At 41.8% G+C, this 71,733-nt stretch overlaps 3 protein-coding genes across 4 annotated transcripts; 1 reads left to right on the top strand and 2 right to left on the bottom strand.

Moving 5' to 3' along the window:
- The first annotated feature begins 27,547 nt into the window (after positions 1 to 27,547).
- Positions 27,548 to 30,326, top strand: SPRN (shadow of prion protein). The gene is made up of 2 exons (XM_036736482.1): positions 27,548 to 27,608; positions 27,952 to 30,326. Exons 1-2 carry the CDS (start codon positions 27,548 to 27,550, stop codon positions 28,413 to 28,415), a joined length of 525 nt encoding a protein of 174 aa, XP_036592377.1. The 3' UTR covers positions 28,416 to 30,326.
- A 3,511-nt stretch (positions 30,327 to 33,837) lies between these two features.
- MTG1 (mitochondrial ribosome associated GTPase 1) lies at positions 33,838 to 49,637 on the bottom strand. 2 transcript variants are annotated; one of them, XM_036735778.1, is made up of 11 exons: positions 49,449 to 49,637; positions 47,014 to 47,078; positions 46,030 to 46,134; positions 41,585 to 41,665; positions 40,805 to 40,861; positions 40,343 to 40,433; positions 39,200 to 39,261; positions 36,848 to 36,944; positions 36,464 to 36,545; positions 34,830 to 34,942; positions 33,838 to 34,246 (listed from the first exon to the last, which is right to left on the bottom strand). In XM_036735778.1, the coding sequence occupies exons 1-11, from the start codon at positions 49,558 to 49,560 to the stop codon at positions 34,104 to 34,106; spliced, it is 1,008 nt and encodes a 335-aa protein (XP_036591673.1). In that variant the 5' UTR covers positions 49,561 to 49,637; the 3' UTR covers positions 33,838 to 34,103. The 2 variants fall into 2 exon arrangements, with proteins under 2 accessions (XP_036591673.1, XP_036591674.1); XM_036735779.1 differs by lacking the exon at positions 49,449 to 49,637 and adding an exon at positions 49,173 to 49,320.
- A 7,391-nt stretch (positions 49,638 to 57,028) lies between these two features.
- PAOX (polyamine oxidase) lies at positions 57,029 to 68,776 on the bottom strand. Its single transcript, XM_036769512.1, has 7 exons — positions 68,151 to 68,776; positions 67,331 to 67,817; positions 66,088 to 66,287; positions 63,708 to 63,960; positions 61,579 to 61,691; positions 60,851 to 61,008; positions 57,029 to 57,486 (listed from the first exon to the last, which is right to left on the bottom strand). Exons 1-7 carry the CDS (start codon positions 68,332 to 68,334, stop codon positions 57,343 to 57,345), a joined length of 1,539 nt encoding a protein of 512 aa, XP_036625407.1. The 5' UTR covers positions 68,335 to 68,776; the 3' UTR covers positions 57,029 to 57,342.
- Positions 68,777 to 71,733: the final 2,957 nt, after the last annotated feature.

Below are 71,733 nucleotides of genomic sequence, written 5' to 3'. Positions count from 1 at the left end.
AAAGTCAAAGAGTCTACATCAAAAGCCTCCAAGAAAAACACGAACATGTCTCAGGCCATGGAAGAGCTCAAAAAGGATTTGGAAAAGAAAGTTAGAGAAGTAGAGGAAAAATTGGGAAGAGAAATGAGAGTGATGCAAGAAAACCATGAAAAACAAGTCAATGATGGGCTAAAGGAGACCCAAAAAAAATACTGAAGAAAATAACACCTTAAAAATAGACTAACTCAAACAGCAAAAGAGCTCCAAAAAGCCAATGAGGAGAAGAATGCCTTGAAAGGCAGAATCAGCCAAATGGAAAAAGAGGTCCAATGGACCACTGAAGAAAATACTACCTTAAAAATTAGATTGGAGCAAGTGGAAGATAGTGACTTTATGAGAAGTTAAGATATTATAAAACAGAACCAAGGGAATGAAAAAATGGAAGACAATGTGAAATATCTCATTGGAAAAACCACTGACCTGGAAAATAGATCCAGGAGAGATAATTTAAAAATTATTGGACTACCTGAAAGTCATGATCAAAAAAAGAGCCTAGATATCATCTTTCAAAAAGTTATCAAGGATAACTGCCCTGATATTCTAGAAATTAAAAGAATACACCGATCACCTCCTGAAAAAGATCTCAAAAAGAAAACTCCTAGGAATATTGTCGCCAAACTCTAGAGCTCCCAGATCAAGGAGAAAATACTGCAAGCAGCCAGAAAGAAACAATTCGAGTACTGTGGAAACACAATCAGCATAACACAAGATCTAGCAGCTTCTACATTAAGGGATGGAAGGGCTTGGAATATGATATTCTGGAGGTCAATGGAGCTAGGATTAAAACCAAGAATCACCTACCCAGCAAAATTGAGTATCATGCTCCAAGGCAAAATATGGATTTTCAATAAAATAGAAGACTTTCAAGCTTTCTCAGTGAAGAGACCAGAGCTGAACAGAAAGGTTGACTTTCAAACACAAGAATCAAGAGAAGCATGAAAAGGTAAACAAGAAATAGAAATCATAAGGGACTTACTAAAGTTGAACTATTTTGTTTACATTCCTACATGGAAAGATGATGTGTATAATTCATGAGACTTCAGTATTAGGGTAGCTGAAGGGAATATACGTATATAGAGAGACAGAGGGCACAGGGTGAGTTCAACATGAAGTGATGATATCTAAAAAAATAAAATCAAATTAAGGGATGAAAGAGGAATATATTGAGAGAGGGAGAAAGGGAGAGATAGAATGGGGTAAATTATCTCTCATAAAAGTGGCAAGAAAAAGCAGTTCTGTAGGAAGGGAAGAGGGGGCAGGTGAGGGGGAATTGGTGAATCTTACTCTCGTCGGACTTGACCTGAGGAGGGAATAACATACACACTCAATTGGGTATCTTACCCCACAGGAAAGAAGGAGGAAGGAGATAAAAAGGGGGGGACAATAGAAAGGAGGGCAGATAGGGGGAGGAGGTAATCAAAAGCAACCGCTTTTGAAAAGGGACAGGGTCAAGGGAGAAAACTGAATAAAGGGGGATAGGATAGGAAGGAGCAAAATATAGTTAGTTTTTCACAACATGAGTATTGTGGAAGGGTTTTACATAATGATCCACATGTGGTCTATGTTGAATTGCTTGCCTTCTTATGGAGGGTGGGTGGGGAGGGAAGAGAGGAGAGAATTTGGAACTCAAAGTTTTACAAACAGATGTTAAAAAAATGTTTTTGGCATGCAATTAGGAAATAAGATATACAATCAATGGGGCATAGAAATCTATCCTGCCCTACAAGAAAGTAAGGGAAAAGGGGATGGGGGGAGTGGGGTGACAGAAGGGAGGACTGACTGGGGAACAGGGTAATCAGAATATATGCCATCTTGGAGTGGGGGGAGGGTAGAAATGGGGATAAAATTTGTAATTCAAACTCTTGTGAAAATCAATGCTGAAAACTAAAAATATTAATAAATAAACATGTGTACATGAAAAAACAGAAAAAAGAATTGAAACTAATTGTGCTGTAGTAAAGTGTTTTGAGGTGAAAAGCCCTGAATTCCATTTTCAACTCTGATATTTATTACTGTCAGGAATCCTAAGAAATTCATTTCACCCTTCTGGGCCCAAGTTTCTTAAGGTATAAAGTGGAGATAATACTTACTCTACCTACCTGAAGGGAGTGTTATATGGAAAGCACTTTGCAAAGCTTAAAGCACTATAAAAACCTGTGTATTGTTATTATTGTGGTGGTGGCGGTGGTGGTGGTAGTGGTTGTTACAATACTGGGCCTTTAGCCAGTGGCAGTGTCTAGTTTCCTTTTCATTTGCTTATCTCATTCAGACACCTTTGCCATAAGGGGAACAAAGCCCTAAAATTAAGGAGAGTGGAAATTTCAGTACCAAGGAGAGAGGACTTCATAATGGTTGAGGAAGAATTTCAATCTCATTTGGATGACCTGCTCTTCTGTGCTTGCTCTGAAGCTTGGTACAAGGGATTTGCTCACCTCGCTCTTGAGAAGTCCCGCCATAATTAAAGTACCTTATATTCACTATGCCATGTCACCTATATCAAGGCTTTCCAAAGTCCAACCCATACGTTTATACTGCTTCTATGAGGTTTAGTGCTACTGGTTTTTTTCAACCAATGGAAAAACCTATTTAGCTACAAGAGGAAAAACATATTTAAAATATTCCTTTTTTTCTTTTCCCAAGACAAGCCTGAAAGCCACAACAATGGAAACTAATTGAATAAGTTCTCTATTCTCATTGATTTTTCCCCATAGTTGAGTGGAGTATTATTTGTTTTATTTAGTGAATAGGAAACACAGGAAGACCCCAGGGAGGCTGGTATTAAAAGCCTGCCTCTCTCACTTGTCAATATATGAATTACCAGTCGCAACTTCTTTGTGGCCTCATTCTCCTCACATAGGAAATGGGGATACCTGTACTATTAATACCTAACCCATATGGTTGTGATGAGATTCAAATGAAATCAGGTACATAAAGCATTTTGTAAGCTTTAAATCATTGTGTCTCAGGCCCCCTTCTCTTACCATTTTTTTCTCTAATGGTGAGCTCATTGGTTCTCATGTATTTAACTAGCTTTTCTATGAAATAATTTCTAGTTTTATATATCCAGCCCCATTCTCTCTCCTAAGCTCCAGTCCAGCATCACCAAATGCCTTTTGGACATCTCAAATTGGATACGTCCTCCTCTTAGCTGCTAATGCTTTCTCCTCTTGGAATCCTTTTTATATTATATATATATATATATATATATATATATTGTTAAAGACTCAGAATCTTAACTGCTACTCTTTTGGATCAGTTGAAGTATTGGTCAGTTAAGCAGAATTTATTAAGCACCTACTACATGCCAGGGACAGTGCCAAGTGATGGGCCTCTGAGGTCCCTTCCTAGGATTGACTGGAGGGAATAAAGAGAGTATATGTATATCTTGTGTATACCTAGCTATTTACAAGTTATCTCTCTCATTAAAATATAGGATCCTTGAAGGCATTATTATGGCTTTTCTTTGTATCTCCAATGCCAAGCACAGTGCCTAATACATGGTAAGTACTTAATAAATGCTTTTTGACAACATATAATTTATTTTTATAAATCCAAAGAGATAATGTATATAAAGTACTTTGTATTCTCTCACAGAATCAAAGAATCTTGAGTTGGAAGAGACCTAAGAGGCCAGCTAGTCCACCTCATGCAGAAGGAATACCCATTATAATATACCTGACAAGTAGTCACCCATATTCTGCTGAAAGACTTCCAAGGATGAGAAACACACCTAAACTCTCAAAGCATCCTGTTACACTTTGGGACAACTATAATTGTTGAGAAGTTTTACCTGATATCAAGCCTCAACTGGCCACTTTTTCAACCCATGGTTCCTAGTCTTATCTTCTGGGGCCAAGGCTAATCCCTCTTTTACATGAGAGCCCTTCAAATACTTGAAGTTAGCTATGGTTCTCCACCTCACCCTCAACTCCTGTATTCTTCAAACTAAATACATTCAGCTCCTCCAACCAGTCCTCAAATAACGTGAACCCAAAGCCCTTCACCATCTTTAAAATTACAATGTTAATTATGATTGAAGTTATTAATCAGGAATCAACAGCTTATGAGGGTACCAATCAGGAAAGCTTACTTATGTGAGCTTCAATTCCCAAGCAGAAGCGACTTCATGCTAACAAAAAAGGTTCATGGCGGCTCACGTCTCAATAGGTCCCTACAGAACTACATAATCTTGAGTTGGATGGGAACTCAGAAGCTTTCTAGTCCAACTCCCACCTAAATAAGGGTACTCTGGACAACATGCCTAACAAATAGTTCTCAGCCTTTATTTTAGATATCACTAGTGAGACAGAATGTTGTTCCCAGGACAAACCATCCCACATATGGTGAACATTAATTATTAGCTCTCTTTATTCCCTCCAGTCAATCCTAGGAAGGGACCTCAGAGGCCCATCACTTGGCACTGTCCCTGGCACATAGTAGGTGCTTAATAAATTCTGCTTAACTGACCAATACTTCAACTGATCCAAAAGAGTAGAAGTTAAGATTCTGAGTCTTTAACAATATGAAAAGATTTAGTGAATCTGAGGGTTCGATCTATTAAAGTCTCATAAATGACAAAGTCTAAATTTCCTAGATTCCCTGAAGTTCTTAGAGCCACATAGATGGACCAGACTCAGCAGGAGTGGGGAACCTATGGCCTTGAGGCCACGTGTGGCTGTCTAGGTCCTCAAGTGGAGCCCTCTGACTGAATGTAAACTTCACAGAACAAATCCCTTTAATTAAAGGATTTGTTGTGTAAAACTTGGACTCAGTCAAAAGGCTACACCCCAGGACCTAGAAGGCCACAAGTGGCTTCAAGGCCACAGGTTCCCCATCCCTGAACCAGAGTGAATCACAGCTGCCCTCTGATGTGTAAATTCCTTGCCCCACAACAATATTTTCTTTCTTTTTCTTTTTTTTTATTTAATATATTTAGTTTTCAGCATTGATTTTCACAAGAGTTTGAATTACAAATTTTCTCCCCATTTCTACCCTCCCTCCCACTCCAAGATGGCGTATATTCTGGTTGCCCTGTTCCCCAGTCTGCCCTCCCTTCTGTCACCCCACTTCCCTCCCATCCCCTTTTCCCTTCCTTTCTTGTAGGGCAAGATAAATTTCTACGCCCTATTGCCTGTGTATCTTATATTCTAGTTGCATGCAAAAACTTTTTATTTTGTTTTTGAACATCTGTTTTTCAAACTTTGAGTTCCAAATTCTCTCCCCTCTTCCCTTCCCACCCACCCTCCCTAAGAAGTCAAGCAATTCAACATGGGCCACATGTGTATCATTATGTATAACCCTTCCACAATACTCGTGTTGTGAAAGACTAACTATATTTTGCTTCTTCCTAACCTATCCCCCTTTATTCAATTTTCTCCCTTGACCCTGTCCCTTTTCGAAAGTGTTTGTTTTTGATTACCTCCACCCCCATCTGCCCTCCCTTCTATCATCCCCCCCCTTTTTTATCTTCTTCCTCCTTCTTTCCTGTAGGGTAAGATACCCAATTGAGTATATACGGTATTCCCTCCTCAGGTCAAATCTGATGAGAGCAAGATTCACTCATTCCCCCTCACTGCCGTCTCTTCTCTTCCTACAGAACTGCTTTTTCTTGCCACTTTTATGCGAGATAATTTACCCTATTCTATTTCTCCCTTTCTCCCTCTCTCAATATATTCCTCTCTCATCCCTTAATTTGATATTATTTCCTTTAGATATCTTCCCTTCTCTCTCTCTCTCTCTCTCTCTCTCTCTATATATATATATATATATATATATATATGTATATGTGTATATGTATATGTGTATATATACACATACATATATACATACATACACCCTCACATATACATATATATACATAAACATATATACACATATATATGCATATTCCCTTCATCTACCCTAATACTGAGGTCTCATGAATCATACACATCATCTTTCCATGTAGGAATATAAACAGTTCAACTTTAGTAAGTCCCTTGCAATTTCTTTTTCTTGTTCTTTTTCTTGATTACCTTTTCATGCTTCTCCTGATTTTTGTGTTTGAAAGTCAAATTTTCTATTCAGCTCTGGTCTTTTCACTGAGAAAGCTTGAAAGTCCTCTATTTTATTGAAAATCCATATTTTGCTGTGGAGCATGATACTCAGTTTTTCTGGGTAGGTGATTCTTGGTTTTAATCCTAGCTCCATTGACTTCCTGAATATCGTATTCCAAGCCCTTCGATCTCTTAATGTAGAAGCTGCTAGATCTTAGGTTATTCTGATTGTGTTTCCACAATACTCAAATTGTTTCTTTCTGGCTGTTTGCAGTAATTTTCTCCTTGACCAGGGAGCTCTGAAATTTGGTGACAATATTCCTAGGAGATTTCTTTTTGGGATCTATTTGAGGAGGCGATCGGTGGATTCTTTCAATTTCTATTTTGCCCTGTGGCTCTAGAATATCAGGGCAGTTCTCCTTGATAATTTCTTGAAAGATGATATCTAGGCTCTTTTTTTGATCATGGTTTTCAGGTAGTCCAATAATTTTTAAATTATCTCTCCTGGATCTATTTTACAGTTCAGTGGTTTTTCCAATGAGATATTTCACATTGTCTTCCATTTTTTTCATTCTTTTGGTTATGTTTTATAATATCTCGATTTCTCATAAAGCCACTAGCTTCTACTTGCTCCAATCTAATTTTTAAGTAGTATTTTCTTCAGTGGTCTTTTGGACCTCCTTTTCCATTTGGCTAATTCTGCCTTTCAAGGAATTCTTCTCCTCGTTGGCTTTTTGGAGCTCTTTTGCCATTTGAGTTAGTCTATTTTTTAACGTATTGTTTTCTTCAGTATATTTTTCAGTATTTTTTTGGGTCTCCTTTAGCAAATCATTGACTTGTTTTTCATGGTTTTCTCTCATCCTTCTCATTTCTCTTCCCAATTTTTCCTCTACTTCTCTAACTTTCTTTTCCAAATCCTTTTTGAGCTCTTCCATGGCCTGAGACCAGTTCATGTTTTTCTTGGAGGCTTTTGTTGTAGGCTCTTTGACACTGTTCATTTCTTCTGGCTGTATGCTTTGGTCTTCTTTGTCACCAAAGAAAGATTCCAGACTCTGAGACTGATTCTGGGTGTTCTTTCACTGCCTGGCCATGTTCCCAGACAACTTACTTAACCCTTGAGTTTTTCAGCGGGGTATGACTGCTTGTAGACTAAAGAGTTCTATGTTCCAAGCCTGGGGGGATGTGCCAGCTCTGCCACACCAGCACTCCTCCTTCCCCAAGAACCTCCAACCTGGACTGGACTTAGATCTTCAGCAGGGTCTTCACTCCAGCTCTGATCCGCCACTTAATTCCTCCCACCAGGTGGGCCTGGGGCCAGAAGCAATTGCAGCTGTAGTTCTGTAGCTGCCCCACCTCTGCTGCCCCTGGGGCAGTGGCCCAACTGCAAACTCCCCATCCCCAGCAGCTTTCCCCACTAACCTTCTCTGTTGTCTTTGGTGTTTGTGGGTTGAGAAGTCTGGTGATGACTGCCACAGCTCACTGATTCAGGGCGATAGCTCCACCCAGCTCCTGGTCTGGTTGGTCCACACCGCCCATGCTGGGCTCTGCTCCGCTCCACTCCGCTCCTGCTCCCAGCTCAGTGCATGATAGACCCCACCCAGAGACCATCCAGGCTGTCCTGGGCTAGTGCCTTGCTTCCCTCTGCTATTTTCTGGGTTCTGCAGTTCTTCTCTGTTGTCTCTGGTGTTTGTGAGTTGAGAAGTCTGGCAACTGCCACAGCTCACCGATTCAGGGCACCAAGGTCCACTCCACCCAGCTCCTGGTCTGGTTGGTCCCCGCAGCCCACGCTGGGCTCTGCTCCGCTCCGCTCCTGCTCTCAGCTCTGTGCTGAGACCCAGAGACCATCCAGGCTGTCCTGGGCTGGAGCCCCACTTCTCTCTGCTACCTTGTGGGTTCTGCAGTTCTAGAATTGGTTCAGAGCCATTTTTATAGGTTTTTGGAGGGACTTGGCAGGGAGCTCATGCTAGTCCCTGCTTTCCAGCTGCCATCTTGGCTCCGCCCCCACAACAATATTTTCAACATCCTTCCCTTTTGCCTCAGTTTGTAGCTCCCAGAAATGACTTTATTGTGTACCCTGGATAGGGGAGGGGAGGGAAAGAAAAACATTTATATACTGCCTATCATGAGCCAAGCACTGTGTAATAAGCATGTTACAAAATATTATCTCATTTGGTCCTGACAATAACTCTTGGAGGTATGTGTTGTTATTATCCTCAATTTATAGTTGAGAAAACTGAGGCAAACAGATGTCAAGTGACTGGCTTAGGGTCACACAGAGAGTAAGAGTATGAGATCAGATTTGAACTCATGTCTTCCTGACCCCAAGCCCAGAGTTCTGTCTACTGTGCCAATTAGCTGCCTAGAAATCATGAGGTCCTTCTTCAGTGGCCTTAGCTAAGGAATGCTTGGTTAGATGCTGTGCTAGCCTATAACCTTTCTATGCTATATACACAACCAGAAAAGCTGTGATAATAGCCTATAAGATCACATGCTATCCCATTCAATGTATCTAGATTACTGGTTACTACGCCAATGTTTCTGTTTTGAGATGACATCATCTCTAGGGGTGGAAGGGAGTACAGGGAGGACTCCTTCTAACTGATCCTCCACACAGCTGCCAAAGTGATTTTCCTCAAGTGCACATCTGACTATGTCATCCCTCTGACCAATAAACTTCAATGGTTCCTTATTACCTCTAGGAGCAAATACTCAAAACTTGACCTTTTCTTATCTTTTCAGTCTTTCCACATAGTTCCATGAACTCTGTGGTCCGGTCATATTGGCCTTCCTGCTGTCCCTCATTCACTCTCCCTTCTTTGTACCTTTGTGGTCACTGTCCCCTGGGCATGGAATACTCTCCTCAAAACCTCTGCCTCTCAGAATCCCTGACTTCCTTCAAGACTTAGTTCACATGCCACCTTCTACAGGAGGCCTTTCTGGGTGCCCCACCACCTCCTTGCTAGTGTCTTCTCCTTCTTTTCTCACTCTCCTTCTACTCCATATATATCTTGTATTTACCTATTTGTGTTGATGCTTTCTCCCCAGTTAGAGTGTAAGTTCTTTGAGGGCAGTGACTGTTTTTGTTTTTCCTTTACATACTGAACTGACAGTGCCTGGGCACACAGTAAGGCTTAATAAATGCTTGCAGTTTTCAGAGGAAGAAATTAAAGATATCTCTAGTCATATGAAAAAATGCTCTAGATCACTATTAATTAGAGAAATGCAAATGCACATGTCTCCTGTCAGATTGCCTAACATGACAAAACAGGAAAATTATAAATGCTGGAGAGGATGTGGGAAAATTGGAACATTGTTACATTGTCGGTGGAGTTGTGAACTGATCCAGCTATTCTACAGAGCAATTTGGAACTATGCCCAAAGGGCTATAAAAATGGCATACCCTTTGATCCAGCAATACCACTTCTAGGGCTATATCCCAAAGAGATCATACAAGTGGGAAATGGACCCGTATGTACAAAAATATTTATAGCAGCTCTTTTTGTGGTGGCAAAGAATTGGAAATCAAGGGGATGGCCATCAATTGGGGAATGACAAGACAAGTTGTAGTATATGAATGTAATGGAATACTATTGTGCTATAAGAAATGAAGAGCAGACGGACTCCATTATAACCTGGAATGACTTATATGACCTGATGCTGAGTGAGGCAAGCAGAACCAGGAGATCATTACACATGATCACAGACACATGGTATCTGTAAGGAGCAACTTTGATAGACTTTACTCCTCTCATCAATGCAAGGTTCAAAGACAGCTCCAAAAGACTCATAATGGAAAAAGCTATGCACATCCAGAAAAGGAATTACGGAGTCTGAATGCAGATTGAGGCAAACTTTTTGCTCTCTCTTTTTTTCCTTCTTTTTTGGTTTCATTCCTCCTTTCTCATGATTCATTCCATTGGTAAGAATTCTTCTTTACAGCTGGACTATTATGTAAATAAGTTCAATGTGAAGGTATATGTAGAGCCTACTTTGGATTACATGTGGTCTTGGAGGGGAGGAGAGGGAAGGAGAGAAAATATGGAACCCAAAAACTTGTGGAATTGAGTGTTGTATACCAAAAATAAAAAAAATAATAATAAATTTATCAATTAAAAAAATGCTTGCAGATGTATTAGGGGCACAGGGTATGCCTGACAATAGGGTGACATTAGAAAAGCCTCCACTGGGCTTCAAATAGATAAGACTGAATTGGGATCCTTATTGGGGAAAAGTTGGAGCTGACCATTCTGGGAATCAAAGACACCATAGGAAGCAGACCATCTAAATTCTTCCTTTCCTCCCTTCCTTTTTTCTTGAAAAAAAAAAATACTTCCTCCCTAAGAACAGTACCTCTGGTTGCTAAGGTTTTCCAGATGGCTCTGTGATTCAATTGACATTTCTATGGTTGCTAGCTTCCAAGAAAGATAGAGCATTTATAAAACAGGAGATCAGTTTTCTTTAAATGATTCCCCTCCCTCTGTGTACACTCAACTGTCCAAATGCAAGAGTTCAAAGAGCTACACTACAGTGTTCTCACTGGCAATTAACCATGCATGGAAAGTATTAGATTCTTATTTTAATGTTTACAGTAGAATTGAAAGGAAAATACATCCCCTATAATAAAGTCTGCTCAATGAGAGACAATTTTGAGGTAAGATTCTACGTGATCCACTCATAGCTGGAAACCTTAAAGATTCACTGAGAAATATACTATCCAAAGAGATATGTCAAATGTTATCAGGGCTTAAATAAATATTGACTCTGTGGTTAGAATCATCTGCGTCCCTGACAGAGACTTCTTAATCAGATCCCTAGACCCCAGGTGGGGGAAGTTGGTGAAGGAAAGGGGGAGGAGGACAGCTAGAATGAGAAATCCATTATTTCAGTCCCTGACATCAATGGAATTCTGCCAACCTCTATATCTGACCTACTCATGGTTGGTGTGTTTAAAGGTGTCTAAGGGATGCTAACTCCTGATTGATATCTGTATGAAAGACTCTGGCTCAAGAACTGGAAACAAGCAGATGCCCAGCAATGGGGGAATGGCTAAACATATTAGTACATTATAACGTAATAGGACCTTAATTATAGTGTCATAAGAAACATGGAATCTTAGGAAGACATATATAGTTATGCAAGGTGAAATAAGTAGAACCTAGACAACAATAAACACAATAACTACAACAATGTAAATGGAAAAAGAAACTGGTCATTGTGTGATTAAAATAACCCAGTTCGGACTGAGAGAAGAGTTGAAAAATGTACCTCTTTCCTCTCTTTGAAGAGGTGAAAGCCTATAGATGTGGAATATTATGTACATGAGGGTTGTTTGCTTTTTCCATTCTTTGTTATAGAGATGACTTGGATCATGTATTCAAAAATAAAGATGATACAAGATACAAAAAACAAAAGACACCATTTTTAAAAAGCCAACACCCTTTATGTACCTGAGTGGAAAACTACAGCTCTTAACCTTTCAGTCCACTCTTAAATGGTCCAAAGTCTGGGTTATAAGGAGAGAATGCATTCCTTAAGTACCTACTATGTACTAGGCACTATGCTAAGCACTTTTACATATATCTCATTCGATGCTCACGATATCCTGGGAGGTAGTTATATCACATCTTAATTTTCAATAACCAAACACCAGGACCCAAGGATGGCAGTGATGAAGACATAATTGGCTCTTTGTATTTTCTTGCATGAATATTCCACTGGTAAATTGAATCCTAGTAACACACCCTGCAGATCTATTGGAGGTGTGTGACTTTTCCTGTTCTCTGAGCTCCAGAACTGGATGAATAGAGTCTATCTGAAAAGCTCTTGGGTCAAAAGTCTCCGGACCCTATAGGCAGTGATCTCTACATCTGTGCATCCTGAAGGTAGTCCCTTCTTCCACTATGGTGGCACATCTTGGAGATGAGCAAATGCAATCACAGAGTTAATAAAGATATGTCTGCCCAGGAACCAAATAAAGAATAATCCTCAGCAATGATTTAGTGATTAATTACTGTCAATGACCAACCTGGGACACTTTAAGGTTTACAGAGAACCTGCCTCACAACTTTGTGAGGTTATTCAGGCATTAGTACCTTCCCTGGGGTGAAGAAGTAAGAACCTGTCATCACATTTCCATAACATGTCAGTTACTTCAATGAATCTGTGATCTCATCAATGTGAACACTCCATCCAATGATGTAGATCAGTACCCATAAGTCTACCACAGAGGGTCTACACCACCTTTGACAACCCAGCCCAAGGTCAAAGAGCTAGCCAATGTCTGAACCAGGATTTGAATTCCATTCTCTCCTGTTTCAGAATCTCGTAGTCTTTCTACTTTACTATGGTAATCTGAATTTTCTAGACAACTACCCAAATTGTCTATTTTATTCTGCCTTTAAGGAATAAGCCTAAATGGCCCAATGGGACCAAGGCAACAGGAGTTTAACAGATTAGTGTCCTCCTTGGCTAATGCTTCCACCCAGGAATTTCAAAGAGGTGTAGCTATGACATGATAGCAAAGTCAAGGGTCCACAACTACAGTAGCTAAAGGAAAATGATGTACAAAGCACCAAAAGGCTCCATTCCACAGAGATGGTATAGCACCTCAGTCTAGCCTGAGACTCTTATAAAAGCTAGGGGAAATGCTTCAGGTTAGGAAAATTTTGCTGGCTGATAGATATTTTTTAAGCTGAGCTACAGTCATCATGCATTTGAACAGTGACTGCCAGCTTTTCCTCTGGCACTATGGCTGTCTTGTCCCACCATTACTGCCATTTTTAGCACCAGATATCTGAATGAGGCACCAGTGCCTGATTTTTCTCTGGCTCCCAGATGGCTATTGGTATTCCATCATTCTTATCCAAAACAGAAGCATCTATTATTGTTTCTGGCAGAACAAGCAAAGGGAAACCTACACTGAAGATGCCTCTCTCTGTCACATGAAGAGTTCATTGCATGACAAAATGGACAATGGTGGGAATCAGAAAAGACCAAAAGCCATTTGGGCAGCTAGGTGGTAAAATGGATAGAGAACTGGGCCTGAAGTCAAGAAGAAGAGTTCAAACCCCACCTCAGACAATAGCTCACTGTGGACAAGTAACTTAACCTCTCTTTATCTGTTTTCTCAACTGTAAAGTGGGGATAATAATAGCACCTCCCTCACAGGGTTGTTGTGAGAAACAAATGAGATAATAATTGAAAAGCATTTAGTACAGTGCTTGTCACATAATAGGCACTTAATAAGTTTTTGTTTTCTTACTCCTTCCATCAGGCATGAGACCTTTTCTACAAGGGGCTCAGAGTAATTTGGATTTAAATGGAAGAGCAATAGTTGAGAGCTACCTCTGATCCTTCCTATTGGACTGAAAGCTCCTTAAGATCACTTCTTAAGTTCATCTCTGTATCCCCACCACCTAGCCCAGTGTTTCAAAGCTCCACACTTTCATCCATGTGGATGGTCCAGCCACTGGGAACTCCAAGGTACCCAGGGTCATGGCAGAAAAAGTTCTATGGAGATGAGTCACAGTGAAACCTGGAGAGCAATGAGGACTTCTTTGGCCTGAGCCTCCTCCTTAAGCTAGAGATTCTGAAAGAAACCAGCCAATTAGATGGTGAGGCCTCAGAGGCTGAGGGTAGTTCCAGCATGACAAGTACTACAGGAGAGGAGTGAGCTTCCAGGTTTCTATGGCATGGGAGATCAAATCCTGTGGAGATGAGTCAGCAGGGTACCCTGGAGAGGAATGAAGAAATGGGATGACAGCGTAATGGGGTGCTGAGGACAGGAAAACATGTAAGGACAGGGGATTATTGAGGATGTTTGTAGGAAAAGAGGAAGGAATCAGTGGATAGAGACTGGGGATACAAAACAGTGAGAAAATGCTTGATAGAACACATAATATTCATTGAATTCATTGTCAAGGTCTAGGCTTCCATCTGAAGACCTGCCCTAGGAGAAAGAGGGCAATGGTGATGATGGTGAATAGATAAAAGAGATCAACAAATAAATCAATAGAGTTAAGCACTTCCACTATGCCAGGCACTGTGTAAACACTGGGGATACACATAAAAACAAGCAAGGAAGTCCATGCCCTTAAGGAGCTTACACTATTATGGGGTGGGGGTGGGGGGCTAGATACAAACTTCTCAATCAGCCTAAGGGATGCTAGGGACTTGATACTTCAATCAGGCCAGACAACATGCCATTCCCTTACAATATGAATAAGAAGTGCTCTTAAGATGATGAGGAGGATCCCTTCAATTCTTAAAGACAAAGCTTGGATTCTCAGCAATACACTGATCCAAGACAACTCTGAAGGACTTATGATGAAAAATGCTATCCATCCCCAGAGAAAGAACTAATGGTGGCTGACTGAATACAGATTGAACCATCCTATTTTTTACTTTCTTTATTTTCCTTGAGGTTTTTGTCTATGTTTTCTTTCCCAATGTGACTATTATGAATATGTTTTGCATGACTACACACGTATAACTCCTATCAAGTTGCTTGGCTTCTCAATGACGGGGGTGGGGAGGGAGGAAGGGAGAGAATTTGAAACTCAAAGCTTTAAAAACAAATGTTAGAACTGTTTTTACATGTAACTGGGGAAAATAAAATACTATATACCATATTTCCCCATGTATAAGATGCACCTTAATTTTGGGGCCTGAAATTTGAAAAAAAATGTATTACATAAAGTTATTCAACTCAAATTTTATTCATCTGCTCATAGCTTTCAGGCATCTTTTGGGCAAGTCTGGTGCGTGTATGCATGCTTAGTCCATTCCGTTTCAGGAACCTGAAGCACCAATTGTGTCCTCCTTTGAAATGAGTAACTTGTTTTTCATCAGCAATTCTTCTTGCCTCATGCTGAACCATCTTTGTGGACACAGGAATTCCAAATGCCCTTTGCTCTTCAATCCATATCTTCAATTCCTTCTCTAAATCAGGCCATTTTGCTGACTTGCCTCTCATGGCCTTCTTCTGCAGGGGTGTTTTCAGTAGGGTTTCTTCTTCCTGTAGCCAGTCTCTGATTGTTTTCTCAGTTGGAGGAGGACAGCAGCACGATTTCCATTCACTTTTGCAAACTGGATCACTTTTAACTTGAATTCAACACCGTACAAAAATCTTTTCTGAGTCATTGCTGGGCAGAACGTGGCAAAACGTAACCCAATATACCAGTAACAAATGCGAAACAATGATTGCAAAGACAACAAGCACGAAAAAGTGGGAAATGCAAGTAAAAAAATTTTACAATAATGAGCGCAAAAACAACCACAAAAAAGCGGGAAATGCAAGTAAAAAAATCTACAACCACTGTATAAGACACACCCAGTTTTTAGCCCCCAGATTTTTTGAAAAGGGGTGCATCTTATATATGGGGAAGTATGGTAAATACTCAAAAAATGGAAGGGAAAAAAGTACAAAGCTTGGCATAAAAGAAATGATGCCCATTTAACCAAATTTAACCACTAGCTAAAAGGTTAGAGAAAAGACAGCAGAGTGAACAAAGCAAGAATCACAAAAATCACAGAATCAATAAGTCAGAAGGAACCTCAATAGCCACCCAGTCCAAACCATAAATGAAAAGAAACTCCACTATCACATGCTCAGCAGCCTCTAGGGTGGAAGCGGAATTCCCTAGCTCTTGAAACATCCTGTTCCACCTCTGGACAGCTCCAATTCCCAGCGTCAAACTTACATTGACCTTTTTTCAACATACGAGAGTTTCTGTCCTCTGGGGCCAAACAAAACATGACTAACCCCTCCTCCATATAATAACCCGTTGAATACTTAAAGATAGCTATCATGTCTGCACTGAGTCTTTTCATGTCCAAGCTAAACATCATCAGTTATTAATCCTCATGTGACATGGACTCAAGGCCCTTCACCAAAGTGGTTGCCTTCCTCTAGACACTCTCCACCTTAGCAACAACCCTCTTCAACCGTGGCACCCATAACTGAACACAGTATTCTGGATGAGGTTTGATAAGGGCAAAGTACAGTAGAACTATCATGTCTCTATTCTTGGAAGCTATGCCCCTCTTAATGAAGCCCAAGATTGCATTAGGATTTTTTGGCTTTGTTTTTTTGTTTTCTTTATTCAAGTCATTGAAAAGCTGTTAAACATCATGAAGCCAAACATAAATCCCCAATATGCTCCCCTGGAGACCTCCTGACATGCTAACATTTAATCATTAACATATACTTTTTTAATCCAGTTCTGAACCTAATCGTATTATCATCTATTCTACTCCACAAGGATAGTATGAGATAATTAATCAAAAGTTTGGCTAAGATCTCAGGAGACCTACAGGATTCTCTTTGTTTCTACTAGTTTAGTAACCCTGTCCAAAAGAAAAAGAAAAGAAAAAAGAAATGAGGTTAGTCTGGCATGACAAATGAGGTTAATTTTGAAGTCCACTGATTCTTTGCAAAAACCACCTCCCTCTATAGATCTTTAACAACCTCTCTTTAATGATCTGTTATAGAATTTTTCCAGGAATTGAAATCAGACTCACTGATCTGTTCTATGCCAAAGACTAAGTTTTCTTCCCTTTTTTGAAAATTAGGCCAGAGATGCTCAGCAGCCTGAGCACCTTTTCTTCCAAACCAACATCCCTCAAGCCTGCTGCACACCAGGGTCTGTGTGAATTGTACCCTCCCCATCATGGGGACAGGTAAAGCAGGTAAGTGAACTTCATGGGTGCTCCAGTAAGAAGCCAGGATCGGGCATATGCAGCACCTGGACAAGGACATGTTCTGTAATGAGCAATTATGGAGGAAGACTTCAAGGGGTTGAGATGTCTAGAAAGTCTCATGTGGATTTTGCTGCCATAGTCTTTAGGAACAATTTCATAGCCTTGTCCCTGCAGCTGCCCATTTTAATGCAAATGAAACTTTCAAATGGGAAAGTTCATTGATCTGAAGTTCTATTTAGTAAAGTTTCAAAAATTGAAGTACAACATGCCCTGACCTCAAAACAAATGATCTAGAAAAGAGATGCATTCCTAAAATCCAAAACTAAATCCCACTTGCCTGTGGAATTAGCTCAGCAAAGTGCCAAGAAGTCCATTCTTTAATCATTGTGTAACTTAGAATTATGAAGCATGTATCATTTTCAACACTGTACCATTTTCTCATATCGTGCCATAAACTTTGTTTTTTAGTTTAACTATTGGTTGAAGAAAAAAAACTCCTTTTCTCCCCCAAAAAATATTTATGGAGATGATAATTTGTGCTTGCCAACAGTTTGGCATGATTCACGAAGAAACATTTTTAAAATAACTGTAACATAAAATAACTTTGTAATAGAGACAGATAACTGTTTCCCAGGCAATAAAGGAAGGAAAGAAGGTATGAGAGAGAGAGAGAGAGAGAGAGAGAGAGAGAGAGATATTCATGACAATATTTGGCCTTCTCCAATCTTATGATCCCTCTCTTCACCTTTTGCTTCATTTCTTACCCAATCTTAACTCACTGAATGGGTGTTCCCTCAAACAAACTGAGACCTGGGAAAGACCTTTCAAGGAATATAAATTTCTTGAAATGGAGCTCTGGAAGCCATGCATTAATAAAGCCATTTAGATTCACATGGAGCTACTTGACTGTACCTTACACCCAAATCACTCTGGCTCTCACTGATTGGCCAATAATGGGTCCCCAACCCAAGCCTCAGTTGGTCATTGTTTGGGTTTTGTTGGCTCAGAGTGAGTGTAAATAGAAATTGTTTCTCTTTTGGTCAGAGAACCTGAGGGTCTTCCCCTCCCAGACTGATTTTTTTTGAGTAGCTGAGGCCATTTTTTGCTTCATTTCTTAGCCAGCTTTAATCACTGAATGGATGTTACCCCAGACAAACTGAGACTGGGAAAGACCTTAGCTTAAAAAGACCATGGTCTCCCACTGCATCCTAGGCCCATGTACATGAGATTCAGGGCACTGGCCTCCTCCTTAATGCTATCGTTACTCCCTTGGACCTCTGCTCTGCTTGAAACTTATAGCTTTACAGAGATGGCTTCAGTAAGATTTGGCTCTGTGCAGGAAAGTTTCTGAGGATTCATAATAAATAAATATTAGTTTTACCCCAAGAAATAAATAATCCTTTTTATGGTATGTACACACTAGGCAGTTAATGCATGTTTATTGGATGACTAAATTGAATCCCCAACAATTGGTCATCCCCTCTTCCTTTGGAAACCCCCGGTGATGGGTAACACATTTACCTCTGAGGTGATCCAGAGGTAAATTCTATTTTATTATTTTCAGGCATGCATTGGGCCCTTCTCTGAGATATTTTGACTTTAGAAACTAGTAAAGTACATCCTTCCATGGTTAACATGAGCCCCATTACTATTAAAGGCAGCCTGGTGGTACAGTTTTTCTCAGTTTCCTCGACGGCATAATGGGGATAATAATGGCACTTACTTCCCAAGGCTACTGTAAGAATCAAATGAGACAATGTTCACAAAGGGCTTGCACGCAGTAGAATATTAGGTGCTTTAAAATGTTTATTTCCTTCCTTCCTTCCTTCCTATTAAGTTTAACACATTTAGCAACATCCACTAGGGAGAGTAAAGAATTAAATGAAACAATTGTCTGATTTATTCCCTGCCCACGCATGGCTTTCCTGAGGACCCCAGAGAAAGCATATTTTCCTAGGGGTACCCCCAAAGATTCAGATCCACATGAGTCAGTGACCTAATTGATACAGGACTTTGAGAATAAAGTGAGTTCCTATGCCTACTTAAAAATTGACTTGAACTCCCCTTCAACACTGTTAATTGAAAACCGAAGTGAGAAAAGGGGTTGAGTTTGAGGCTAGAATCTATTTAAATCTTTCCTTCTTCATGGTTCGCATAAGAGAAAAATATATATGTATATGTGTATATATTATATTGTGTATTATATATTTGTATGTATACACATATATATGTGTGTGCATGTGTGTGATTTGCTTTGAAAGCCTCACCTAAAAAAGTCTTTGGGATCTTAGTATCTCAAGCTGGGGCAGTAGAGGAGGGGAGCCAGCAAGGCAGAGAATTAACAAAAAACATTAGAAACTCCCCCAGAATGCATTGGTTCTCACAGTGAGTTAATTAATCAACAAGTGTGATACACATTTATGATCTCTTTCAGTCCCTAGAGAGGACCTCTAATTCTCATAAAATGGGATTCAGTGACTGTCTCCATATACTCTCTATATATTCTTCCTGATTCTGTAGACTTGATCATATGTCTTTTAATTTATGCCTTTTCAAAACAGGGCTTTCATTTTGGAAATCTGTCATGTAACAATCTCCCCAACCATCTCTTCTTTCCTCCTCACCCTCATCCAATGGATCTTTCTATAGAATCTGAGAGTTGAGAAAGATCCTAGATATTTAACTTGGCTTCTTTGAATTCAGAATTCTTTCCTTTATATACCAGTCCAATCTTCCAACTCATGCAGGAATCACCTCTACAATACCCCTTACATGGGGACTTCTCACTACTGAACTGCTTCTGAATGTCTTATTCTTTTGGTTTTTCATTTTAATTTTTCAATTAATAAAAATGTATTTTTACTTCCATCCATCTAAATTAAAAATAAAAGAAAACGAAAACTTTATAACAAATATACATAGTCAAACAAAACAAATCCACACCTTGGCAATGTCCAAAAACTGTCTCAGTCTGTGCCCTACCTATCAGGAGGTGGGAAGCAACCTTCACCATTGGTCCTCTGAAATCACGGTTGATCAGGCTTCTTAAAGTAATTTAAAGTTCTTTGCCTTTACAATGTTGTTGGTATTTTCTATAGCATTCTCCTTGTTCTGCTCACTTCATTCTGTATCAGTTTATGCCAGGTTTCCCTGATGCCATTCCATTTATTATTTATTATAGCATAATAACATTCCATCATATTCTTGTATCATAATTTATTTAGCCACTCTCCATTGTTTGTACAACACCTTAGTTTTCTAGTTCTTTGCCACTACAAAAAGAGCTATTGCAAAAATTTTATCATTGTCATAAATATATCATAAATTGTTATTATAAAATATTATAATTTCCTTTCTTTAATCTCTTTAGTATATAAATGCAGTTGTGGCATTATTGAGTCATCGGGCATGTACAGTTTAGGGATTTTCCTCAAATTATTTTCCAAATGAATATGTGTGTAGATCTCAGCGTATTGTGAAGATGATGAAAGCAAGTTTAGTGAGGACCTCTCAGTTACCATCCTACAAAGTCCAAGACTCCTTGGTAATGCAAGAATCATGATAGGCTTTGGTTAATGCATGGCATATTACATTTGTACCTCATGTACTCCATGAGGTCAGAAGTATACTCAAGTTCTGGTCCCATCACCGAGTTAGTAACTTAAACTTTGCATCTTATCTCCTCCAATCATAAAATAGTTTTTAACAAGCTTGCTTCACTTGTATAATGTTGCTACTCAAGTAAAATTCCAAATATGATGAATCCAAGAGAATTTAGTCACAGGAGTACTAAAAAACAAGACCCCATTATAATGCAGTGTGATATATTGCAAAGCCATATGACCTTGGACAAGTCACTTAACTTCTCTTTGCTCAGTTATCTCGTCTGTAAATTTGGGGTATAAATAGCTGTAATACCTACCTTGCCAGATGAAATAATTTATGTAGAATATTCTCCAAATTTTGGAAAGCTGGATAAAAAATACAAGCTACTATTTATTTCTTGGGGTAAAACTAATAGAAAAACAGGAATTATTCCAGTTGTACACGGCCCATGGTTTTGTACAAGAGATGTTTCTTAGTGAAGCACCTTAAGCAGTCAATTAGTAAGCAAGCATTTATTTATGTGCCAAGCACTGTACTAAGAATTGGTGATTAAAAAAAAGGCAAAAAATTCAGTCCCTGACCTCAAGGAGTTCCAATGAAGGAGACACATACAAAATAAATACAGACTAGATGGGAGGAGTTTGTGGAAGGGAATAAAGAGTATGTGGAAGTGAATAAAAAAATGTTAGTATACTGGAAAAGTAGGAAGGAGCCAGGTTGTGAAGGGCTTTAAATGTCAAACAGAGCATTTTCTATTTAATCCTGGTGGTTGGTAATTGAGAACTACTGGAGTTTGTTGAGTAGAAGAGATGACATGGTTCGGCCTGCACTTTATGAAAATCACTTGGGCAGCTAAGTGGAGGGTGAATTGGAGTGGAAAGAGAGAGAGACTTAAAGCAAAGAGACCAACCCAAAGGTAACTGAAATAGGCCAGATGATGTCAGTAAGATGATGAAGGCCTGCACCAGGGTAGTCGCAGTGTAAGTACAGAGGAAAGGACATGTAGGAAAGATGTTGGAAAGGTGAAAATAACAAGACTTGGCAAAAGATTGTATGTAGACAGTGAGCGTGAGAGAGGAGCTGAGGATGACACTGAGCTTGTGAGTCTGGGTGACTGGGAGATGGAGGTGTAGGTGCTGGGTAACTTTTTTATCAAGTCCATGAGATCTGTTTCTTATGGAATGAGCTATCAGGCTCCAGTGACCTCTGACACAGGCTGTAGAGAATAAGAGAAAGCTCAGAAAAGGTTATCAAGGACTCCATTGTTTCCAATGTCCTGACAAAGTTATCATTATCTTTGGTTGTCATTACCAATTACTTTATATACTTAGGGCCTTGGACAGTTCTCAGTATAGCCCAATGCACAGGACTCTTCTGGAATACACATGGGCAGACAAGTCTTAAAAACTGACCAAGTCATCAGGTTCTCCAAAGCCATAATGTAGAGAAGTATTTACATGACTGTCATTCACCATCCTTCAAGTATACTTAGCACAGTGCCTGGCACACATTGGGCACTTAATTAGATGCTTTATTGATCTCTTACCACCATTGTGTAATGAGTTAACCTCAAATGCCACTCCAGGAATGGCATCCCTGTCATCTTTCTCATCTGCTGCCCAGAGACAGCCACAGAGTAGATGAGAAGGGCACCCCCTCACTCAAGCTATTAGCCACAGCTGCTTCCTTCCTGATCAGTTACTTCCTACATTCTGCTTCCCTGATTGTGGTAATGGGAGGCTTGATACTACTTGGAATCGTGGAATTATATAACTAGGAGGTAACTTGGGGACCATCTAATCTGACCTCTCCTTGTGTCAAAAGAAAACTAAGATCCAGAATTGCCCAAGGTCACACACCTCATTAGTGCCATAGCCAGTACCAGTCTGCAGGCCTTCTGAATCTGGTGCTCTTTCCACTCCATGTTTCCTATTACTTCACGGTGGACATCAAGAATGATAAATCCCCAATATTTGAACTATTGATCAATAAGCATTTTCACCAGGCCCTGTGTTCAGTGCTAGGATTCAAACACAAAAAAATGACACAGGCCAGTCCCTGCCCTCGAGGATCTTCCCTCATATTTCCAAGGGCTTTCAGTTTCTTATCATTAGCTATTGCTGTTTAGTCGTTCAGTTGTGTCCAACTCTTTCTAATCCCACGGATGATAGCACACCAATGCTGTCCATGGGGCTTTCTTGGCAAAGATACTGGAGTGGATTGCCATTTCCTTCTCCAGGATTAAGGCAAACAGAAATTAAGTGACTTGTCCAGGATCACATGGCTAGTAAGTATATGAGGCCAGATTTGACCTCAAGTCCTCCTGATTCCAGGTCCAGCACTCTATCCAATGGTGTAAGGTTCCACTAAACCACACTATAGTTAGCTACATCCCATTAAAAAAAGAGCTCATTATACAATTTGTGAATTAATACCACCTCCTTTGGACATATTTAGTAGTAGGCCTAAGCAACACACACTGGGGTTAGGGGTCATGGGTACCAAATGAGATGGAAAACTGGTTCTCTTGCTCTTGAAACCCAAATCGACTGCATCCAGTTATTTCTTCAAGAGGCCCTAGCACAAAGTAAGCACTTAATAAGTGCTTGTTGACTGCCCCAAGTCTGTTTGAGATATGTAATGTAGTTATGGGACTCAGGAATGTAAAACAGTTTAAGCTTCATTGGAGGAAGCCCTTTACAAATACCTCATTGATCCTCATAACAACCCTGGGAGGCAGATACTATTATTATCCCAATTTTACAGTTGAGAAAACTGAACCATATAGAGGTTAAGTGAGTTTGCCAGCATCATATAGCTAGTAAGCATCTAAGGCTAGATTTTAATCCAAGTGTTCCTAATTCTAGATCTATCCACTACAACCCCAGCTGCCTGTCTAACCAACAAAAAATTTATAGATCTATAACAGCTGCCTCCAAATTGCCACCTGTGGCCCCAGGTCCGCTGAAAGGCCCCTGGACTCAGAAGAAACAAGTTTGAGCCAGGGGGACTAACCCCAACTTTGTCAGGTTTTTCTCTTTGATTCTACTCCTTTCCCAGAGTAAAACTCCAAGGAAATCTCTAAAATGGTTTAGGTGCAGCCAATGTCTAGGGTTTCCTCATATGTATATAATAGTATCTCCCACAAAGGTACAAAATGGATATGGTTATGAGATAGCTTTTTATTTCCTCCGCCACAGAAAATTCATCAGGTGCAAAGGACTCCCAGGTGCATATGAACAAACACAGGAAACAGAAAACACTCAAATAGCCCATGCTACTCAGACATTTTAAAGTACTATTGAAAAAAATACTCCCCATTCACATTGGATCTACATCATCTGAGCAGTTCACAGTAGTGGTAGGAAGCTTTGTCAAGGTAAAGATCTCTTGATCCCTAATGACCCTCACTCAATCCTTTTATATTTCCCTAATTAACTGACTCTTCCATTCACTATAGCAGCTCTTCCAAACCTTCTCATATGTCCTCAAACCTCTCATGGTTCCCCCTACTCCCTACACTCTCACCTGAAAACTCTGCCTCATATTTTACTGAAAAAATTGAGGCCATTTGCAAAGGACTCCCTCTTCTCCCCTCCTCAACTCACATAAACTCAGATGCCTTCTGCCACTATATCCTCTTTTACCCCTATCTCACATGAAAAGATAAGATACCCTTCTTCTTGCCAAGGCAAACCTCTCCACTGCACAATGATCCCATTTTATTCCATCTTCTCCAGCAGTTTGCCCTCTCTATGATCCTTATTCTCTCCCTCATATTTGATCTCTCCTTAATATCTGCATCTCTACTGCCTACAAACATGCCCCTGTCACCACACCCCCATCCTCAAAAATTTTTCTTTTGACCCATCCATCTCAGAAAGAAAAAAAGGAAGGAAGGAAAGAAGGAAAGAACTTCCATTTTATAATCTAGCTTACAGCTTCTCAACATTATGCTCAAATACACAATGCTATTTCACTAATACAATGCTTCCCATTCAAGGCGACATAATAATACTTATAACTCATCTTTTTAGAGAACTTTACAGTTTACAAAGTGCTTTCCTCACAATACACCTCCCCCTGAGGTATGTAGTACAAGTATCATACCCATTCCACAGACAAGGAAGTAGTGTCTACCATATGTAAATCAACTTGATTTAATTCAACAAACATTAAGCACTTACTACTTATGGGGCACTGTGCTAACTAGGCTTTGCAGTAGGATCTGCTTTCACTACATACTTCACATCCTAGCTGTGCTTGCTCCTCATTCTCTAGAGTATCCTCTCCTAATTCTATCCCCTTTTACCTCCCACAAGTCATTGGCACAACCTATCAAAACTAACCCGCCTTCTAGAAGAAGATCTCTGCTCCCTATCTGTGAGCTGATCCTAGGTTAAAGAAGAGGTGTCATTTCAAACACAAGGTGATGGTGCCAAGAGGGCAGAGCTCAGTGAGTGCCAGAGTGGGGAGGAGAAGGGGGTGGGAACTCGGGCTCTGCAGATCCTGCCCACCCCTGAAGTGCCAAGAGGGCTGAGCTTCAATCCTTCACCCTCCTCCCACCCCCTCATCTGGGGAGGAGTCCTTCAGATGCAGTCGCAAGTCGGGAGCCTGCATTGCTTCTGCGCCCTCTCCTTTCTCTAAGAGGAAGGTCTGGAATCTGCCATCTGCTGGGCTAGGGTTCCCAGGATCAGCACCACATCCCCGGACAGCGGCAGCTCCCTAAAGGGAAGTCTAATCTTGGAGCTGGCTGGGTAAGCGATTCACCATAGGAAGGCTGAGGGGAAAAGAGAGGGGGAGGAACTGGGAAGGAGGATGCTTGGATCTCAAACTGAAAGGGATTTTGGAGATTATCCAGACTTCCAATCTGCTAATTTTACAGATGAGGAAACTGAGGCCCAGCGAGGGTAAGTGACTTGTCCAAAGCACACAAACAGGTTCTCTGAAAATTCAGGGTTTTCCCCACTACGCCACTCAGCTTCTGACCCAGATCTGTTTCCAGCCTCAGAACCTGCTTTCGAACTATAAGGACCGGGCAAGGAAGGTAGGGGATGGGCAAGGAAAAGAGGCCAGGAGAGGGGGATGGGAAGGGGAAAGGAAAAGGAAGCTACTGGGAATGTGGATGGACTACAGAGGGTTTGCAATAAAAATGGGGGAGTGGGGATGGGAACACTGAGAGATGGGGACAAAAGCATGTGTGGGGCTTAAAGGATCAAGGAATAATAATAGGAGAGGTCCGGGAATGAATGCATGAACGATGAAGATGGAGGGAAGAATGCCTAAATGTAGGGGGGAAAAAGAATGGTGGAAGACAGATCTCTCTTCCCTGAGCTGCTAGCAACCTCCCCTAATTGTTGCTCCAGCCCCACCTCCCCCTATTCCCCCAAATTCCTTCTTCTCATCTCTTTCCCTGTGATTTTTCCCCTCCATCACAACTCCCACTTCAGGCTCCTCTTCTGTCCTTCACTGTACCCCCTCTCCATAGTCATTCTCATCATCTCCTCTCCCCCTTCTTGCTTCCCCATCTCTGCTCCCAAATCCTCTTCCTCCTACAGCACTATATTCATATCCCTTTCCGTCCTTCTCCATTCCGGACAACTCTTTTCTTCTTTCATTCCATATCCCTCTCCCTCATTCTTCCTTCTATTCTCTCTATAGTCCCTTCCATTCCTTCACGTGACAGCCTTCCTCATCACTTTTTCTCCTGCCCCCCTTTTTCATGGACTTCCAAAATGGACCCTGCAGCAGACCACTCCATGTGAGTCCTTAACAGCCACTGTTTGAAGGAGCATTCTGGAGCCAGATGGGAGCCCCAGTCTTTGCTTCATTCTCCCTTCCTGCCCACCCCACCCCCCAATTCTACCTGCCCCTGCTGGAAAAGGAGGGATGAGAAGAAAGCATAATTTCTTTTCCCTTCCCCCACTCGGGCTGTTGGCGGAAGATTCTCCTGGGAAGTGGTTCCCAGAGAAATTGATGCTATTTCCAAGGATCCCACAGCAGAGGAAATAGTGCTCGGTAGCTCTTGAAGGGAAAGTTAGAGGTGAGGGTATGATACCAAACATCTGCTGGTAAGCCAATATTGTCCATGTCAAATCCTTACTGCCTGCATTTCTTCCTTAAAACTGCTGGACAGGAAGGCAGCTTGGAAGGTGGGGTAAGGCAGAGTCTCTAAGGTGTAGATACTGAGAGGGGGAAGCGTCATCATTAGAGTTGACCCCAAAGCCTTGTTCAATTGAATAGTCTAGAGAATGTGCCTGTCTCCACCTCCACCTAGGAAAATGGAGAAAGGAAATCAACGTGGCCTCCTCCCTCAATCAGGGATTCCAGTAAAGGAATTGTTAGGGGCCCTGGAAATGTGCCTCATTTGCCATGATAGAAATGCATCAATATTTTTAAGCAGACAAAATGGCTTCAGACAAATTCAAGATTGGGGAGATTGAGTTTTCCTAGTAGGAGAGCACTAGACTTGGAATTAGGAAGACCTAGGTTCATATTTCTCCTCCTAACACTAGCTTTGTGACCTTGGGCAAGTCATTTAACTGTAGCCTCACTTTCCTTATGCAATAAAATGGGACTGATACCAGCAGTGCATCCCTCACAGGGCTATTGGGAGGGAAGATGAGACAATGGATCTAAAGCATTTTGTAGATTTTAAAGCATTATATAAATGCCAGTTATTATAAGCTTCTCAAATACATCTTAATGGGTTATAATTGTCAAGAGACCTGGTGTGGAAGCAGCAGGGAATGGAATGAGACAGGAATGCTCAGGGTGGGGGCTATTTCACTTCTCAGTACCTTCTTTAGGGGGAATCTGCAACATAGGTTTTCTCAGAATTGAATAAGCCCCATAATGCAGAATATTCAAGAAGCATTTACTTAATACCACCTGTGTACAAAATCCTCTTCTAGGCCCTTTGGAACTCATCTAAAATTCCAAAGTTTGGGTTTGTTTTTTTTTTATTTTTAATTAAATAGTTGTGGGGTTTTTTCCTCTAAAGGGGTTTATAATTTGGTAAAATTCAACATACGTGATAAGTGTCATGAGGGCACAATGTAATATCTCAGTATCTCATATGCTATGTGCTGTTGCTAGGCACTGGAAGAGATAGAGATATGGTATGGTCCCTATCCTCATGAAGCATACAATCTAGTTGGGGAGATATGGCGTGTAGGAGGGCCCACAATGTCATCAGGTCAGATGAGGATGACAGTTCTGGCTGGGGTACATGAGGGAATAATCAGGAAAGGAAGCTGACAATTTGAGCACCCTTGAAGGATGCTGACAGAAAGAGGGACGGAAAAAAAACAGCATGCCCAACTCTAGGTCTCCATCCCCATCCCCACTCTCACTCCCTACATAAACCAAAAATAGATGGGTTTTTGGATGGCCTGGGATCTGATCTGTGTCTTTCCCAGGGGAAGCCTGCTTTACCTCTGGACAAGTCCTGGAGGACAGGCCCTGATCACAGAGCCAAGACTAAGAGGACAGGGTTGTTTGCACCAGCCCTTCCCCCACTTCCCAGTGGGTCCCGCCTCATGACTTCATTACCTCCATTCTCTCACAGGTTCCAAGGCTCCAGTTCTGAAGATGAACTGGGCAACGATAATGTGCTGGACGCTTCTGCTCCTAGCCGCTTTCTTTTGCGAGAATGTCACCAGCAAGGGAGGCCGTGGGGGAGCCCGAGGGGCGGCACGTGGCAGGGGCCGAAGCAGCAGTAGCAACAGCCGGATGCGGATGAAGTCTGCCCCTCGCTACAGCTCCTCGGGCTCAGCCTTCCGGGTTGCAGCTGCTGCCTCGGCTGGAGCTGCTGCAGGGGCAGCTGCAGGGGCGATCGCTGGGGTTGCTGGGAGGAGAATTTCTGGAGAGGTAGGCATGAACGACGGCTTGGAGACAGATTTCTACTATAGCAACCAGACCAGGGAAGGAGTTTACAGCTACAGGTGGACATCAGGGACCGACCCTTGGGGCATGGAGCCCAATCTCAGCCTCTGCTTGACGCTGGGTTTCTTTCAGCTGTTTCCTCTTTAGAGATTAGCTTTTCCTGGAAGGTCACAATCTTCTCCCTTCCATGTGCCATCTGCCCCACCTGTCCCTGTCCTACTTTCCTCCACCTTCTTGTCCTAATGGTTTCATCTTTTACATTCTACAGTAGCTTCTAAGGAACTGTGCTCACTCCTTTCCTTTGAGCTCTTCCTTAACTGCCAATGAACCCTACATGGACTTCAAGAGTTTCACAATAGTAGGGTGAGCTGAATCCTGGGCCAAAGGTGAAGGAGCACCAGGTCACCTGGGATCATGAAGAGGACCACTCCAGAAAACTCTTGTAGTCAGGGTGGACCACCTCAGAGGAAAGTTGAGCATTTTCCCTATAGTTCACTTTTCTAGGGCATCATTAGCTGCCCATTGACATAGCCCCACACCCAATGTCATTAGTCCCCAGAGCGAAACCTTTTCCCCATTTCTTTCCCCTTAAGACCACCACCCAAAAGTCCATATTATGGGAACTGACTCATGTAATTTCAAAATGGTTCTCACTTTTCTCAATGTCTGGGGGTGCTGAGAACAAGTGAAAACACGGGACCCTGAAGCTTTCTTCCCACCAGATTCCAACTGCCATGCCCCAACTCTCATACTCTCTTCAGAGAGGAACCTAAAAGAGGTGCTGAGCCCAAGCCAAAGCCCAAGGGATGATGACCAACACCCAAAGAGAGCAGCCATGGATGCTTCTGATTCCTAAATTGAGGCCAAAGAGGACTGGGGACACACCTAGCAGCAGAACATTGAGAGTGTGCTCTCCATCACTCAGATAAGCAATAGTATCATCCCAGAGTTGCTCAAGATGAGGGAAAACCCGGACTGCCTCCTCACATTGCCCTTTTACATGAAATCACAGGGCATAATTTAAATTTCAACAAAATCCAACTGAAGAGGGGACAATTTGGTGGGACTCTAAAAGAAATTCATTTTCTGCAGAAAAACAAAGGTGCCTCTGAAGCATTTTATTAATCCAAGAAAAGGAATTTATTTCTAAAGGAAAGGAGTCTTGATGCCCCCTGCCAAGGATGTCACACAGAGGCCTCTGTTCCTTGGACATGTTTTCTCTCTCTTTGGCTTTAGCTCCTCAGGCACAGACCTATGAGCTGATCTACCTTTTGGCTGTGACAATTCTTAAACACTCTGGAAACTTAAGCCTGACTTCCCTGCCTCCTGGATTTGTACCCACCATTAGATTGAAGGGTTTGGAGGAGAGATTATGATTTAATACTATGAGAGTGAAATAAAAAGCAAACTCTCCTTAGCCTATCTTTAGAAGACAGAGAAGTATTACATTTGAACTTGAATGTCTTCTTCATTCAAGATTTTTTTGTTTACTAACATCAGTTATTGTAACAACAAGGAAGTCCCCACTTGCCAACTGTAGGGATTTTACCTACTAATCTCTACTATTCCTCACTAAAGGTCCTTCCCTAGGAGTAAAAGTCGGCTTCTGATTCATAGAAAGGTTTTTCAAACTCCCAAGAATCTTCCTCCTGAGTGACTCATCGTGAAGACTAATGAAAATAGCAATCTTGTGTCTGAACGAGGCTAAAAAGAATGCAGACACCCCACAGAAGTCAGGCACTCAGGCCTAAGAACCAAGCTCCTCTAGTGGACTGCTAACTAAACTGTTTTGCTTTTTTTCCCTCTTCTTATGCTGTTCAAGGAGCAGCCTTGAAAGACAGGTTGAGGTAAAGTGAATTTCAGCATCCAATGAAAAAGAAAAAAACAAAACAAAACTGAAGTCAGTTTTAATGCTGAGCACTCTAGAATCTGTTCTATTTTGGAAACAAAAGGAAAGAACTGTTTTCTTGCCGTCCTCAACAATATCCATTTCAATTTGCCATTTTTTTCTTTTGCCAGCAAAAGGAATTCAGTGAGGCACAGTGCAGAGACCCCAAAGAGTGGCACTTTCAAATGAAAGACAAGAAGTTCATTCCAAGAATGCAACAACCTAACTTCAGAAAATCTTTGAGACATTTACTAAAAACCAATGCTTTAATCCTTCCTGACCAAACTCTCTCATTTTCAGGTACCAACAACATAAAATTCAGGAGTTGGAAGAGTTCCAATTTTCATCCATCTACAGCTCAGCTATTTCCCAACTATCTTCCAGGGTCTTTGTACTTAACCATGTTCTCTCCTCCAATAGAGTAAGAAGTTCTGATTTTTAAGATATTCAGTGTTTCATAACACAATGGAGACTGGTCTTCAGTCTCAGGGAAAAACATTCACTTTTTTTTCCCTCATAGGACAGAAAAAATCACAGGTGCATGGATTTTCTTGGAATGCCTCCACCAACAAAATCTTAGAAGAGGTTCAGTGTGATCTTTGGTGCTTCTGGCTAAAAAGCCAGTCATGGCAGCCCTAGACTGATGGCTCAGAACTTGAGCTTTGGAGTACTAGGACTGCAGAGGTCTTGTGCCTTTTGGACTTCTGATACAAAGACATTTATAAATGGCTGCTTCTCCGAGCTATTCAACAACTTGCCCATGACTTTATTATAACAATATATAAAAAGTTCCCTTCAGCACACTAAACTTGATCTATGGAAGTGAAAGAGCCTGGAACAAGGGATCAAGGAAGCAGCCAAAGACAAGAACCTTCTCCTGGGCAACAGTCTCATTATTTCCATAATAAACTTGGATGAACAGACCTAGATGGAAATTCCAAAAGGACACTGAACCAAGCACTTTTTCTGAAGGTCCAAGCACTGCTATATGCCACCTTCTATTTGTCTCTGCCTCCACACTGTCATGTTCTATCTCTATGGTGAGGAACCAATGTGAAAAGCATGGGTCTAGCTCTACATGTCAAGCCTACGGATATCATGACTTCAGTCAAATTTGGCAGAGAGATGCCAATCCATTCTTTTGCCAAAGGTTCCATAAGTCACCCCAGGGTACTGAAGAGTGGCCTACCAGTGAATACTAAGAATCAAGCAAGGAAGGTGGAGTGAGGGTGGAGTGGGGAGTGGGGGAAGGGAAGAGGGGCTTGTACAAAGAGTCCAACCCCTATGCTAAGGACCTTTTTCTAGTTCTCCAAGATTTGTGGGAGGCCATGGAAAAGAATTTAAAGGCACGGATGGATTGAGATTTGTACTGTTGGGATGGGGAATACACCTCATTGAAGTAACAGGAATACTAAAACATAAGACTAGCAATCCTGAGGTTTACATTTTTCTCAGTATCTAAATCATGAATCTGAAAGGAAATCATTTTGAGATTTTACCACTGAAGATTTGTCTGGGACATAATATTAAGGAATTTAAAGTTTTCTTTATAGAACTGTCCAGTTAATCAAAATATCTTTTTAATGGTGTTGGGGGACTAGACAGATGAGCAGGGAAAATAGTTCTAAAGCTTTAAGTCAGGGGTATCTATCGTCAGGGGTGACATGCACCTTACTGAATTCTCCCTTCAGCAGTTATCTTTGCTTCTGTTAGAATAGCCATCTAAATCCAAATGCAAGTCAACTGATTTTTAACAAGTATGCTGCTTAGACAGTGTCAGGTTTCTATAGTAATCCTACAACACTCAAGATGGTTTTAGCCATAGTAGAAGTACCACCAAATGATAAGGAAAAAGCCAACCTATGTGATCAGAGACTCTATCAACTAAATGTGACAACAGCCATTCTAAACATTAAATACTTTTAAAATTGGAAATGCATAGTGGACTCTTACATCAGGTATCACATCTGTATTTCTCAAGATGTAGTTAGTTTTCTTTAATTCTGGCAAATTTGAACGTGGAATAGATTCAGCATTTAGCAATGACCATAAAGTTTTTTAATTATTGCTTTCGTTTCTCCCCACAGTGGAATCAATAATGTCCCCAAACCCACTTTTTAGGTGAATGTATAACCTTGGACAACTGACTTCACTCTGGGCATGTTTTCTTATCCATAAAATCAGAGAGGTAGACCTATAAAATCAGAAGGCAGACCAAATGACCTAAAGTCCTACCAAACACTATGACCCTATGATCCAATCAGAAGAGATTATGAGAATACAATGCATAGGCTGTCAAAACTGCTATACAGACATCCTCAACAATGATACTGGAATGCTTTAGAAAGTGCCCACCTCTCATGGTCAGATTGGGAACAGACATTAATAGACCAAATATATCTGATCTTTTTAACATTCCAGATACCAGTATCTCCTTACTCCATACCCAGAGTTCTTAATCTGGAGTCCTTGAACTTTTAAAAATATTTTATAACTATATTTCAATATAGTTGGTTTCCTTTGTAATCTTAAGGGTTTCTGTTTATTTTTTACATTTAAAAATATTATCCTGAGACTGGGTCCATAGGCTTCACCAGACTGCCAAAGGGATCCATGACAAAAGAAAAGTTAAGAACCCTTCCATAAGACCCTTCTTCATAATGCCTTTTCTATAATTATGGCACAGGCTAAAAACCTTAAATAATTTATTTCCATAAAATCCTCCAAAAAAAACTTTAGTAAGGCAGAGTTCAGTTGACTAGAAACACTATGAAAAGTATATTCTTTTCAATAAACATTTGTTGAATTTTTCCCCACTATCTTAACTACTATTGTTAGTTAAGACTAAATTAACTTTTTAAAAAGAAAGTCCACTCTTATTCATTTATTGACCTTGAAAGGAGCTCAGGAGAAGATCTGATGTCTTTTGTCTTACAAGCTATTCTACTTGACATATGACTTGTATATATGGCTCACTGTTTGGATGACTTTTCCATAGATTTTAATTAAATACTGTTGCAACAATGGAATCACTTTAGTTGGACTTCCTCCCTATGACACAAGATGGATGGTAGCTGTTCTCGTATTAAACCACAAGGTATTTTTTTGTATTTGTTCAAGTTTTAATTTATGTTTTGAAAGTGATGTGAAAATAAACCACTATATTGGAAAGCTGATTATTTCTCAAACAATGGAATCTCTGGAATACTGCAGCAGCAACCATGAACAGCAAGTTCCTAACAATAAAGTTTTGTAAATAACTGGCTAGGAACATTTCAAACTAGTGTCTTTCCTAAGCAGGGACTTCACACACGGAACCAAGCTGTTGGTGGTGAAAAGGTGATGAGCCAAGAAAATGACTGTTTAAGTGGTTCACAAGAAGAAATGTAGGGATTGCTGCTTTAAGTTCTACTTTTGACAAAGTGACAACTCTTTGGCCTGGAGTATAGCTGCTTCAGAAGATAATCAGAATCTCTGACAAGTGAAATCAATTAAATCAAAGAAAAGAGCCTTTCCCCCAGCTGGCTGACAATGTATCAAAGCAGCTTTTTTTTTAAGATTCCTTTATTATCCACCGTAGGAAAAGGCTGAGTTACTGAAGGAACCCACACAGTATCTGAAAGAGATTCAATGATTATCCCATTTCATGGATGCCAGCCCTGAAAATATACTTGTAGTTGATTTAGGGAGAAATCATGAACTAGACTTTATTATCCTGCCAAGACATGATGAAAATCAATGCCAAATCCTCAGATGCCTCCAAAGATAGTGGCTACTTCTTGAACTTTCAGAATTTCACCTTTAGAGCTAGATGAGATCTCCATTCCAAGATCTTCTACTCCAACTCCCTCATTTTATAGATGAGGAAAACGAGCCCAAACAAGTTAAGTGACTTGCCTGAGGCCACACAGGGAGGAGGAGCAGAAAAGAATGTTCACTGCTCAGGCTCAGAAGTCAGAATAGTTCTTTGCCTGGGGCTCTTCCAGGATGTCAGTGTCAAACATCACCTGACCCAGCACTCCATTTCGGAAGCTTCGAATGAAGTCATAGGCTGCTGCAGAATAGTTAGGCTGAATTACATTAACATCACCTATGAGGTGAAAATATATTGTAAGTCAATTATATCCTGACCTCCACCAGAGCCCAAAGCCCAAAACAACCATGTGAAATGTCACTGTTGAGAATTTCTTTTTTGGGGGGTATCCCTAAACAAGCAAGATTAAGTGTATCTTATAGACTATGAGATAAACCTGCCCTGGCTCTTGAAGAAATTGTTAGCATCTTTCACAAACCATGTCCTTGCACATCTTCTTTTCCCCTTTCCTCTCTTCCTTCCCACTTTCACTCTCACCCCTTCCTTCTAAATCCTTTCCAATTCTTTCTTTTTCTTGCTTATGGGTTACCAAAGGTATTCATAGCACTTCTTAGTTCTGCACTCAACAGAACCTCTTCTTGTCTATCCAGCCCCTCAAGTGTTTAAGGAAGTATGAGACCCACCCTGCATGGCCCTCTCTCACCCTGAAGCCTCTCTACCACTGAGGCTGCTCCTATAAAAAAAGCAGGAGGTTGGTTCTCTTCCTGTTCTTGGAAAGGTATAAAGATGCCATCACTGAATCACTTAAAAGTGCCTCTGGGCCCCGGTCTTCACCAGTCTGCATCCTCTGAGGACTCACCAGTCCCAGTGAGCATTTTCACTTTGTGGATCTTCTTGAGTTTCATAGCAATCCTTTTCAGCACACTTCCTATGTCATCACAAGCTTCCCCCAGGTCATAATGCTCCACATACCTGTAATACCCAGAACCCCAAATCCAGACATAAGTATTTAAGAACGCAGTAAAAATAGCTCCACAAAGCAGCAGCCGTTCAAAAAACACACTTTAAAGAAATAAAACTCCTTCCTGAAGGTCAATGTTCAGGAATCAATACTGCACACCAGAACCACTTTATACAACACATAATCATAGAAACTCAGAGCAGGAAGAGTCTCCGGACGTCACCTTATGAACATGAATATCATCTAGGAGACTTAACAAGTAACCATTCAGCCCTTGAGGATTTTGAGGGGAAATATATGGCCTCACAAAACAGTCCATTTTTCACATGTTGATGTCTCCAGTTGTCAGGAGAGAGGTAACACAGCATGGTAGGAATAAAACTGCCTCCAGGTAAGCAGATACTTACTGGCTGTGTGACCCAGAAAGGTCAGGAAGGGACTCCTCCCTTCCCACTGCCCCAGGCATCTTGCTACATCTGAGCATCACATAGCATCTACTTCTCTCCTTTTGTAGAGAGTTAACTAAACAGGAGTTGCTTAGACCAATGGAATACAAAGTTTAATAATCTCCCCCAATCACCCCTAGGAAGTTTCTCCTTAAAGCAAACCAAAATCTGCCTCTGCAGCTTATACAAACTGTCTGCTCTGCCCTCGGGGGACAAGAATAAGTGTAATTTTTCCTCCACATGACAGCCCTGACTGAGCCTCCGGACTGAAGTCAGACTGCTATCATTCTGCCCCTCCACCCCGCCCAAACCTCCCACAGGATATGCCTTTCCAGCCTTTGGTCATCATCTATAAATATCCTTCCTAAAAAATGGGTCTCAGAACTGAAATCAGTACTTCAGATATACTGTGACCAAAGCAAAGCACAGCAGGATTGCTCCCCGCTGCTCCTGCAGAATAAGCCTCTCGTTGCTGCGGCCAAAGTTTACAGGAGCTTTTTGGGTTGCCATATAATGCTTCTGATTCACACTGATCTTGCAGGCCACCGAGAAACCAAGTCATTTTCAAATGAACAACTCTTTGGCCATGCCTTGCCCATAGTGCATGTGCAAAGTTCATTTTTTTACTCTAAGCTCAGGAGTGTCTATTTATCCCTTCTGAATTCCCTTAGATTTGGTCAGACTTCATATCTTGGCAGAATGCTTTTAGGTCCTTAGTGTGTCCTCCATATATTTTCTATCTCTCATAGCTTTGTGTCTAGAAAACTTTCCTAATAATTAGAGGTATACAAAAGTGAAACAGGGTGACCCAGAAGGGAATAAGAGTCCCCTTAAATGGAATTCTTTAAGCAGAGGTCAAAAGACTTGTCAAGTATGTTGTAGCAAGGATTCTTCCAAGGGTAGAGACCAGATTAGATGACCACTGCAGTGACTTCCAATTTTGAAATTCTGTGACTGACTATATAAAGATGAGGACAGCAAAACCCACAATAGATGGAGAAGACTGAGAAACGTCCAGAAGGTAGGATAATCTTAGACAAATTTAATGTATGAGAGAGTCCGGATAAATACGTTCTGTTTACTCACCGAAACTGCTGTTGCTTATTAAGTGTGAAAAGAAGATAATCAGCAATGATATCTTCTCCCACCAAATGGTCCAATATAGTTCCTGTGTGAAAGAACATAGGGAGAGGATGAGTACCACAGAGTGCAGAACTGCCCAATCAATCTATTAGAAATACACAGATTGGTATAAAGAAAAAAAGACACAGAGAAGCTGGCTAGCTGGAGGAGGTGTTCCTGATGAGAAATCACCACCAGCTCACACCTACAGAAGAAGCAGAGAATAACAGAGAAAAGAAACGAGACAAAGGGAGCCAATGTGGCCACATTTCAATGCAGCACGCATAGATGGGGGGTGGGGGGAAAGGGGGTGCAGAGATAATAGAGAGCAACTTAAACACAGCTCACCACAGGTGGCGAGCTTCAGCCCAGTCTCTACATCCTGGATCCGTGGAGCAAGCACACCAGGAGTATCCAGCAGGAACATCAAAGGCCGTTCACACACCTGGCTGGGCACACACAGAATCCATCATCAAGAAAGAGATGATCAACCAAGAAAGCATTTACCAAGCACCTACTCCATGCCAAGCACTGTGCTAGCACAGGGAAAAAAATAATCCCAGGAAGGGGATCCTCTTCACTCTGCCAGCAGTGAAAACAAGAGCCATGGCACATAAGGCCAACATGGGCTCACAAACTATTAGGCTAATCTTGAAGCTACAAATCTAACTAGTTTAATAGCTGCAAAGTCAGGGTTCTTTTCTTGCTGTCCCATTGACTGAGATAAGTAAAATGCTTTCTATGATTCTCTTTCTAGTGATTCACTGGTCCTTTCAAAAATGAAGGATGGGGGGGGGGCGGGCATCGAGGTGGCACAAAGGATACAGCATAGGTCCTGGAGTCAGGAGGGCTGAGTTCAAATGCCACCTCAGACACTAGACATTTATCAGCTGGTGGCCCTAGGCAAGTCACTTAAGGCCAACTGCCTCAAAAAAAAAAATAAAGGACCAACAACATCATCTGCAAACTGCAATCATACAGGCAATCTTAAAAAATGTATGTAATTGCTCTCTACTTTCTAGAGAAAGATATTGGGGAAATAGCATTAATATCGACTTCAGGAATCTATGGTTTTGCTGGTATGGGTATTCCCTCCACTAGGGAGACTACTGGACCCTACGGCTTAGATGGCCTACATGAACAGTCAAGGAAGCTGAAAAATTCATCTGCCTACAACTATCCCAGTGATAAGCCTATATGAAATCAGGTAGATTGGTCCTCATCCAAGAGATAAAGATCCTGTCATTAGGCTCATCCTCCAAACCCTGCCTGACTGGTAGGCTATGCCCAAAGCTCACAGTCCCCCTGGCATATCTCTCAAGAACCCAACAACCAAAGTCACAAAGAAGCATCAGAGTAAGGTTTTGGTAGCACCTCATTATGACAATAACAGAACCACTCAAATTCTCCAATGGATCCGTGACCTTCCTGACACAAGTTGTTCCCTCCAAAGACACAGATCACAGCCCATCTTTGCCTACTGACTCTGGTCAACTCTTGTCCGTGCCCTCCCTCCTTTAAGTTCATCCCACCCAGCCTGATGGAGACCATGCTCAGTTTCACTTCACATTACAAAAAGAGCAGGGGAGGAAATAGTCAGTCCATTGGTTACCCCTCACTCTCACCAGTCCTTTTTTTTTTTTCCTTCAAGAAAGCAGATCTGGGAAGGAATTAACTGTTAAAACTAGAGAGGCAGCAAGATGCCATGACTAGAGAGCTGACCTTACAGCCAGGAGGACCTGGGTTCAAGTCCCCCAAACACATCCCAGCAGTGGGAGCCTGTGGGCAAATCATTCTCAATGTTCTTGACAACAAAGACTAAGTTAAGAGAAAAAGCCAAGGTGTCCTCATCTGGGAGTTCCCCTTATCAATGAAATCCCAGGCCTACTACCTATCCAATCTCCATTGTACAATCACTGACATCACACTGAATACTTTGTTAAATGATACACCCTTTTATTTACTTTCAAATTCAGCCAAGCAGATGCGAGATGGCCTTGGGTTCTCTGCGTAAGGTTATAAAGCACAACCTACACTTGACTGCATTGAATCCTCACAACTACCAAGTGCATCAGGTAACACCAACATTACCCTCAAATTATAAATGAGGAATCTGAGACTCAGAAGAAGGGGAGTGAGCAGCTCATGACACAATGAAGGCACAGGCTTCCAGCCCACAGCTCAAAGCTCTTTGCATTATAGATCCTGCTGGGTTACCATGGGATCTTCTTAGTGCTCCAGGGACTAAATTCCTTTGCATGCACCTTATACTGAATTCTGCTCTAGAAGTTACCACATTCAGGCAAAGTTCTAGCACATTACAATCTTTGTTTTACAACTGCAGGAACAGAGACAAAGAATATTTAAGTGACTGACTCAATGACTGAACTAAGACTAGAATACATCTCCAATCTGATGGATGCATGGGGTCCCAATGAATTCAGTTATGTACTATAAAGCACTATGCTGAACAAAGCCCAACATGGTTTCTGCATTAGAGGGTCATAAAAGAGTAGTCTTGAGTTCTACAGGATGGTAACTCATTATTTACCTTCATCATTTTCATCATATTCTTAGAATATAAAGATTTACTTCCCAATTACTTTTTTTAAAAATCAAGGCAGCAAAAAAGCCAGCTCCCCCCCCCCTTCCACTTCTAGGGAGATCAAGAAAGGAATGATTTGGATCAATATACACTACCTGAACTCGGGACATAACTGCTTTCGTGACCCCAGGGTGAGCACCCACTCGAGAGGCTTTTCCTATCAGAGAAAAAGAGAAAGTTAAATTCAAAATAAACTGACATGTAGTCTAGAAATTAAATTCAATCTCACAAACATTTATTAAGAGCCTGGTAAAGCTGAGCACAGACTGTCTAGAATACAAACTATCCAATGAGCAGTGAAAACCTCCCCTGGGCCCATCCCCATACACTGAATCAGGAATGGGGTGGGGAGGGGTAGGGACTTGGGTCTCACAAGCAACAAAGTGGATTTCTTGGCTCTGAAATTTGTACCAAAAGTTTAAAAAATTTTGATTCATTTGTTGAATGGCTACCATGTAACTGGAACTGTACTGCTCTTCGACAATGCTAAAAACCACTCAAGTTCTATAAACTGAATTTTAGTTTCAAGTGTGTCAAAGACCTAAAATTTCTGATGTGCTATAGCTACATACCAGTTAATGGATGTCATAACAAGCAGGTTAGGACCAAGACTGAGATTAAAAATGCAAGATGACTAGAAAGGACACCAATTTTCTTGTGTGGTTCATAAATGGGCTCTGATGGTAGTTCCAAAAAGACGAATTCCAAACATGAGCAATGGAGACAAACCTCTCTGGAGTAACCAGATGAGCTCCCAAGGACACAACTCTAAAGGGTAGTCCCTAGGATGTGAAAGTTCTGTAGAGTCCACAGTACTTTGGATTATCCAGTTTAGCTTGCTTTAAACATACATCAATTAAAGGAATGATCAAAGCTTGCAAAAAAAATTCTCATTTTATAAGTGGAAAAACTATGGGAATGGAAATGTTTTAATCAAGATCAAATGTAAAGCTAAGAGAAAACTTTCCAATCGAATGGAACTCACCCCTCCTAACTCCCTAGTCAATATTAAACCCACTACTACATTAGGCTTTCAGACAGGGCTTCTTAAAGGAAAAAACCTTTAGGATAAATCTCTATGAATTTTTAGTGCATAGCAGTTTTTTCCTTAATAGGGAGATAAATACAAAACAAATCTTCCCTTATATTTTTTCCCTAGCAGACTTCTCTGCTCCCCCAAGTCTGTTTCTCCAAAGGTAAGCAAAAAAAAGCATGAAACTGTACAAAAAAGTCAGTACCTCTTTTGAGGTGCTGCCTCCTGAGTGAATTGATGAGTGAGGACTTGCCCACATTGGGCACACCAATCACCATGATGCAGTACTCCAGGTTCTGCAACAAAGAGCTGAGTAAGAAAAAGAAGCCCAGTACTCCTGCAAGGCAGGCTCCAGGATCACACTAGATTTCCTTATGCTGATATAAATACCAGAGGAAAGCTAACCTCAGGATCAGTCAAGAATTTAACCGAAGTCATTAATGATACAATAAAAAACCACTTAAGGGAGCATTTTAACTCTTTGTTTTTACTGGAAGGAGTGAAGAGGAGGGTATTAAACCACCATAATACAGAAGAATACATTTATGCCTGGCAAATGTAGTTTCTTTGAGGCCCACACACTATCCATTATAAGTCTGCCATATGACATACTCATTACAGAACTCCTCAGCACTCTTACTTCCCAATTTTCGCCCTTTCAGCTGACCTCTCCTCGATGATAGCGATAGCCACCCTCAATCAGTTCAGTAACCATTGGAACAATCTGCCAAAAAAAAAATCATTAAAAAAATCAATTATATGGGCTTGATCTTTGGCTACACAGATTAGTAATTCCCTTGCATTTAAGGCTGGGACAATAGTATTTTTCCCTCTCACCATTCCTTAAAGGAACAATCCATGATGACCTCTTGTATCCCATATGGTTTCCTACATGGTCTTAATATGAAACTTGTTTTTTTTTTTCATTTATAGAAGCAATGATTTTCAAGCACAGGTCCAGGAGACTTGAATTCCATTCTGAACTCAATCTTTAGGAACAACTTAACTGCTCTGTGCTCCAATCCCACCACTCATAAAATGGGGTAGTACTTCTCTCTCATCCAGGATATTTAATTTTGGCTTTATTTAGAGAAGGGAAATGTAAAAATATCATTTAACACAAGAAGAAACAAAATGTGAAATACTCTCTGCCAAAGGAAAATGGGCTATTTTACATATACGGTCTAGAAATCCTTACAACTATAAGTCCTGATGCTTTGCTCTTTCAACACTCATTAGAGGATATCTCAGATATTGATCCTACAGAAGGGACACAGGAGTCATTGGCCCCAAAGATCTGTAACTGCTAATAAAGGCAATTGGAAAATCAATATTTAGAACTTGTCCTCAAGATGAATAAGTCTTTCTGAAACTTGAAATACTTTACATTCCTGTCTATCTTTACAACACTAAATAGAAAGTTTCTGAACAAAAGAAAATAAAATACCTGTTTTATGTTTTCATCCTTTAAACAATTGGTAAAAATTACATTTTTCACTCCTTCTTTGTTCAGATGCCCCACAATTTTCTGAAAGAGACAAGATAACTCCATATTAAATAATAAATACAAGTGTCAACAACAATGTGATATAATAGAAAAGACTGAGAAGCTTGGTTTATATGTAGTGTAGGCTCTGCCAACACCTACAGCGTGACCATGGCCAGCTCAATTCATCTCTCTGGCTTTCTCCTTGCTTATCTGTAAAATGAGGTTGCTTCCTTCCAGTATGAAAATAGGTTGATTCCATTCAACTTGAGTTGGATAGAACTTCTCACGTGAGGTAAGTGTTCCCCTGCAGGTCAGAAGTGATACAAGGACATTCTCTAGGTCTCTCTGAAGAACTTTGGGATCAAGCATGAGCCATGGGAGACACTGGCACAGGACCACACAACAGCCCACATCAAAGAAGGAGATGTGCTCTCTGAGCAAAGCAGAACTGCAGTAGCTCAAAAGACATGAGATGTGCAAATTTAGAGACATCGCCTTCCAAATGTTCCTATGTACTATTTATGCCTGACCTGTGGTACAGCCTTCTGAGCTCATACTGCTCTGATCAGCCACAGGAGGACACACTGTACCTTGACCTTGACATAATGATGCTATTTTGGTCCTCTTCAAGAATGAAGGACAACCAGCAGTTAGATAGAATTAGTCCTCATGTACATTTTCACAAACTCTCAGAGAATCAAAATCATCCTTAAACTTTGACCCATCTTAATTTGCAAAGTAGTGTGTAGGTTACAGTAAAAGTCCAAAATGTTTCTAATGTCAGCTAGTAAATTTTGACATGAGCCATATTCAGCAGCTATGTTCAAGATGTTCAAAAAAGTGTTTCACTAGATACTGCTAACCTCAATCATGAGTAACACTTATCAAGACAATGTGAGGACGAGAGAGCTTTCTTTTATTATTTCAGTAATTAGCCACTCAACTAGGTTCCTACTGCGACTTTTACTACATTAACATATATACATTTCAAAGTTACTAGTCCAATTCTCTTATTTTAATATACAAAAACCATCTTGTCTTCCTGTCATTCTGGCCACTGACCTGAACATTTCTGTTTTCTGGCTTTAGTATAGGTGGGGTGAGCATATTTAAAACCACAGTCTAGGTCCCTATACGCCTTCATAGGAGCAGGGCTCTGGCTATGCTAGGCTAGTGACAGAGAACGAGGAAAACTCTATCACCCCCTTGAAGCCCCACTCTGGGAAATGAGGACCCATTCTTTTTCTGTATGTTATAGGGATGACATTGCTGTCCTGCATCATAAGAGAGTCCCAGTGTTCTGGGATTCCATGCTCTCTCACTAGAGGAAAGAAGCTTCTTGTGCTAGTCAGTTCAAGCACTGATAATACTCAGGAATTTCAAATAAAAATGCATTTGAAAAGAGAAAGATAAAGTACTAAAGTACTAAACAAAGTACTAAAACATAGCTCTCTTCTCAGGGTATAGGGGATGGTGACTCCCCGAATGCATTACTATGTACATTTTCAGTCACTCGATTGGGTATTTTTGCTGGTTTTTCTTTATAGAGAGAGCTAACATTTCTACAGCAACAAAGCACTTTAAATATATTATCTCACTTGATTCTCCACAACAACCCTATGAAGTAGGCGCTATTATCATCCTTATTTTACAGAGGAGGAAACTGAGACTGAAAGATAAAGTGACTTGCCCAGGATCACACAGCCAACAAGTGTCTGAGGCAGCAAATTCACACTCAGGTCTTCCTGACTGAGGCCAGTGCTCTCTCCACTGCATTCCCAGCTGCCGAGGCAAGGAAAGGGTGGTCTTCTTATTCCCTCCACCACCCCCCATAGTGATGTGATAACAAAGGGCATCAATAAAATATTTTTTAAAAGAGGTACTAACATGCAAGTAAAGCTGCACATGTGAGCACTTAGAAGTACTAAGTATAATCGGTTATTCTCATGTTGCACAGCAGGAATGTTTCTGACTCTTAGGGAAGACTACCAGATGCATACACAGTTGGGGTGATGGTCACATGATGCAAAATGCCATCAAAGCCCAAAAGTTGGGTTTTGAATTTCCAAAATGAACAATAACAGTGTGAGTTTATGCTTTAATGTCAGCCCAGAAAAGGCTGTGGCTGAAAAGTCACAAGCTTAGAAGTTATGCATTTCAGAGGTTACGCAATGGACTGAGCAATCTGAAACCTATGATTGCTACTGAACATCAACAAAGAGGCTGTTAGTAACAGCAAAATATCCAGGTGTGATTTCAAAAGAAATCTTACTCTTTGTTAAACAGAAAAGAAACTCAAGGTGAAACATTTCAAAACAAAGTAACACTGCAAAAATGTTCCATGATGCCCTGGCTTCTGGGTCACAGACTAATGGGAAGAACCAAGGGGCTGCAGGCAGCACAGGAAGAGGCTCGGCAGTTAAGAGGATCGGGGTTCATGTCCCACCTCTGATGATCACTACAGGAGTCACCTTTCATAAGCCACTTAACCTCCTCGGCCTCAGTTTCCTCATTTAAAAAAGGGGGGGGGGGGCGGAGTCCCTTCTAACTCTAGATCTATGATCACATGGTCCCAAAGAGGGGGATTCTGGTCCTGACCAGTGGTCCTCTGCCCTGTTTCTATTCTACCTGCAAAATGATAATCTGATAGTTTCCTTTTAGCTTAAAAATTCTCTTATTCATTAAGGGACTTCAACATGACTGAAGCTGAAAGAACACAGAATGGATTTTATTTGGAAAGACAGCAATGAACAGATCTAGTCATTTCAAGTCTCCAGTCAAAATTCCTCAAAGGTTCCCTACTGTTTAACATGAAAATTCACATTCCTTAATCTGCCATTCAAGGCCTTAAAGTATCTGGCATCAGCCAACCTTTCCAAGCTGTGGTCACATTATCCGCTTCCATGTACTTTCTACTCAAGCCAAACTGGACTATTTTTTGACCAATATACATGTACCATACTCTCCCATCCCCATACTTTCTCTGGGTATTGGAATTAAATAAATAATACCATTGCTCCTTACCATCCCTCTAGGGACTATCTTTTATATTTGTAACCTCAGCACTTAACAAGAGACCTGGCACATCATAAATACTTAATAAATGTTTTTCATTCATTCATTTATTCTTTCATTAAAGCTATTTTCTATACCTGCCCCAACTTGCCGAAATCCCATCCATACTATGAGTCCCACTTAAATGACACCTTTCCCTTCATACCTCATATATCTATAGACATTACTTTGTATTAAAGTTTTTATTTGTCATATCCCCTACTAGACCATAATTTCCACAAGAGTAAGGACTGTATCTTATCTCCACCTTGTATTTCTCTCAGCACCTAGTACAGAATAGGTATTTAATAACAAATGTTTTCCAAATTGTGGAATTCACAAATAATGCGGGCTTTATGTAATTACCTCCTGTAATAGCAAACTGTCTTCCAGGTCAGCATATGCCACCATTTTCAGTCATCTCTACTCTAAGGAAGTTGGTCTGTGGAACCTGCATCCTCGCAAACTCGACCCGTTGCTCCTAGTTTTCCTTTCCCCAGATATATGAACTGCTGCTAATTCCTGTTACCCATGATATCTCTTCACAATCTCAAGCCTTATTATCCCCTTCCAAAGATTTCTTTCTCTTCCCAGGATTAATCTCATTCCTCCTCCCCTTCTTCTACCTCATTGTGACATGATTTTGCTTCATCTCATGATCCTGACTCTCTTCAAGTACCAGCTCATTAGTGACTCTCCAAAAATGTGAGATTTAGAACTGAACACGATGCTAAAGGTAGGGTCTGACTGGGGTTGAGTGTAGTGATGCTATTTCTTCCCTTGTTTTAGATATTCCTTTATTACTATCTCAGCTGTATGTCTGTCACTATTGCTTAAGGTTGCATTCTACTGTACTAATAAAGGCACTAAGTCAGGAATATCTCAAATAAGCTCTGATGCTCACACTGGCCCTGTCTACTGACTCAGGAGGCAAGAAAGCATGGGGACAGCATCAGAGGTAAAGGAAGATGCCACACTCCTTCATTTTTATAAGGTCTCTCTAAACACATGATGATTCTGAGGCTCCACTATATTTGTGTTATCACAGGAATAACTCATCTTATGCATAAAAAATGAGTTATTCTTGTGTTAAAACAAATGCAATAAAATGGATTCCTGAGAAGCTATACACAAATCAGATTTTGGTAAATGTAATCCATATTTGAAACGAACCATGGAAGTTTACTGGAAGCAATAAAGATCATTTTGAAAGACTCTTTTGTTAAATCAAACATTCGCTCTCCAAACTATTATTTGCATAAATCCATCCTACACTTGCTTAAAGCAGACAAGGAGCAACTTTAAGGATCAGTGATAGTGCTGAAGATGATGATAAATCAGATCTATACCTGTTTCTCTTTAAGATCTGCCAAATCCATTTTGTTAAGTACAAGCAGGTGAGGCTTAATTCCAAGAGTTTCCTGGAACAAAGGATTGCGACCGGATAATGGAATGTTCCAAAATTAAGGGAAAAAATCTTGAAAACAGATATTTCAAGACACATAAATCCTTTCTAATTGGGTTATACAAGAAGAGGGCTTCTTCTTCGAAAACTCTCAGAAAGGCAAGATACAGGAAAGACAAAACCCCACAGTTTGGTTCCAGTACTCAAACTAGCACATTCCTACCTACCTGCAACAGAACCAATGTCTTTTAAATACTGTTTTCAGTGAATGGTCATATCACATTGTCACCTAATATTCTCATCCTTAGGTTAACATTAAAGATCATTTGTAAAGGGTTCTTTCTCTCCTAGAAAAGCCTCTCTGAGCATAAAAAAAGTTAGCTGCTCAAAAAGAAATGGTCAGTACTTTAATTAGCATGTGGAATTATTATCTCTGCTTTCTAGTGACAATCAAAATAACAAACAACTGTAAGGAAGGTGCCCAAAAGAATGTCAACCCACAAAGGGACAGATTCCATTTGGGCTCTTCTGGCTGAGGAGTTTCATTTTGATTTTGTTTCCTTACTAGTCTCCCTGTTCCGTGGGTGGTGCCAATCAAGCTCTTACAAATGTCAAATTTAAACACCTTCACCCAGAATACCTCTAAAGACAATAGCACTAAGTGGACACCCACTAAGGCAAATGCATGATGTATGACAATGTATTTATTTACTGCCTTCTTCTTAACAGAACTCACTAGGGATAGTTCTGACCAAAGACAGCTCTAGGAAGCTCACGAGACCAAAAAGGCAAATAACTGAGGGCAGCAGAAGCTTTGGGAGAGACAAAAAAGGGTCAACTGCAAACACTGGGAGACAAATCCAAATGGTTTTCCTGCCCTCCTTCCTGCCATTCCTTTGCAGAGACAATCAGTACTACAGAAGGATATCCGAGCATCGTGCACCTCGATGATACAATCTACCAGCTTCAGGCTGCTCTGCATCTTCTTGAGACCTGTAAAACACAGAAGGTGCTAAGACACAGTAAAAAAAAGTTCTGCACGTGGAATCAGGAAATCTGGGTTCAATCCTGCTTCAGAAACTTACAGCTGTGTAACTATGAACAAGTCACTTCACCAATAGCACCTTAGTTTCCATATCTGTTAAATGGAGATAATCCTTACAGCACCTACATAGTACAGTACAGTACCTAGGGTACTTTACAGCACCTCATAGGGTAGTACTTTGCAAATCCTGAAATCTATAAAAATGTGAGTTATAAATTACTGAGTGTTTTAGGGGTAGCCAGAGAAGATGGAGTGAGAATTTATATTTAGCGTGAACAGTCACAATATAGCAGTGCCAAATACGTCATTATTCACCTGGACAGTATACAAATATACATGAATTTGCATACATTTATCAATTTCCTTTCTGTTTTAGCAGATTTCCACTCAATCTAAAGACAGACTCCCTAACAATTAAAACTACTTAAAAGGGTAATGGCCTGCCTTCAAAAGTAATTTGTTCTTTGAGTAAGGGCCAGATGGTCACTTGTCAGGGTAAATTGCCAAGGATGTAACTGAATACCTAACAGAAGCATTCAAGCTTTTTGTTGGAGTTGGACTAAAAATACCTCTAAAATCATTAAAAGATTCAATGACTCCACTGGTTTGGGCTATTAAGAAAAACAAGAACTCATTGGAAGGTCAGAGGCAATGTTAAAAACACTGGCCAGAGGCTGAAATTCACATACAGTCTCCATTAATCTCCCTGAATGTCATTAAGAAGTTGTGCTTGACATGCTACCCACCTGAAAAAGAGGCGATGGACTTAAGAGTGTAGAATTCGATATACATTGTTTTTTTGACACGGCCAATGAGGGAATCTGTTTTGCTTGACTATGCATACTTGTTACAAGGGTTTTGTTTTTCTTTCTTTCTTTTCTCCAATTCCAAATGAGGAGGTAAAAGGAAGAAAAAATATTTTTAACTAGAAAAAAACCCTAAACTTTAAAAAAGTCATGCTTGGAGCATGATTCGAATTTGTATGAGACTTTCCTTACAACAGTCTCAGAAAGTATGTGATTCAATTCAACATTTATTAAACCTACTATATGAGTGTAAAAAAATACTATACTTAGTTGGTACCACAGGAGGCAATATATGACAAAGGTGAAATAGGACAGTTCTTACCCTCAAAAAGCTTAAAAGCATGGAGAGGGAGAAAGACATGTATGAAAATGTTTATGTGGCTGAATATTCAGAAATGAACTAATTATTTTCCTGTCCTCTCCTGTCTTTTTACCTTTGCTCATATCATCTTGCATGCCTGGACTCACTTTCCCCTTTCCATTCTACCGTCTCTATCTACTTAAGTCTTTCCCCTCCTTCAAAGTCCTAGTTCAGGTGCTGCCTCTTCCACGAAGCTTTCCCAGACCACCCAAGAGAGAAAGCAATCTCTTTTTCCCCAAATTTTCAAAGCACTTTATCTGGTTCTCTCGTTTGTCATTCTCCCTAGAATCAGTTATCTACGTAGACGTCTTCTTCTCAGGTCTTAATCTGAGTGCTGTGTCGGGCATATCCACCTCTGTGCCGTCAATGTCCCTGGCACACAACAATCACTTAATAAATGTTCCCTTAATTGAAAAGGATAGGTGCAGAGGAATTTAAAGGGGGGAGTTCAGTTTCCAACTAAGAAGAGGGAAGGAAGAAAGCTTAAGGAAGGAGGGGGCACCAAGTTTAAGTCAATAATAGACGTAAGGCTCCAAGGGCCCTGAAAGATCACCCAACAATCCCTGCATTTTGCAGGCCTCAAGACTGAGGCCCAGAGAGGTTAAGTGACTTGCCCAAAATCTCCAAGAGGGCAGCTGAAGACCCAGGATCGGACCACGGTCCCGACTCCAAACCCAACCCCCTCTTTACCCTACACCAAGAGGGGAGTTTGTCCCCCAGCAGCATAAACGTCAACCACCTGCGTTTATCGGACGCCTGCCTTTATTAAGCACCTATTATGTGCTGGACACTGTGCTAAGCGCTAAGCAGACGTCAGTCCTGCCCTCAAGGAGCTCACAGTCTAAAGGGGAGACAAGAGGCAAACCAACACGTACGAGCTAGAGCCGGGATCAATTAGGAAGCCTCTCAGACGCCAGGCAGCAGCAGTCCCTTAAGTGAGACATCGAGGGCGGGGGTTGCTTTGGCCCTTTGCATCCCAGGACCTAGCAAAAGGTCTCGCGTCCATGGTAGGATCTTAATAAATGTGGGTGGCACTGAATGCACAAGCCGGCCTGGAGGTTCCTTCTGCGCATGCCCAGATGGCGCTGACGGCTCCTCCGTAGGGGTCAGAGGCCAGAGCGGCTTCGACGGCGGGGCGATCCGACTCTCACCTTTGGCCATGTGTCCCGGGAACCAGCGCGCCACGTCCTGGCCCGCGAAGGAGAAGCCGCCCCGCCAGGCGGCCCCGGCCGCGCTCCACAGCGCGCCCGCCGCTACCCTCATGCTGCGGTCTCCTGGGCCCGTACTGGCGTCGGCTGGGACACTTCCGGCCGCGGTGCAGCACGCTCTCGTCCCCGTTTACGGCGCACCTCGATCCCTTTCGTTCCGCGTTCTGCAGCGTCCGGTTTGGCAGCTGCGCATGCGCAAAGGCCTGCGCGTGCCCTTGACGTGCCCCATGTGAGAGGTTCCGTAACCTTTCCTTCCCTCCCCTTTCGTGGGCCAACTGTGCGGCAGCTCTTCCTACGTCAGGGGGAGGGCGTGACCATATGGAACCTATGACACATTAGTGGTTGTCTAGAATGTCCCGCTCGTTTTATGGATGGGGAAACAGACGCGAGTTCAAATCCAGCCTCATAGTTACCCTGGTCAAGTCACTTAACTTCTGCCTCAGTTTCCTCATTTGTAAAATGGGGATAATAATAGCGTCTACCTCCCAGGGCTGTGAGAATCAAATGAAATAATATTTGTTAAATACCTTTGCAAACCTTAAAGTGATATGAAAATGCTAGCTTTTGTTTTTATTACTCCCACTAGGAGTAATGACAAGCCTTCCCTCTTTTAATCGTTCCCTGTTTATCAGGTATATAGCTTCTTTTGTATATATTTGTTTGAATGTTGGCTCTCCCATTAGATTGTAAGCTCCTTGAGGGCAAGGGCTGTCTTTTTCCTCTTCTTCTATCCCCAGAACTTGTAACACTGCATGACACATATAGGTGCTCAGTACATGTTTATTGATTCGTCAGTCATCAGACTATAGACATACAATCCAACTGACAGCCTTCCTACTTTGGTATAGACCGTTAGAAGCTCGATGTAACCTTTAGAAACCCAGGGTCACTTGTTCACAATGAGGGATTGGAATACAGTAGGATTTTCTGGGAGGGATTTTCCATATGATTCCATTAGATTTCACCTTTACTTCAACTCATCATTTCAGCTGGGGCAAATTATTTTTGATCTTGACTGCTGCTCATTAACTATTTTCCTCCCATTTTTTACCTTTTGCAGATTTAATAAACATGCCGTCTTCCTTCCTCCAAGCCATTTGAGACTTCCTGGAGTGTTGACACAGTCATTAATTAACACTGAGTACAGTTATCCAAACAGTGGGGAGTTTTCTTAGTGTAGTTATCTCATTCTTACAGCTCTTAGCTCTGGAGTCCCTCCCATACTCCACCTTTTGAATTCCACACCCATTTCAGCTCTGGACAGCTGTTCTTGACCCCATTTGGGGTTTTCTTGGCAAAGATACTGTAGTGGTTTGCCATTTCCTTCTCTAGCTCACCTAGGTGATGAGGAACTGAGGTAAACAGGGTGAAGCAACTTGCCCAGGGCCACCCAGCCATTAAGTGTCTGAGGGCAGATTTGAACTCAGGAAGATCAGTCTTCCTTACTCCAGGCTGGGCACTCTAACTGGTGTGCTACCTAACTGCCCCCTTCCAAACTCTCTGTCTTTTTTTTCTAACATTTTTTTTATTTTTTAATTTATTTATTTATTTTTAGTTTACCACACACGGTTCTACATAATTTTGAGTTCCAGATTTTCTCCCCTCCTCCCCCCTCCCTCCCAAGACGGCCTGGAATCTCATATAACTACCATGTATAACTTCGCATTGAATTAATTTATACACTAGTCAAGTTGTGGAGAAGAATTATGACCAATGGAATGAATCATGAGAAAGAAGAGACAGAACCAAAAAAAAAAAAAACCCAAAAACAAAAGAGAAGCAAAAAAGGCGAGCATGTAGTGTGCCTCAATCTGTATTCAAACTTAACAGTTCTTTCTCTGGATGAAGATAGCATTCTCCATTGTGAGTCCCCTGGAGTTGTCCTTGCACTTTACGTTGCTGAGAAGAGCGAAGTATGTCAGGGTTGGTCCTCACGGAGTCCATATATCTGTGGTTGTGTACAATGTTCTCCTGGCTCTGCTCCGCTCACTCAGCATTATGTCGTGTAGGTTTTTCCAGGTTGTTACGAAGTCCGCGTCATCCCCATTTCTTATGGCACAATAGTATTCCATCACCTTCATGTACCACAGCTTGTTCAGCCATTCCCCAATTGATGGGCATCCCTTTGATTTCCAATTCTTGGCTACCACGAAAAGAGCCGCTATAAATATCCTTGTACATATGGGTCCTTTTCCTGCTTGTGTGATTTCTTTGGGATACAACCCTAGAAGTGGTAATGCTGGATCAAAGGGTATGAACATTTTTATAGCCCTTTGGGCATAGTTCCAAATTGCTCTCCAAAATGGCTGGATCAGCTCACAACTCCACCAGCAATGTAACAATGTTCCAATTTCCCCACATCCTTTCCAGCATTTATCATTTTCCTGTTTTGTTATTTTAGCCAATCTGACAGGAGAGATGTGGTATCTAAGAGTTGTTTTGATTTGCATTTCTCTAATCAGTAGTGATCCAGAGCATTTTTTCATATGCCTATAGATAGCTTTAATTTCTTCCTCTGAAAACTGCCTGTTCATATCCTTTGACCATTTCTCAATTGGGGAATGGCTTGTGTTCCTATATATTTGGCTCAGTTCCCTGTATATTTTAGAAATGAGGCCTTTATCAGAGATACTAGTTGCAAAGATTTTCTCCCAATTTTCTGCTTCCCTCCTAATTTTTGTTGCATTGGCTTTTTTTGTACAAAAACATTTCAATTTGACATAATCAAAATTATCCATTTTGCATTTTGTAATGCTCTCCATCTCTTGTTGGGTCATGAATTCTTTTACAGAAAATTTTTCATTACAAACTACCCCACTGAAAATTATTTATCCAGGTATATCCTTGTGAACAGTATTTAACGTGGCATCTCTAACATCTCTATCTACAACTTACCTTTTATGTATCCTTTTTTAAAAATTTTAATATTTTTATTTAAAATTTTTAGTTCCAAATTCTATCCCCCCCCTCCCTCTCCTCCACTTTCCCTGAGAAGGTAAGCAATCAGATATAGGTTAAATATGTGCAGTTATGTAAAACATTTCCATATTAGTCATTTTGTGCAAGAAGACTCTAAGGAAAAAATGAAAGAAAGTGAAAATAGCATGCTTCAGGCTGTATTCAATCAATATCAGTTCTTTCTCTGGAGGCAAACAGTTTGCTTTATCATTAATCCCCCTGGGATTGTCTCAGATCACTATATTGCTGAGAACAGCTAAGCCATTCACAATTCCTCATCAAACAATGTTGTTGTTACTGTGTACAATGTTCTCCTGGTTCTGTTCACTATGCATCAGTTCATGTAAATATTTCCAGGTTTTTTCTGAAATCATCCTGTTTGTCATTTCTTATAGCACAATAATATTCCATTACAATCATATACAACAACTTGTTTAGCTACTCCGCAGTTGATGGATAACCCTTTGATTTCCAATTCTTAGTCACCATAAAAAGAGCTGCTATAAATATTTTTGTACATATAGGTCCAATTCCCTTTTTTTTTTTTTGATGTCTTTGGGATGTAGACTTGGCAGGGGTATTGCTAGATCAAAGGGTATGCACAGTTTTATAGCCCTTTGGGCATAGGTCCAAATTGCTCTCCAGAATGGGTGGATCAACATCTGGGTTCACGAGCTGGGAGGCACTTAGAGCGGCTTTCCTTTTTTGTCATGTTAGCCACTCTGATAGGTATGAGGTGGCACCTCAGTCGTTTTAATTTGCCTTTCTCTGATCAATAGTGATTTAGACATTTTTATATGACTTTAGATAGCTTTGATTTCTTTGTCTGAAAACTGCCTGTTCGCAACCTTTGACCTGCCTTCCAAATTCTTAAGGTGGCTGATGGATGGAATTGGCGCACTTAAAAGCTCGATTGTCTAGCTTTTTACCTTCTCTTGTTACTGAGTCATACCAAGGAAGGAGGAAATTTCCTGAGTGACATTTTCACTTAATTAATCAGGTTGTAGCTGGCGATTACAATGATATTTAGCTTTTAGGAGGAAGCAATAATACGCATTTTTTCAGGAACTCTACATTTTAGACACCACTAGAATGTAAATTAATTGAGGAGAGGACATTGATTTTTTTTTTTTAGCTTTCTGTTCATAGTCCACTATTTAGCACATAAACATTTGATTGCTTTGCCATCGTCAGGATCCCCATACCAAGACCACCACTCTGTGTTATCATTATTACTTTATTAGGAGACACTCTATTTTCCAGCGCTAAGTCCCAGCAAGCAAGCCATGCCCTGAGCTTGGCATAACAACAATCCTTTGCGCTCACCCTCTGAATGATCTCAACCGCAGCAAAATCCCAGAATTGTTTCACATCAGCACCAAGTGGTCCCTGAGCTCAGATAAACACCTACAGCACCCATGCTCTGGTCATGAAGCCCTGCTATGAACCAAACTTGCCTCATTGCTGTTATCCCTTATTGTCAGGGCTACAGCTCACTGTGTAGACATCTGTGAATGTACTAAGATTTCATCTCACCAAAGCAGCTCTAGAGGAAGCCCCAGCACATGTGTCTAGTTTCCCTCCTCCAACAGAACAACAAAGATTTTTTGCGTATAGTGTAATATAAATTAAAGTGGGACCTTTTTACTGTTTTCTCTCTTAGCACTTATTTAATCAAGTGCCCTTGATGAGTCCGGCCTTTGTTTCTTTAATTGAATCAGGAGGGAAAACCTAGACCATGTGGGTTTAAGATGTATGTTTGTGATGCTTTTAGGTCACATGGGTGAGTGGCTTGTGTGACTCACCTTTGACCCTGAACAAGATATATAAACCCAGAGGTAGGCATTCTGTCTGGGGCTCTCAGCCACTGGAAGAGTGGCGTGGGACTCTGGGCAGCTGCTCTAAGAGCCTCCTGGCTCATGAACCCAGATGTTGATGCTTTTTGGTAACTATGAATTGTGATCTGGTCCATTTATATTGCGTATGTTTGTAATTTGCTTGTATTTGCTCTGAAGTTCAGGTTGCTGGCTTTTCCTCCTGAACTAAGTGAATGATATTTGTATGTTGGATTAAAGAACATTGTTAACCCCTTAACGCTGCTTTCCTTAGTAAAGCAGACCAAGAGAACCCATGTCAGCGGCCTTCTGTGTGCTGGTTGTTGTTGGTTTTACACAGCCACAGCTGCTGCTAGCCAGATTGTTTCTACATATGCTTACTGTAAACTCTGTTTTTTATTTTATTTCTCATAGTTACCTGTGGTTATGATAACCTGTGTGAGCTCTTCGACATTTTCAGAGTTCACAGCAGTTGCAGAGCTGCCATGGTTGCATAACCTCTGTGAGTCTTCAGTCATTTGTTTTCAGATTTGACACCATGATTGAAGAAATGGTCCCATTATTGGTTCATTGGCTGATATGCCTCAGCCAAACCTTGTGGGTCCAAGTAGACTGGCATTAGCATTTGCATTTAGCAATTATGAATTTTTTTTCTCCACATAAAAATACCATAACTCAAACAATATTGTAAACCTCAAATGAACATCCTTGTATTTATGGGTAGTCTTATTTCAGGAGGCAGTAGTGGATCTATAATTAAGAAGGATCAGATGATTGTCATTGTTCAGTTGTGTCCAATTCTTTGTGACCCCATTTAGGGTTTTGTTGGCAGAGATATTGGAGTGGTTTGCCATTTCCTTCTCTAGCCGATTCTACAGATGAGGAAGTGAGGCAAACAGGATTAAGTGATTTGCCCAGGGTCACACAGCTAGGAAGTGTCTGAGGCTGGATTTGAACTCAGGTCTTCTTTATTCCAGGCCCAGTGTACCACTTAGCTGCCCCATGTGATGATTAGGTCACACTCAAACATTTCTTTTCCTTAGCTTAATCTCATGATAAATTCCTGAATCATTACCTACTTGTAAACAGAGAAACAAAAGCTAAACTGTTGGATTCAGTTCAGATAAGGTGAGCTGGGGTCAGTTAAATGTGAAGAGCAAAACATCTTGGAACTAGGGGAAAGAGAATGATGTTACGAAGACCAAATGAAATGATGTACACAGATCACCTGGCTGACCTGAAAGACTTCATCAATGGCACCTACTCTTGTTATTCCCCACCCTCGGTATCCTCTCTACCAGTCCCAACACCCTCAGCATAGAATTCAACCTATTGAAGGCTGCTCCTGGGTTGGCCACCATTGTAGCCTGCGGCTATAAGTGTTAATGGTGTCTTTGGAAGTTTCATTTCATGGTCCTGGGCAACTAAATCACTTCTCTCTGAAATTAACTCTCCCTTTTCAAATAAGAATAATGTTGACCATGTTTGCTTGGGGATATTAGGAAGAATGACTAATCCAAAGGAGATGAAGGAGTGTTTCACCTCCTGCTAGCCAGCCTACTGGTAACAAACCCAACTGTACTTAGCATCATGAGCATTTCATCAAGCAAGGAAATGTTGTGCAGGAAAGCTGTAATTCTGTTCAAGGAGTAAAGGACTCAGAGCCACTGGTTCCAAGACGTGAAAAGATTTGTGATCTTGGAGCAAGTAGTTTAACTCTTCTAGCCTGTTTCCTCCATCATAAAGTAAGAATAATTATACTCACAAAGTGGAACATCCAGATGGTGCAGTAGATAGAATGCTGAACCCTTGGAGTCAGGAAGACCCAAGTTCAAATCCAGCATCAGACACAATAGCTGTGTGACTCTGGGCAAGTTTACCTTTTTCCCCAACTGTAAAATAGAGATGATAATAGCACCCGCCTCACGGATTTGTTGAGGATCAAATGAGATTCATTGTAAAGTGCTTAATACAGCACATAGTAAGTGCTATATAATTATTAGCTATTATTTTTATTGTTATATTTATGCTACACATCTGGCAGCATTGTTTTTAGGAAGGAACTTGATAAACATTAAAGTGTTAACAAATCACACGTATGTACTATAATAATAATTATTACTATTTTAGGGACAAGCTGGCCCAGGTTGGAAACTGAGTAGGTATAAGCTCCTTAGTGGATCGGAGTAAGATAAGCTCATGAGAAGTCTCAGAATTCCAGCCTGGGCAAGGTGAGAATACCTAGTCTTTAAAATACATAGATACGTATGTATGTATGTATGTATGTATGTGTATGGGGCAGCTAGGTGGTAAAGTGAATAGAGTGCTGGGCCTGAAGTCAGGAAGGCTCATCTTTGTGATTTCAAATCCAGCTTCAGAAACTTCCTAGCTGTGTGACTCTGGGCAAGTCACTTTACCGTGTTTGCCTCAGTTTCCTCATCTGTAATATGAGCTGGAGAAGGAAATGGCAAACCACTCTAGTATCTTTGCCAAGAAAACCCCAAATGGGGTCATGAAAAGTTGGACACGACTGAAAAACAACTCAAGAACAATGTATATGCATATGTGTATACATTATGCATCTGTACATGTGTGTGACACCTGGTGGGCTAGTCCTCTGACAAGCAGAGATAACCTGTCCGTCCTTGAAACATACTTGAAAGTATGGCAGAGCTTGTAAACCCAGGGTCACCTCTAAGGTATTAATAATAAAAACTATCAACAGAAAAGTGTTTTTAAAAGACTTTATTTTAGTGCAATACTGTTCATCACATACTGTATTCAGAATCACCAGAACACTTAGCTCTTGCTGCTCAGTCATGGCACTGATGGCAATTTTTCAGGGAGTCTGAGCATAGCAATAGTTTCAAGAAATAAGAGTTACCAACTAACAATTTTTTAAAAATTAAGAGAATGACTCTCAACATTTCCAAAGAAAGCCTGAGCTGGACTGAAAATTATTTGTTGTGTCTAATAACTAAACAATCATAAAGCCATCGGAGAGGAACGGCATTTAGAGCAAAGGTGCAGCAAGAAGGAAAGTCTCAGGGCCTGGGTTTCAGATGCTGGGTCTGGGAGTCACAGCAGCTGATGAGGCGATCCGCTTCCCTCCACCCAGACAGCAGAGCACCATGGGTGGTAGAGTAATACGTCCGATGGGTGGCTTCCCCGGCAAAAAGGATCTGAAACTTCAAGTCAAATGGAATGCTTAGAGAAGAAGAGAAAGGGCTGGAAGCACATAAAAAATGTGTTTGTCCCCCTTAAGGAATATTTTTTCTAACAGTGTTGCCATGGAGATCACAGCTCTGAAGAGAAAGGGTTTTTTGTTTTGTTTTGCTTTTCATTTAAATACTGGCATGGGACCTCTTTGATAAAGAGAATAATGCCTAGAAGAAAAAGAGAAATATTTTCAAATAATATTTTTGTTCTCTCCATTAGGTCCTATGTGTTTTCCATGCATTCTTAAGACAGCATGAAGATATTAGGATCCTCCGTAATGGGCATGGCATAGATCAGAACTGTCCAACCCTAGGTTTTTATTGAAATGACAGACGATATATTTTGATTTGCCATTTTAGTGAGAGCTCTGCAGTACCTCAGCTTCTTTTACTAAATTTCTGTACTTGTAGGCAGGCCACATAAATTGTACTTGGGCCGCATTTTGGACAGCCCTGGCACAGATCAATTAAAAGGCCCTAAACCAAAGGCTCAGTTTGTTTCACAAGTATCTCCTCTTTATGTTATAGCCCTTCTCCCTGGATAGGATGTAAATTCTTTAAAGCCAGAGACTGTCTCTGGTTTTGCACTGTGTCCTCTGGGCCAAGTATAGTGGCTGGCACTTAATTTTTGTTGAACTGAACTAAACCTGGATAAATTCGAAGAAAAAAGAAAAAATGTTTGTATAAAGGAGGTTTCATATCCATACTCCCCTCCCAATTAATATAACTAACAAGATGTTCTATACCCCAATATCCTAATCAGGGGAGAACCTCTTTTTGATTTACAGAATTGAATGTAGAAACCAGGTATGAACAACAACTTGAGTTGAGGAACTAGCCCCTTGTGCCTGGAACTAGAGGGCAGAGACCTTAGGAGCGTGAGCATGGCCCCACAAGGTCACTAGAGAGTCAAGACCAGCTAGGAGTTGAGGGAAGACAAACTGGCCAAGTTGAGGAAAGGTGTGAGTTCTTTTGGTAGAGGGTCCTGAATCCTCAGGGCCCAGCAGAGAGACACACAGATGCCATGGGAACTGCAGGAGTATTCTAGGGGCTGGGAGGTACCCATCTTGCCACACACACTCTCCAAGCTTGCTTCATTTTCTCTCTTTTTTTGCCAAACCACCTTCCCCTGGCCTCTGTATGCAACTGTAAGAGACTGGGACCAAGACTTTTGGAGGAGATGTTTTATACCCACTGTTCTTATCATACTGCCTTAGCAGATAGCCCTGAAAGTTAATTAACCCTGGCTGGCTAATTGATATTAACTAGATAATCAATGAGGAGCAAACCAGTAGGGGCTCATGAGGACAGTACTAGAAAACTGCCCCTAGAAGCCCGAGGCTAGAGGCACTCCGACACATTTCTGGGGACCCAACCTGCTGGCGTGACTGAGGATTGGGAGGAGCCCAAAGGAGGACCTATGCTGCAACTGAAGGATAAAGTAAATGCATGACATTATCAGCATTTCCTCTCTGCATTAAAATCTTCTGCCCTTCCCTAGAGAATATTACCCCTCCTCCAGAACAGGGACTGTTTTATTTATGTCTTTGTATCTCTGGAGCTCCGCACAAGGCCCAGTCCAGCAAGTACTTCATAAATGCTTCCTGATTCATTAATAGCTATGTCTCTCCTCTGCCAAACCCCTCACCATTACTATGAAAATGTTAATTAGGTTGAACTTATCCCTCTTATTTCCTCTGTCTGTCTTCTGATGATTGAAAGGGTCTGGAAATCCAAATTCGATAATCCTTCTAAATGCTCACAAAACTGATGGTCAGTACCACTGGAAGTACAGGATGCATTGGTTCTTTGCCTCAATGATCTCATACTAATAAATCTTAAAAATATGTACTCATGCACATAGGATGTTTCCTAACCCACATCAATGTTACCTGGGTAAATGCATTTGTACTGGAGGCACTCCAAACAGAAGTGGTGTTTTCAAAGTTCCTTCGTAAGTCAGTGTTTGCAGACTTAATTGTTTCTGTTTCATGACATGTATATTCCTACCTGACAATGCCAGTAGCCATTCCCTCCGAGGGACATGACACCTCCTGCCTTCATGTCTTTGCCTTGGCTATCCCCCATGCCTAGAACGCGCTCCCCCCTCACCTCTGCCTTTCAGGATCCTGCTCTTTTCCTTTCCAGGACCAGTGCAGGTGCGACCTGCTCTATGAAGCCCTCACACTGCCCTCCTATCAAAGTTTTCTCTCTCCCCTCAAATTTTCCTAGAATCCTTTGTCTTTTACCCCAACAGGTCCTCCTTGTATTGTACTTAGATGCCGTACTTCACCTTCTGCCACACCCCTATACCCTCACTCCAAGGAGAAAGCTCCTAGAGGTACAGGCTATGTCATCTAAAACAAAAAAAACTTTGCAACTCCAGTGCCTAGCATGGTGCTTTTTCCACATGATGATAATTTTATATTTGTTGAATGAATTTTTTAAATGTTATAAATTATGGCCAGGTTCTCAGGTGAGGGTTCAAAAACAATTTAAGCTATACTGTATCTAAGAAGAATACGATTTTCATTCCTGCCATGCTTTCCCACCCACCAGTCTGTGGGACTAGTCCAGGGTAAAGAAATGGATTTGGAGTCAAAGGCTCTGAATCTGAATCCTGCTTAGCAACTTTTGAGCTATGTAACCTACATCAGGTTCCTTAAGCTTTTTGGTTCAGTTTCTTCAAATACAAAATAAGATCAACTGCAAGGTCCTTTCCTGCTCTAAATCTTTGATCCTTTTATTATAAGATTGTTCCTATTGAAAAACACATTCTGAATTCTAGTTTGTACCAACAAGAACACATTCCCATCTGTCCCTCTCCCAACAAGCCAAAGGCATATGGTCAGGTGCTTCTTGGCACCAGAACTGTCCAGCTTCATTCATCTGCATGAGAAAGGCCACCTGCCATCTCCATATCTACACAAGGGGTAATGCTTGTGTAAGAATTCTAAATTAAAATGAATTCTAAATTGAAAAATAAAATCCAGCTGCCTCCTCCAAAAGAGGCCCAGAGCCAGAGTACTAGCCTCATCTTCTTATACTGCTTGTTTTTAGGTGCAAGATTATTTGTTTTTTAATATAAAAGAGTTCCCAAGTTGAGCAATTAGAAATTGCCAACATGTACTGTGGCCAATGTGGCCAATGTGTTGCTTTGCTTTGCTTAGCTGTAGCTGTTTGGTATAAGGGCATGGCAGGGAAGTGGCGAGGATATCATGGGAAAGTGACAGCAATGCTCTTTTTAAAGCATAAATAAAACATTTTTAAAAGACACTGACTGCACATCAAAAAAGGTATTAGAGTTCATTGTCCAAGAAAGAAAAATATTTACCTGGGGGCCTGAGGAGTCTGCAGGAAGGGGCTGGGCAAGAGTATCAATGTCATCTCCAGAGCTGCCAACTGCAACGTAGCTGTAAGAGCCTCTGGTGTAGGGGGCACTGTGCCACCTGGACCTGAGCATACTCCTAGGCCTGGAGAGCTGTGGATTTCCTGAACCCCAGAGATGCAGCAGGTTAACACAGCACTCCCTCCCGTATGTTTGCAATTTGTTTTTCATTTTAAAGACTGGGCATTTTCCAAAATGAAAGACACTACCAGGGAAGAAAACCACGTCATACAGTGTATTAGCAAAAGGCTCCTTCTGCCATGTTAGTTTTGCTAAATTCTGAAAAAAAAAAAAACAGGAAAGCAATGCAATCTAGTGGATAAAGTGGATGCTTACCAGTCAGTAAGAGGTTAAGAGGGGAGGAAGTGGATTCTGACCCATCAACTACATGCGACCCTGACAATATCACTTTTCCTTTTGGGGTCTCAGTTCATCTGTAAAATCTGGCTCTGTTTTAATTTAGGTTCATTGGAAAGACTAAGTAAGACTGAACCTACAAACCTCATAGACAAGTGCTTTTAATCAGTTTGGGTTTATACAACGAAGAACTTCCCTTAGGAATGCACAGACCAAATCTATCATTGGGATATCCTGAAACAATGGGCCTAGGATTCAGTGGTCGATTCAAAGCAAATGCAATCCAGATCCCTTATTTCCACATATGAGAACAGTACCTGTTATTCTTCTTAAAACTTCAGTTAGAGATGAAATTACTTCCTCATCAGAAAGAGTTTCCATAAATTCTGATTCCAGTCCAGCAATGAACCCACAGAGAACATATGTGGACCTGCACAGAAAGAAAGGGGCTTTCACTGGATGGGAAGTAGTTTGGGTAAGTAAGAGACGGACAAACCACAGTCCTTCCTGGCCTCCTGGTCTCCTGCCACCAAGGATACTGGGAACCACTCTGGGCAGAACTGGAGACAAGAATGCTGCATGATGGGCAGGCAAGCTCCTCTACCAGGGTCGAAAGAAGGAAGCTGCTAACTCCTCCCCTACTGACTCAGTCGTTTGACAACCAAAGGACCGTGTTCATCCTCCATCCCCTACTTCTGTTCCGCTGTGCTGAAGTCTCCTTTGCTGTTTGTCTCTTTTGCTTTAATAGGACAGCATTTTTCTTTCTTCACCACACTATACCATTTAGATCCTTTACTCTTCCCCACAAAACAGTTCTTCTAACCTCTAAATTATTCATAATAATCTCTGAATTATCATCACCACATTTTTGTGTATAAAATTACACACATACATATATGTAAATATATATATACATACATACACATATATACAGATAATTTTACATGGTATAAAGGCAGCGCGATAAAGCTGCTGGGTATGGAGTCTGGAAGACACAGGTTTGAATTCTGCTTCTTGACACTTACTAGCTACGTGAACCCCAGGAAGTCCCTTAACATCTCCTGTGCCTTGGGCAGCTCTCAAGGACTAATCTATGAAGTCCTGGGTGGATTTTGATCTACTCTCGACAGTTGGTGGAAATAGTCTCAGATCACAAAATCAAAGATCCTTTTATACACACACACACACACACACACACAGCAAGCCCCATGTCTACATACACATATATACATAGACTTCTACACATATACATACATACACACACACACACACACACACACACACACACACACCCCTTGGCTCCCAAAAGCAGGTCAGCACAATCTATCTGTGACTTAGTAGATCAGTCCTCAGGAGCTGCATAAGGCACAGAGCAGTGCTAAATAAGTGTGAAGATGTGGGACTCAAATCCATGTCTTCCAGACTCCAAACCCAATACTCTATCCCCTTAAGCTTCCTCATATAATGCTGCCTATGTCAAACTATATCACGTGACTGGGCATTGCTACTCTCTGATGTGATCCTGATGAATGCCATCTTGTCTATTATCTTCATCTCCAGCACATTTAGACGAGACATCCCAGGTCATCTAATGCAATACCCTCATTTCACATATAAAGAAGTCGAGGCCCAAAGAGTAAATGGTTTGCCGAAGTAGTAAGCAGTAGAGGCTAGATTTGAACCCAAGCCCCATGACTCCAGGGTCAGCTAAGTGGCGCCACAGTGTTTAGAAAACCAAGGACAAGGGCAGATAGGTGATACGGTGATGCTAGATGTGGAGTCAAGAAGGCTCATCTTCATGAGTTCAAATCTGGCCTCAGAGACTCACTACCTGTGTGACCCTGGGCGAGTCACTTCACCCTGTTTGCCTCAGTTTCCTCATCTGGAAAATGAGCTGGAGAAGGAAATGGCAAACCACTCCAGGGTCTTTGACAAGAAAACACCAAACGGTGTCATGGAGAGTCAGATCAGACTGAACAACAAAAACAATAACCCATGACTCCAAATCTCTAACTCTTTTCACTACGCTATGCTCCAATCTTGCCTCAGAACAAGACTACAAATGCCTTGTGGGTAACATCTGTGTGTTTGATTTTCTCTGTAACACTCAGCACCTAGCAGATTACAGGAGCCCCAGGACTTCACATATTACCTACCCTCCCAAATACTCAAACCGACCACATCTTGAATGTAACAATCCACAATGGATCTTATCAGAACCACATAGACTCATTTCCCTTCTTGGTGGGCTCTGAAGCAGTCAAGAGGTTGCGCATGAGGATTAAATTCCTTATGTCACTTCCCTTCAATGCTAATTCCTCAAATTGCCAGGAACATGGTTGCCATTCTCTACATCATGATCCACTCATGATTCAGTCCTGAGGAATGTTTCGAAACAAAAATAAAACAAAACAAAACAAAGAAACAAACAAAAACCAATACATACTCCAGGGGAGGCAGGACTAAAAAGCCAATGAGCTTTTTGAACCATATGTCGTGTAGCTCAGCCTTCGCATCCAGAAATGGTGATGCGTCCTCCCACACGACCTGGATTTGTTGGCAGTCTGGTTCCCAGAAAGGTTCTTCAAACTCCAGGAATATTTTATTGTTGGTTCCGAAGCCCATTCTCCTAATCACTTCTGCTTTCCTACGGGGTAGTGGTGGGCTGAATAAAGTATTGATTTGCTCTTTGAGAACACCTAAAACAAATCAAATCAGAGCAGTGTAGGCAATCACTGATCAAAACCTGAGTCTGAAGTCAAGATGAAAGTGGACATTGAAAAAAGTGAATTAGTAATTAGGGAGAAGCACAAAAATGTCACAGCTTTGAATCCCAATGGTTAGGCTAGTTCTCACCAAGCTGATGTTTTGAGGGTAGCTTAGCAGGAAAGACAAGGAGCAGGTAGGATGCTGACCTGGAGAACTAGGTTCTGTGGAAGTAGTTACTACTAAGGAGCCTGAAATGACTACAGAAATCTTCTCAGGAGATCATATTTCCAAAAGCAAGAAATACCTCTCCCCCTCAACACCCCCCCATAATGCAGCCTTCTAGAATAAAGCTCCTTCACTTTTTAATGCCACTGTTTAATGCATAATGTCAACAGTGACAAGTACAGACTTTGTTTTGTTAATAACTGGGGTATAATGAAGCTCACTGAGAACATACACAGAGCTTTAAGATCACCTCAATCGCACAGAAATCCAGGGCCTTCCACAATGGGAAAGTCTGAGGATGCCAGTCGAGTAAGAGTGCTGAGTCCAAGTATTTAACCTAATGAAAAGAGTGACTTCTGATAACTTCCACTCTCTTACTTACTCACTCTGTGACTTTGGTTAAGTTACTGAACCTGCCTGGGTCTATTTGCTCATCTGTAAAATGGAGAAGTTATCCCAGATGCTCATAAAGGGCCATTCCAACTCTAAGCCCTGTGATGATATGACTAACTCTATGAAGGAAAGCATCCTCTTAAAACTCATGTACAACTAGGCCAAAATATTTTCTATATTCAAGCCACAAAGGGGAAGAAAAGTGATCTTTCGAATATAAACAACAAATCCAGGGGTGGCGAACCTGTGGCCTTGAGGCCACATGCGGCCTTCTACGTCCTCAAGTGCAAACCTTGACTGAATCCAAACTTCACGGAACAAAACCCCCTAATAAAAGGATCTGTCTCACCCTTATTTCAAACAAGGGAAATAATTACTTAATACCTCATTTTTCTCAATAATTAACTCTTGTCTACTACATGAAGGCTATGATTTCCTCAGCTAAGGGAGCTGCCTCCATTGAAGTAGACCATAATTTATCAATAGTGTAGCAGATCATCCGATTAGAGTCAAAAGCAATGTTATAGGTCACCTCGTCAAATCCCTTGATTTACAGTCAAAGAAACTGAGGCCCACAGAGATGAGGCGACTTGTCCAAGGTCACATGCACCACCTGTGGAAAATGTTCCCCTCCCTCCCAACCTAGCCCTTTCCCCACTGTATCACATTATTCTCCGGCTCAAATCCATCAGTGGTTCAAAACTGCCAGCTACATCCTGGGGAGGTGCAAAGGGTTAAGGACTTGATCAGGGTCATATAACTAGTAGTCGTCAATTATCAGAGGCAAGATTTGAATCCTGTTCTTCTTGACTCCACATCCGGCACTCTCCACTAAGCCTTATTGTCTTTCTTTCTCTGTAGTAAGGAGAAGAGCAGCTGGGGGTGAAGTGGATAGAGTGCCAGGCCTGGAGTCAGAAAGACTCATCTTCCCTAGTTCAAATCTGACTTCAGACACTTTCTAACTGTGTGACCTTGAGCAAACTGCTTCACTCAGCCTCAGTTTCCTCATCTGTAAAGTGAGCTAGAAAAGGAAATGGCAAACCACGCCAGTATCTATACCGAGAAAACCCCAAATGGGGTCAAGAAGAATTGAATATGACTGAAATGAGAAGGAAGAGTAATAGAGATTTTTAAAAAGGCACTGAACTTTAAGTCAGAAGACCATGGTTACAAACTCAGTTCTGCCACTTATTAGTCGTATGTCCCTGAGCAAGATGCTTAATTTAACTATGCTACAGTTTCCTCCTTTATAATATGGGCATGATAATACCTAGTTCACAGGGCTGTTAGAAGAAAAACACTTTGCAAACTGTAACAGGTTATACAAATACGAATGATGACACTGTTGAAATTAAAATTAGCCTGTTCACTAACATAGCAAAAACGAAATAAGACACATAGCTACATCTTTAAGATAGGGCTACTGAGATGCAAGAGGCTACAGCTATTATATGAGTTTATTAAAAATGTAGCAAGAAAAAAGAGGAAAAAAAGTTTACCTAAGGGTATGGTAACTATAACATGATGTGCTGGGAACTTCTCTCCTCCTTCACATTCCAATAGCACTGGAAATTTCTCTCCTGGAAAGTTTTCTTGTCTGTAGCTGCCATTCCAGTGAATGGTTTTCACTGGTTTGTTAAACAGTACAACATCTTTCGGCAAAGAAGTCATTATGCAGTTTGTGAGGCCTTCATACCCCCTAGGAGAGTTATGACACAAGTCAGAATTTTTGTCAGAAGAGTCAGATGTCTGAAACTCATTTTAAAAATTGTTCCAATAAAACAAAACCATGTAATTGTAATGACCAAGCTTGAATCTGGAAGAGCTGAGCAAATGCAGCTCCCTCCCTTCATTGCAGAGGTAGGGAACTCTGGGTGGGGATACTGTATACACTGTCAGACAAGGATGAGTCACTGGTTGGTTGGTTGACTGGTTGTACCAAATTGTTTCTTTCTTTTATCTTTAAATATATGTTACAAGAAAAGGTTTGCCAGGTAAGGGAAGGTGAAGGACTGGTTTAAAAATGAATGTAATATAACAAGAAGCATCAGTGAAGAGAAAAAATGTCATCAAGAAATTGTTCCCCACTCACAAAAAAACCTCAGGTAGGAGCTGTTTCAGCAAGCTCTAACACAGAGAAAAGCAACACTAAGTCATGAAGTTTTCTATACAATCTAACTTCAGGGTCTGCTCACACTAGATCTATCATCCTTATTCCTGGGCAATAGAATCCATCATATAGCCACAAGAAGTCAGGTTACTGTGCTTAACAAGAGTCTCCCACACACAAATCCAGGTGAAAGACAAAATATTGGCTCCCCAAAGTGGCTCAACCTGGGGAGGAATCACAAGATATTAGGTCAAAATATGCTTCTCCTTCCTTTGATTATCTTCTCTTAAGATTAAGCAAATCTATGTGCCCTTTCCCTTTTACCTAAGTGAGAGAGACCTCAGGGACTCAATGACCAAGGGGGAAAAAAAGAGCTTCTTCGGAGGAATGTGGGTAGGGGTGGGGAGAACAATGCTCTAGAACAGAAAAATGGAAAGGTCCTAAAATCCTCTTATTCTCTGAACCCCTGATTTTGAGCATTTTCTCTGGAAAACCATTATCAAAAGCTGGTGTTCATCCTAATGCTATGAGTCACAGGGTATCTGCAACTGGATTAAACCACTATAAATGACTTCTTTGGGCCAAAGTTACAACTACCTTTGGGTACACACTATGATATGGAATCTACTTACTCAGAAAAGGTACAATCTAGCCCTGGCAACGTGGCGTATTCCCCAAAGGATCCAAGGGCAACCAAATCCATACTGTGGCTCCCACTCACACAGCACTCTAGGTTGAAAAAGACATTCATGATGGACAGTTTAAGGTTCTTTGTCTCTTCATCTTCTGTCCAATCAACCATGTGCCGAGCAAGCTCCTTCTTCAGGTATTCCCCCACACTGGGGACAGGGGTTTCTGTCATATGAAGAAACTCACGGGTTTGGTCTAACAGAGTATAAAACAGATTAGATGCATCTTCTACCAATTTGAGGTTCACATTTTTGCCAGAGCTGGAGAGGGACAGAGAGGGCAGACCAGGGTGGCCACCAACTTCAATAAGCTGGTTTTCCTCGGACATCTCTTTCTCACCCAACAGGCCATACTCTAAAGCCAGCTGGAAGACAGGGTTGTTCTTGGAGGGCCCATGGATCCAGTGCGCCCCAATCTCAATCACACCACCTGAGGGAGTGGAAGGAAAGAGGAAACAAAGTTCATCATCTTGAGGCTTTCCTGACTTTCCCTCCCTGCTGAACTTGACTGCCAAGGTCCTTTCCAGCTCTAAATTCAGGGCCACGGGCCCCACTGTCACCCTACGGTCAGGGAGCTGCACTAGATGGCCTCTAAGGATCCTCCCTCCCGTGACCTTTGCGGATGACCGGGGTCAAGGGGCATCGGGCGCCTCCAACCCTAACCTGTGGACCCCTAGCTGAGCGTCCTGGTTTCTACCAGAAGCGGCGGTCGGGGGTCTCCCTGGCCTGAGGAGAGGGTCTCTGGGGCGGGGGCGTATGTTACCGAAGGCGGACTGCGAGCAGATGCGGCCCCCACAGCGGTCAGTGGCCTCCAGGAGCCGCAAGTTCCGGAAGCCAGAGTGCCGGCAGAGCCGCTGCACCGCCCCGAGCCCCGCTATACCGCCGCCGACCACCACCACGACGGGGCTCGATGAGGAGGGCCGGCCTTTACCGCTGCCTTTCTCCATGCGCCTCGCTCGCCCGCCTACCGGGCTGCGCTCCGCTCCGGCTGGGGAGCGAAGCTCCGGGGATCTGCTGGACCGCAGCTTGTCTCTGGCCCTGGACACCCTGCTGAAACCTGAGCCTCCGCCTCCGCCTCCGCCTCCGCCTCCGCCTCCGCCTCCGCCCAGACGCTATGACCCCGCCCCTTCCCGCCTACGCCCTTCTGATCCCGCCCCTGCTCGACTCAGGCTCCGCCTCCGTTCCGACCCCGACCCCGCCCCCTTCCGCTTTGGCTCGGCCGGTCAGAGCTCAGCTCTAACTCCGCTCCTCCTCCAATCAGGGCCCGTCCTCCGGCCTCCGCTCTAATCACTTCGCTTCTCCAATCGTGGCCCCACCTCCGACCCCTCCATAAATCCTTCTCCCGACCAGAGCCCGGTGTAACTCCTCCTTTCCCTGCCCCCGCGTTCTAGCTCCTCCTCCTCTCGCGCCCCTTCTCCAACTCCGGTAGTTGTTCAGTTCGGCGCTACGTGTCCATGGGGTTTTCTCGGCAGACACTGGGGTGGTTTGCCATTTCCTTCTCCATCGTGTCCCCAGTTTACCCTTTCCAGGGTCCAGGTCTGACCCCTCCCGTCTCCCATCGAGTTCCCCGCTCCGACCATTCCGTCCCTATATCCGATCCCGGCCCGGGTCCTAAACGCCCCCAATACCCAACTCCCTTCCTGCTTCTCCTGGGCTTTAACCCGGCGCTCTCCATTCCCGCCCCGCCCAGGCTCTAACTCTAGCCCTGCCCCCTCCAGTCCGGGCCACGCCCCGAAGTCCTCTGCCCTCCCTACCCACGTCGCTCCCGCTCACCCTCCCTCCGGGGTTCCGCCCTCACCTCCCTCCTCGCCCGCGCTTTTGGGGCTCGGCTCCCGCCCCTTAGTTAGGCTCCTTCTCGGCTCTGACTCTAACCCTCAACCTGATCTCAGGCACAGGTAGCCTCTGCCTCCGCTGTTTGACCCACGCGTGCTCAGTCGCCGCGCCACTACTACCCATTCGGATCCCACCTCTCACTCGTCTAAGGCTAGGCTCCTTCACATCGCTCCCAGTGCCCTCGTTGGGCTCTGCTCCGTCCCATTCCTGCACAGACTCTGCAGGAGCCCTGGCTCTTGTCAATGACTCAGTGAGACCCCCGCCATCTCCCAGCCCGCTGTCCATACCCTGAAATCGCCCACTCGAGAAAGCAAAAAGGGCTGGGACCAAGGCTCTGAGGCTGCCAGGAGAGGCAGGGGTCTGCAGGGTGGAGCGGGGTTAGGGGCAGGGGTCTGCAGGATGCACCGAAAGGGGGCAGGGTGTGAGCCTCTTAATTATACTGACCGGGAAGATTATCCCAGCTTCTCCCCCTCTCTCCCCGCCCCTTCCGAAGAAAAGAACAACTCGAATAAAGCTAATTCTGCATTGATCATATGTTCGTGCTGGTGTCAACAGAAGATGGTCCTTCCCGAGACCTTCAGCAGCTAGAACTTGACCCTGGGGTTCTCTGAAAGGCCATGCCAGATGGCCAGCTCTAGAACCTTCTACCAGACTGGAAGGGCTCCATAGAAGCGCCTGGAGGAGAACTGTTTGTCTGTTATCTCGGGATCAGCCTAGCTAAATTAGCAAAGACTCCTGGCCAGGTTAGCCCAAGGGTGAAGGTTTTTTTGTTTTTTTTTTAAGAGCCAGGCAACTGTCCCAAACCATCTACAGAGTGGTAGAGGGGTTCTCATATACCTAACTGGAGAACTTGGAAGAATCACATTTGCTTTAACAATCATGTATGACTGTGCTCCAAACAGACTGCACTGTTTCACCTGAGGCCCTAATCCCAGTTGTTATTCAGTCATTTTTAGCTCTCCTTGATCCCATTTGGGGTTTTCTTGGCAAAGATACTGGAGTGATTTGCCATTTCCTTCTTCAGCTCATTTTACAGATGAGGAAACTGAGGCAAACAGGGTGAAGTGACTGGCCCAGGGTCACACAACTAATAAAGGTCTGAATCTAAATTTGAACTCAGGTCCTCCTGACTCCAGACCCTGCACTCTATCTGTTGAGGTCAGATTCCAGAGCACTTAGAGTGTGAAAGAATTTACTTAGACATTCTCAGTAGCCAATGGGAATTTTATTACCTGAAGCACAGGCCCTTGTCAGCAAGTAGTTAATTAAAGGCCCTGATATTTGGGAGGACCAGGCTTAGATAAACAGAAAGCTATATAGCCTGAAGATGTTCAGGATGATGTTTTAAGGTCTTATGGTTGTTGAAAATTAAGGATAAGGAAGAATTTATGACATTTATGAGGGAGATGGTTGCTTACAAGATAAGGAGGAATTTTATGACAGGATAAGAAGAACAGGTGAACACAGGATAAGCAAGAAAAAAATTATTTTGGTCTTACAAGATAAGGAGTTTCATGGTATTTCAAAGGGGAAAAGGACATAAGGATGCTTTTAGGATGCCCTCAAGTTACAGGATCCTCAGAAGGGTCTTCACAAAGTATTGAGAAAGCAACCTTTAATATTCTTTTTAACTCTTACGGCACCATATACTATATCTACATCATAACCACCACAAATTCCTTCTCTTTGGAAAGATCTATAAATGTGTCTTCCCTGATGATGGTTGTTAGTTCCAAAGGTTTCATTTTCTTTTTCTTTTAAATTGTAGGGGCACTGGCCTCGAAATCATTGATCTGGGGCTGGAAGGTGTTTTAGGGACCTTAGCATAGAAGGAGTGTAGAAATCAAGCTAGGATGGACCTAAAGGCACTAATTACCCTCTCCCTCCTCCTCATTTTGTTTACAAATTGTTTATTGCAAGGAAATCTGGGCCCAGAGAGAGTGAACAGCTTGTCCAAGGTCACCTTGCTAGTAAAGTAGCAGAGATGTTATTGGAACTCAGTCCTTCTGACTTGTCCAAGGTTACAGAATTTATAACTGAGCAGGGATTAGAAAACCTAGATTATGTGATACTTCTTTGAATCAGGGCAAAGTACCTAAGAGGCTACAAGGTCTCATTGTCTTGATCTTCCCCCAACCAAAGCAAACCAGTTTTCCATAGGCTTCTTCCTGCCTCCCTTCCTACACAAATTTTTAAGTGCCTACTATATGCTATTTATTAGAGATACAAACAAAAATAATAGCATTCATATAATACCTTAAGGTATATGAAATGCTTTTCAAATTATCTTCATCCTGGTTGCTAATTGAAAAATAAATAAAACACACCAAAAAAAGACAAACACCCCCAACCCACAACAATCTCAATTATTGATATCCACCCAAAACACATAGGTGAACAGCAGAAAGAGTGCTAGATTTTAAAGCAGCTGACCTAGGATTAGTATGGCTCTGCTAATTAATTCTTGGGCAGCTGGGTGTCTCAGGAGCCCTGTGCCTCCAGTCAGGAAGATT

Source organism: Trichosurus vulpecula, chromosome 8 (assembly GCF_011100635.1).
Source record: "Trichosurus vulpecula isolate mTriVul1 chromosome 8, mTriVul1.pri, whole genome shotgun sequence".
NCBI lineage: Eukaryota > Metazoa > Chordata > Mammalia > Diprotodontia > Phalangeridae > Trichosurus > Trichosurus vulpecula.
This window is presented reverse-complemented; position numbering and strand designations above follow the sequence as displayed.

Coding starts and splice junctions, on each gene's coding strand:
- PAOX (XM_036769512.1), bottom strand. CDS start 68,334: ATGGAGAAAGGCAGCGGTAAAGGCCGGCCCTCCTCATCGAGCCCCGTC. Junction 66,288..67,330: donor CTAGATTGTACCTTTTCTGA/GTAAGTAGATTC, acceptor TAACTCTCCTAG/GGGGTATGAAGGCCTCACAA. Junction 61,009..61,578: donor AGTTTTAAGAAGAATAACAG/GTACTGTTCTCA, acceptor TCTGGGGTTCAG/GAAATCCACAGCTCTCCAGG.
- MTG1 (XM_036735778.1), bottom strand. CDS start 49,560: ATGAGGGTAGCGGCGGGCGCGCTGTGGAGCGCGGCCGGGGCCGCCTGG. Junction 41,666..46,029: donor CAGATCTTAAAGAGAAACAG/GTATAGATCTGA, acceptor TGTCTCTTTCAG/AAAATTGTGGGGCATCTGAA. Junction 34,247..34,829: donor GAAAATGCTCACTGGGACTG/GTGAGTCCTCAG, acceptor TTCACCTCATAG/GTGATGTTAATGTAATTCAG.
- SPRN (XM_036736482.1), top strand. CDS start 27,548: ATGGCGTGTAGGAGGGCCCACAATGTCATCAGGTCAGATGAGGATGAC. Junction 27,609..27,951: donor GGATGACAGTTCTGGCTGGG/GTACATGAGGGA, acceptor ATTCTCTCACAG/GTTCCAAGGCTCCAGTTCTG.